This window comes from Marmota flaviventris, chromosome 7, assembly GCF_047511675.1.
Source record: "Marmota flaviventris isolate mMarFla1 chromosome 7, mMarFla1.hap1, whole genome shotgun sequence".
Lineage (NCBI taxonomy): Eukaryota > Metazoa > Chordata > Mammalia > Rodentia > Sciuridae > Marmota > Marmota flaviventris.
In genome coordinates this window covers 66,092,046-66,162,658 of record NC_092504.1, presented here as the reverse complement: position 1 = coordinate 66,162,658, position 70,613 = coordinate 66,092,046, and the positions used below count along the sequence as shown (strand labels likewise).

At 38.2% G+C, this 70,613-nt stretch overlaps 1 protein-coding gene across 1 annotated transcript; it reads right to left on the bottom strand.

The window, feature by feature from the left end:
- Positions 1-9,914: 9,914 nt before the first annotated feature.
- LOC117794813 (uncharacterized) lies at positions 9,915-48,683 on the bottom strand. The gene is made up of 6 exons (XM_034636437.1): positions 48,606-48,683; positions 36,172-36,242; positions 31,770-31,866; positions 27,976-28,077; positions 18,946-19,104; positions 9,915-10,052 (listed from the first exon to the last, which is right to left on the bottom strand). Exons 1-6 carry the CDS (start codon positions 48,681-48,683, stop codon positions 9,915-9,917), a joined length of 645 nt encoding a protein of 214 aa, XP_034492328.1.
- Positions 48,684-70,613: the final 21,930 nt, after the last annotated feature.

The following is a 70,613-nucleotide window of genomic DNA, read 5'->3' as shown; positions in this document are numbered from 1 at the left end:
GGGTTTTTGTTTTTGCTTATTAATATGTATTGTGCTTTATAGAACAACTGCATAGAATGACAGACCCCTTTGCACAGATATACTTAATGTTTTATGTTTTTTTATTAAATAAGAAATAAGGACTTAATCTGTTCATTATAGTAGAGACACAGCTAGTTCAGAGAGGTGTTTTTTTAAAGATGTAGTGTACTTAGCACTTTATAGATATTTAAGTACGGGGGATTAATGGGATATATACAGTGTTTTATGAGTGTGCATTCATTTGCTTGAGTGACTTTTCCCATTAGGGTTTTGGGGGGCAGTTAGAACCTTAAGACGACCCCATTTTAGGATTTGAAGGTGTACCTGGAATTTTAAGTCACTCTTGGGTTTTAACAGGAAATCTAATTAACTAGGATTAAGTCAGAGTAAGTTTCCTGTAGTGTTTTATTTGTAAAATTGTACACATTGGTAAGACTGGGTTGTAAGGTTCTTGGTGTGTTATTAGCATTCAGGGAATTGATACCCATCAGCTTGGATGTAAAGTTTTTTGTGGTTACTTACTACAGTGAGTATTAGTACACATTCATTCCTGAGTGATCATTTAAGACTGATGAGTCAGCTTATTCAAAACAGACTTGAGAATAGTTGAAAATGGTGTCCTATTGGTACTGGAGTGATGTGGTTGAACAACCTTTTTGTGTATGAAGTTTAATTATTCAGCACATATTGATGAGCAAAAATAAGTATCATTAAGTTATATTTCATGATGAATAAACTGGGGACCTACCTAAAGCCTATTTTGAAAAATTTATAGCACAGCTGTGCTCATTTGTTTACACATTTGTGTATGGCTGCTTTTGTGCTACATGGCAGAGTTGAGTAGTTTTTTTTTTTTTAACAAACCTGGAAAGCCTAAAATACTTGTTTTCTGGCCTTTTACAGAAAAAAATTGTTGACCTCTGGAAAGAATTTGTGTTGGAGTTGTTAGGCCACTATTTTATTTTCTAGAAGCAGTATGCTTATTTTATGTAATCAAAATCTTCTAAAAAGATCGGGCTGGGGATGCAGCTAAGTGGTAGACTGATTGCCTATCATGTTGTGAGGACTTGGGTTCAATCCCCAGTTCTGCTCCCCTAAAAAACCGTAACAGATTTCAGATTGGATTTAAAATAAGTTTAGTATAGGTGATGAAATTCTACTATATTAATTTTGTTTCTTGTTTAAAATATTTATAAGTCCCATATTTTGGCACAATTAATCAGTAGAAAATGAGAAAAACTTAACACCTATACTCAGATTTGTTTGACCCTGATACTTTCATGTTTAAATTTTAGAGGTTATTCTCCTGGCTATAAAAGTTGCACTTGCACATAGGATTGTGGGAAAATAACTCAATTTGGTATTTATACTGTTTTGTTTACTTCAGTCCTCTTTTAAGATCCAATTAGGTGTATCTTGACTTTAATAAGCATTTTTCTGTTCACCAGGCACTTACTCTCTCTCAAATTAACCATCAAAAGATTTTTCTTGGTACAAATCCATTTGGTAATTAGCATTTTCATGTTTTGCTTGATGGTTTTCCATATTGTGGTCTGGACTGGTTGCCCTCTAATTGTTTAGTAACTATTTGGGGCTTTGCTGTCATTCTCGTGTTCCCTTTGCCTTTCACTTTAGATTTTTTTCCTAGATTAAGTGCTTGTTTTGGTGCAACACAAATTCAGATAGCTTTGAAACCTTCCTGTTTATATACCCTAACTAGATAACTCGTATGACAGGATAGACAAATCAAAGGTTTGATATTACTTTTGAGTCTTGAGCTTACATGTTAAATATTTTTACTAATCACTATGGATTTTTTTTTTTTTTTAAATCACTAGTGTTCTTAAATTTCATGACTGTCTTGAGTTTATTTATCCATCGTGGGCACTATTGGATCTTATGTTCTGTAAACTTGCTCTTCGGTTCTGGCATGTTAACGAATTGATTAACCACCCCAGTCTTTTGTCCCTGGAATTCTTGTTACTAAGCATCTTTCTCCCTTCCATTTCACTCTCTCATGAGCAACTTGTATGATTTAATCTTTCAACCTTTAAAAATGTCAGTCATTTCTTATACCCTTCCCATCTGTCAGTTTATCAGTGATACTTAATATTTCAGAGTTTACTCCAAGATGCTTTGTTTTTCCTGTTGCTTTGGCTTCTTCTAGTTTATATGTTAGGGATTTTCCTCAGATATTTGGTGATTTGGGTCTCACAGAAGTGGAGCACTTAAAACTAATTGGATGTTTTGAACATTTGTCTGGTTGGAGGAGAGCTTGTGAACTCAGCAAGGTTTATTGCTCACTGAGTGATCTGCATTTATAGTGATTATTGAAGAACCCCTAGAAATATCCTTTGTTTTCTCTAGCTACTCAGGCTCAACAGAGAAGTCTTCTATCCTGTCTGAAGTCATAAAAACTTGGTCTGCTGGTATTCTGATCCTCGGGTTACAGGGGGAAGGCTAAGGGATCCCCATTTCATCACTGCTATTCAGTCCAAACAATGCTCTCTCACCTGGTTCTGAGATTAAATTTCTTGAGTATGGAGGAATCAGTTGTCTGGCAATACTGAGGATCAAGATTGTTAGCTATTTAACCAACTCTGGTTACGCCTCTTTTACCTATATTTGTACTGGTACTGGGCTGCCATTTATTGACCCCTGCTTGAATTCTGTTCCTGGTTTTCTGAGACATGTCTTCACTGCTAAGAATATTCAGCATTTAGTCAGCATTTGTTAATAGGCTTTGCATGTTTTAAAATGTCTTTCCTGTAACCTTTTCTTTGAAATTGCTAGGTTTTAGTAGGTTTTCAGAAGGGTGTTTGAGTTTGGGGTGGTTGGTAAAAAGATTTAGGCAAACGGCAGCAGATAAATTAAAATATTAGCTCAGTATCTTTCTAGAATTTGGCCAACAACATTCACAAGTAGTTGGCTAGATGATTATAGAACCATCCTGTTTTATTAATGAACTGTTATGTAGCTTTGATTTCAATTCTTGCTTGATCCACTTGAAACTACCAACTACATTTTCAGGTAATGAAGTTTTCAGGGACTGGTCCTGAATCAAATTTTGATCCCTTTTGGTTTACTAGGTATCTACTACGAGGTGAGTTCATTTCTCTTCCTGGGGTTCTGTGTCTTTTTATTCCTTTCTTAAACTTCAGTGTATATTATAAGGTTGTAAGACTTAAACTATATTATTATTTTCCGTTGTGATGGTAGTTTTTCATTGTACTTTGTGGTGCCTGAGTTCTAATGCACTGTAGGTGGAACATCTGTTCAGGTGCCAGTTTACACTGAGATAGTCTCAACTACATTAAGATCCAGTTTTAGGCCTTTGCATCCTGTATATTAGAAATTCAGTTTATGTGCTTTTATTTTATTGCTTGGGTTTATTTTGGGGACTGCTTTGTTTGTTTAGGGTTTTAAGGTATTAGGAATTTTGTAAACAACAAGGACTAAATCCACCATCTACTACAGTATCTTTGTTGATCCTGATATGTATGAGTTTATTAGGTTTGGGGTTAGTTCAACTTGATACTGTCGAAATGCACAATCTCAGTGAAGAAGATTTATTTGGTTAGTGTGATAACTGTAAATTACTCTAAATTATTCATTAAATGTGATTATTTTTAAACTACTTTTAACAAAGTTGAGAACGTAACATCATTCATTACCAGTCACGTTTAAGCTATTGTGGTTTAGCATAGTCTGAGAAGTTCATGAGTAAAATGATTATAGCATGATAAATATCTCCTTGTGCAAACTTCCGGTTACCTGGCCTTTAATTCTCAGTTGCCTATAATCTGGTAAACTGGGGAAGGATTGATTATAATCTGGTTGGCATTTCAAAGAGGCCTGAAGGTCCTTTGTATTAGAATTAATCAATTGTTATTGGTGTTGACTGGGATTGTTTTTACATATTCCAAGTTATCTTAGCTACCCTAACATTAAGATGGTGAGAGTTAACAGTTTGTTTCATAAGCTTTTGAGTTTTTACTTTTACCTCCTGTAGAAAGACAAGGGCACACATTTGATAGTTACACCAGTCAGCATTTTAATCATGGTCTAGCATGAACATCACCCAAGATTGTTAGCATTCTAATGAGTGTTATCAGGTGGCTTACTGAGTGGTGGAAGAGAGGTGGTGTGGGTTGCGATAGCTTTGAGAACATGGGTTAATTTTTGTTTTATCATTCTTTACAGGCAATGTACTTGCCTTCTCTGTATCTTCTGTATCTTGATTCTTTGTACCTTTGGTTTGTCACTGATCTTAGTTCATCCATTGCATTATAAATGGGTAACCAGTAACTGAAATTGACTTGCTGTTGTCTTGAATTGAGCTGGTTATATATTTGACCTTAGCACCCCTTTAAGATCTCAAGAGAATTTGTGTGGTTATAGCAGCCTCTCATAGATGGACTTAGGTAAAGAATGTGGGACTTGGTGGACTATAATTTAGAGCAGATCCTAACTACTAAATGTTGGTGAGTTTTTACCAGTAAGTCCTGTAAAGGCTGAAAATTTGGGATGATGGATGTAACAAGGGAATGGGAAAAGGATTTTAACAAAATTACTGTACTATTTAAAAATGGTGAATTCTTCAGAGGAATTAGGTGTTCTTGTTACAACAGTCCAAATCTGTTAAAAGTCTTCATTTAAATAAGACAGATAGGCACTAATTCTTTAGTGATAATAGAGGTTATAGGTTTCTGTTTGGGGAAACAACTCCCTTGATGTTGGGAAGAGAATCTACTTCAAGGTTAATTTGTATATATCTTATTTTGTATCAGATAGCTGTATTCCTTTTGCATTCTAGAATTTGAGATCAAGATTATTCTGACCTTTTCAAAATTTATCTTAGAAAAACAAGTGTTGGGACAGAACTTTGTAGGTTGGTTACTTCCAGTACCTAAATGTGACATTTAACATGTCATGGAAACTGCTTTGAATAAATAAACTTGAGACAAGGAATAATGTGTTTGCTTTTTTTTAAATGGATGGCCTTGGATTCCACACCTTCATGTTTTTATAAAATACCAGTAGGAGACTAATGAAGTGGAACCTTACTAAAAAATTTTTTTGGAAGATGACTGATTTTATTACAGTGTAGTTAAGAGGTTGATTAAGGCAGTAAATTAAACTTTGAAATGCTCATAAATTTGTTGTAAATTGCCTCTACATTCATTGATAATATAAAGCATGCTACTACTAATCGATTAGTTTTATGTATTAAGACCTATTGGCATGTCTTTTTTCTTAGAACCTGGTTGACTTGATTTTAAATTACGTGATGTTTTCTGTACCATTTAGCATTTTCAAGACATACTCTTCCCAAGCAAATTCCACTGGAACCAGTGTTTCCATTTCTAGAAGTATAGAGTCTTTATTTGAAGTTTATAGTGGGGTTTCATGGGGTTTTAATTTGCACTAAATTTTCGTTTATGAAAGATTACTTATGTTCAAATTATAATGTAGTAGTGCTTTTTGTCTTACGATTAAACTCTTACAGCACTCATGCATTTTTCGCATTGTCTTTTTTTTAAACAAGCTTTCTCTTGGATGAATATCTTGAAATACGTAGGTCTTAGTTTTAGTTGACAGGACAACTACCATAATATTGAAACATAAGAATTTTAAAAGAGATCCTTTTAAGATTTAATTTATGTTGCAAGTTGAAGAGTCACTGAATTTGATATAAGAAAAAGAGCAATTCCTCTTGTCTCCAGAACGTGCATGAGGTGGGATATTGAGAACAGGAAGATTTTGTATGGGGATGTTTAGTCTTTGGCTTTTGCTGGGTTTGCTGTCAAATGTAGTGAGACGACTCAAAGTGTTAGTATGCATTTACTGTTTTCATTTGTTTACAAACCCTTTGGGAAATGGTAAATTAAGTTAGAAGTGTAATAGCAAAAATGTTTATGCTCAAAAGTCTTTAACAGTATTGTTTTGATTATTCCATTTCATTTTGTGTGTTAACAATGTTTAACAGAATGTGGGTCACCTAGTGTTTGCCTGCCAAGAGAGGTCATCATTATATGTGGGGTCATGGTGCAGTGCCAAGCAGGTCTTCTGTTCCCCAACAAATGACCTCTTTGTGTTTGTAACCAGCTTGTGGTTTGCCTTTTTGTTCTACAAAAAACATCAGAGGCCAGAATTAAACAATGGGTTTCATAAATTCTAGTTTCTGCCATAATTCTACAATGAGATTTCTCTGAGAGACTTTTGATTCTATAATGGGGTAATACAGACTTTCCAAAGAAGTTCCAAATATCTTTTCAGATCTGTTAAAATGTATGGGACTTTCTATTTAGAAGATTTTTAAAATTTTTAAATAAATATAAAATAATTCAAATGATTGGTTCAGAAATCCACCGTTTGTTTCCAACTGTAAAATTTTCTCTTCCTCAAGCATGGATATTAAATGATTGGTATGTTAAAATGCTTTGAGGTTGGTAATTATTAAACCTTATTACAGAGTTTAACATACTTTGAAGCCCCATCCCATAGTGAAGCAGAATTTTTAGGGTTTTGTAGCCCAAATATCCGTATTATTAAGATCTCTAGGTGATTCTGATGTTGAGATAAAAACTCAAAGCTTCCACATTTGTTGCTATTACTATATTACTGTATTTAAGTGAATATGGAAATCAAGAATATGAAAAGGTACTAGATATTAAATGCCTACATGAGATGGGTAGACAATATGAAGAGTAGTATGATATGGCCAGGCTTGTGGGGGTGGGGTATGTTAACTATGATGGGAATGAGTGCTTTTTCTCAAAGCTTGCTGGGCACTCAGATGACTCCCTTTTTTGATTCTGTAGCTTTCCTGACTTAAAACAGAAGCTTTGAGAAATCCCATGCTTTTGGTGGCTTGTTTGGAAATGACAAGAGGAGTCAAGGTAGGCTAAAATGGTTCTAGGTTACAGGATAGCTGTGTTGACATTTATAGAGAAAATATGGTAAAACAAGTAGGTTTTGTAAAGGTGGATGAATATATGGTTGAATTTGGGAAGTGTGTGCATGGTATCCAAATGGGAATATCCAGTAGAGATTTGGAAAATAGTTTGATATTCAGAAGAGAGGTTAGAACTGAAGAAGGCAATATGGGAGTGAAGGAAAGCCTCCTGGAGAGGGATGCTGCAGGCCCTGTGAATGAATGAATGATAGCATGATTGAATTCCAACGTCTATCTATGCACCCCTATCAGCAAGCAGTGTTTATTTGTTGACCCACTTTCATCTCACTAAACCAGGGATGCAGGCAAGTTAAAACTTGTGCTTTGATTTTCTCATGTTTAAAATGAAAATGAACCTATTTCAGTGTGGTTGAGAGGATTAAAAAATATCTATACTTAACAGTTATTATTAGCACATCATAAATGTTAAAAATATCTGTTTTTCACTGCCTTTACCTATTGACGTGAATTCATTTTCTAGTAAGATCCAAATTCAACCCTTTATAACCTGTGAAACCTTCCTGAAGTGACTCAAGCCTGTGTAGATCATATTCCTCAGATGATGATTCTTCCTCTGCCATGCAACCTGCCACAATGCTGCTGTTTTAACGTGTATTTTTGTTGCACTTGCCTTTTAACTGAGATATAAGCTTTCCTTAGGATTAGGGCCATGTCTTATATTTCTGTGTACAGATATTATTCTGTTTTTCAAACATTAGTTATTTTTATATATGTCGTATCTTAGAATAAATCCTAATTGTTAAGACTTGTGCAGAGTAGAGGCTCAACAATATTTGCACAAGTGAATGAAAAATCGGACGGTCTTAGTATGTTTCTTTCATCTCTAGCACAAATAATAGAGGAAGACTGGTAAATGACTGCTTTTCTTATTTCCAGGCAGCTCATAAATCTAAACTCTTTAAAATTTAAGATTGCATATGAAAACAAATTTTATGGGACCTCTTGCCTGGAACTAGGATGATAACTTTAAAATATGCTGCAAGTTGAAAAAGAACTTTAAAAAAGCTTACTATTAATTTAGGTGTGGCTTCCTAATATATAAAATGATGGGACAGATAAGGTTATCTTTGAAGTTCATGATTGTCTAGCAGTAATTATGGTAGTACTCAATCAGCATACAAATTATTATTTTGTACATGATTGTAAATTAGAGAAATGTTAAAAGAAAAATAATAGCAACAGGGTGGCTGGGGGCTCAGTGGTAGAGTGCCTGGCATGTATAAGTCCCTGGGTTCAGCCCCCTAGTACCAAAACAAAAATAATGCAAGTGAAATACATTAATTTCTTCATCCATACTACTATTCAAATTTTATCTTTTCCCTAAAAGAACCTACCAAACTGACAATAAGCAAAGCAGTACTGTTGTATCTGACCCACAAGGAAGAGATTAGACAGCATATTCTTGAGTTAAACATGAATTTTGTGGCTATATACCATAGTATTTAATGAAATTGCAGCTTTCTAGTTTTGTGACCTTGAATATGTCATTAACTTGGCTGTTTTCTCATGTACAAAGTAAAGATGGTAATATGAACTCATACCATTTATATGTTAGCCTTAGTGTCTATAAAACTCAGGATAACCCTCTCCCAAAGCACTTAGAACATTGTTATCAGAGTCGATATCCAACCACTTCCCTTTTCCTGTGAAAACTACAGAAACTGCATACAAAGTTTCTAACATTTCAAATCTCTTAAAAATATTTTGTGAATGGAAAATAATATGTAGGAGGAATAAGAAGCTTGGTGGCTATTTAAAATACTGATGTTTGATCATTGCCACAGTTAAAATGATTTATCTTGCAGTCAGGATCTCCTGTTCCTCATGAATCACTAAATGATTTTTAAAACTGACTTCAGACCTCATATTCCCACTTGGGAAATAGAACTCATCACACCTTATTTGTAATTGTAAAGTTATATATTAAAGCATGGTGATGTAAGGTTACTGAATGGGGGTATATTTTAAAAAACAACAAAGACTAGATTGGTAAGATAGATGGACAGGACTGACAGAAAATGATGCAGTTCACTAGTTTTTGAACCTTACACAAAGAAATGTTTCATCTAAAACAAAGGCTTGGATTTTCATTTCAATTATGTAGAAGAGGTGAACATTTCTGGGCAGTCCTCATGTTTCTAGGGGTATTTTAAGGTCAAGATCATTTCTCTTCAGGTTGAGGGGGACAATTATAAGTATTTATTAACGGTATTAATGCAGTCATTTTCCTGTTAGTAGTTAACATGTGAGTGATCACATACCAACAACTATTCAATAAGTATCAATACCATTTTACAGGTGAGGGAAAAAGGGGTACAGGTTAACTTGTCCTAAGCCACATAGATGGTATGTGGCAGAGCTAAGAGTTGAACTTTGGCAGTGTGATTCTCTTTGTTTGTTTTTGCGGGGGTGGGGGTCATCAGGGAATGGGAGGTTGGTACTGGATATTGAACCCAGGAGTACAGAGCTCTACCTCTGAGCTGTATTCTCAGACCTTTTTCTTCTTTTCAGACAGGGTCTTGCTAAGATGTCCAGACTGGGTTCAGATTTGTGATCCTGCCTTAGCCTCTTGAGTAGCTGGGGTTACTGGCCTTCAACTTGAGATTCTCCTGATTCAGTCTCAAATAGCTTGGATTACAAGTGTGCACCACTATGCCCAGCTGAAAATTTAATTAAGCCCCAATGTTCTTAATCTTTACAAAGGAAGAGATGCTAGAGAAGAAGTAGAATGGTGGCAAAGAGCAAACAGTATTACAGAAATGAAAGAAGTACAGAGACAGTCAAGGGGCACCATAGGGACAAGGAAATACTACTACTTTCCTCCAATTCAACTAGAGAAAGATTTTCCTAATTGTTGTAGGACTCTGATTACATATAACAATTTATTGGTACCTGTTGGGGGTGGGGAGAAGTGTCAAGTTGGTATTACATTTGTACTTAAAAGAATGATGATAATTGAAAGGAAAATTGCCATGCTGGTAACTATAATCTTTTTGAAGTATTTCCACCATAGCCTCCTATGAATTTCTCTTGTGTTTTGGAATTCTTTGGCCTGAAATAAAAATAAACACAAATTTAATGTTTTATTTTCATTTCTACATTAATGGGCTCACTCTAATACTTAATGAAAGCTATCTGAAAGAACAGGTTTAGTTTGGTTTTAACCAATTCCAAGAGAGTTATAACAGGACCCTGCAGCTTTTATAAAGTGATGTATCAAGATTCTAGGTGCTTGTATTTAGCTGTTATTTTCATTAACTTTATTGACTGATTTTGCAGAAGTTCCTAATTCTTTGAGCTTCAGTTTCTTCATCTTCCTTCATGATTTTAAAGGCCACCATTCCTTACAATCTATTTAAAATTGCTACTCCAGTTCCATTCTAGACATCCTATTTCAATTTTTTACATTCTAGACAATAAGTAAAATTTACGTAGCATTACATAAGGACAAGTACTGTGCAGAAAACAAGTTCCATGGACGCAAGATTTTTAAAAGTCTGTTTGACTCACTGATATATTCCCAGCATGGGACAGTGCAGACATACAGCAGAAGTTCAATGAATAATTGTTAAATGAATGGATTAATCTATAAGATGGGAATGAGACAACCTACCATGCAGAATCACAGACTGAGGATTCACTGAGAAACTGACCACAGTACATCCAGATTGCCATGAATGAGAATCATGCCATTACTACAAGGATTGTTGTTTCTCAAGTAATCAAAGAAGGATTTTTGTTAAGTTTTGTTTTTTTCTACCAGGGATTGAACCCAGGGTTGCTTAACCACTAAGCCATCTCCCAGGGTCTTACTAAGTTGCTAAATTTGGTCTCAAACTCATGATTCTCCTGCCTCAGCCTTCCAAGCCCCTGGGATTACAGGTGTGCAACACAGCGCCCCCAGCTGCATTTAACTCTTAAATGTTCTCAAATAGTAATTATATTAATAAATCACTTGCTGCTTACATAAATTTTTGCTGTCAGATGAATAAATTATTTGAAACATGTTTCAATTAACTATTATCAGGTTAGTTTTTACTGTCAGTATATATGGTGACTTGCCAAGAGCAAAGTCAATGTAATGATTACAGTGTACCACTCAAATAGCCTCACAATTCTAATGTAAGACAAGTTATGGGATCTTGGGTTTATATACCCAAAATACTATTGGTTATACCTAAGGATGTGGCATATGGAAGCCGGTCTCTGGATGTACTTTTCAGGATGTTAGAATTTACTGAATGCTTTGGAAACAGGTACTGCATGTCATTTATTTACATATATTTTTTTACCAATAACCTGCATTACTTATAATAATCTTGTCAGTATTGTTATTTTACAGTCAAAGAAGATGAGGCTCATAAAAGTTAAGTTATATAGTAAGTGGTGGAGCCAGGATACAAATTTAGAATTACATGACTATACTGCTTGCTTTGAATTTATTTTGTGTGTGTGTGTGTGTGTGTGTTACACACACTGGGACTGACCCTAGGCATGTTCTACCTCTGAGCTACATTACCAGCCCTTTTAGTTTTCATCTTGAGGCAGGGTCTCACTAAGTTGCTGAGTCTGGCCTTCAACTTGAGATTCTCCTACTTCAGTCTCTCAAATAGCTTGGATTACAAGCGTGCACCACTATGCCCAGCTGAAAATTTAGTTAAGGTATAAATGGATTTTATATTCTTAAATAATCTGCTTTCCCTTTTTTAATGAATATATATAATGCATGTATATAGTTTGAGAAGTCAGAATTTGACTAATGATAGTTTATTATTCTACCCCCATCCATTCCTAAATCTGTTTCTCAGAAGTAACTACTTTGGGTTTTTATTTTGTTGCTGAATCCCTATTACTTAATATAGTAGTTCTCAACTGAGATGGTGCTCAGTTTTTGCCCTCCAGGAGATATTTGGCAATGTCTGCAGTCATTTTTTATTTCAGATTAGAGGGAGTGTGAACAGCATCTAGTGGAGAGAAGCGAGAATGCTGCTGAGAAAAAGTCCTACAATACACAGGACAGTACCCCACCCAAATTGTTCTGAGGTTGAAAAATCCTGTCCTAGAAAGGTATCTGATATATAGTGGGGCTCTAAGTATTTGTTGAATGTATCTCATTTAACTGTTTATTTTCTCCCAGAGTTTTTTTTTCTGTGCATTTCTAGAAGGTACACACACACACACACACATATACACATATTTTTTCATTGTTTCCGATGAAAGAAAAACATTTAGCTCTCTTAAAAATGTTTTGATTAGTGTATTCTAATTATATGTTAATGGTGGGGTTCATTGTGATATATATGTATATAATTTACTCCAATTCATTCTCTAGTACTTCCCCTTTCCGTCCCTGCCTCCCTATTCACCATATTTATATTTGGCACTGGGGATTGAACCAGTAATTATACCACTGAGTTATATTCCCTGTCCTTTTTATTTTTAAATTTTAAGACAGGGTCTCACTAAGTTTCCAAGGCTGGCTTAGAACTTGTGATCCTCCTGCCTCGGCCTCCTAAGTAGCTGGGATTACAGGCATGTGCCATTGTGCCTAGTTACATGTATAACTTTTTGACTCATACATTATAATTATATGTAGAAGTGAGATTCATGTGATATATTTATACATGCATATAGTATGATTTAGTAAATTTTGTCCCCCAATTCTTCCCATTTCTCTCCCTTCTTTCCCCCTTGATCCTCTACCACCCCTCTATTGATCTTCCTTCTATTATGTGAGATCTTCCTTTAAAAAAAAAAAGTTCTTTATTCTCTCTAGATTCCTCACATGAGGGAAAACATTTGACTGTCGACTTTTTGAGTCTGCCTTACTATTTTTTTAAAATCTTCTTAGTTGTAGATGGACAGAATATCTTTATTTATTTATTATGTGGTGCTCGGGATCAAACCCAGTGCCTTTCGCATGCGAGGCAAGTGCTCTACCACTGAGCTACAATCCCAGCCCTGAGTCTGCATTATTTTACTTAGCATCATTTTCTCCAGTTCCATCCATTTACCTGCGAATAATATAATTTCATTCTTTATGGCTGAGTAGAGCTCCACTGTGTGTGTGTGTGTATATATATATACACACACACACACATACATATACAGTACCATTTTCTTTATCGTGTCATCTGTTGATGGACACTTAGGTTTCAAACACCTAGGCTGTTTGAATTGTGCTGCTATAAATATTGGAATGCATGTGTCACTATAGTGTGCTGATTTCTGTTCTTTTGAATAAATACCAAGGAGTGGACTATGTGGGTCATATAGTGGTTCTACTCCTAGTTTTTTTTTTTCCTCATTCTTTTTTTCCCTTTTTATTGGTGCATCATAGTTATACATAATAGTGGGATTTATTGTTACATATTTGTACATACACTCAATATTATCAGTATAATTTGGTCAATTTCATTCCTCAGTACTTCCCCATTTCTAGTCTTTGAGGAAACTTCATACTGATTTTCATAGGGGTTGTACTAACTTATAATCCAAACAACAGTGTACAAGTATCATTTCTACCCAAATCCTCACCAGCATTTATTATTACTTATATTCTTAATGATTACCATTATAACTGGGGTGAGATGAAATCTCAGTGTAGTTTTAAGAAAAGAAAATGAAGACATCAGAGTAATACAAGAAAAATTGTGGGTGGGAGGAGTACTGGGAATTGAACTCTGGGGACTTGAACACTAAGCCATATCCCTAGCCCATCTTTGTATTTTATTTAGAGAGAGGATCTCACTGAGTTGCTTAGTGCCTTGTTCTTGCTGAGGCTGGCTTTGAACTCATGATCCTCCTGCCTCTGCCTCCCAAGCTACTGGGATTAGAGGTATGGGCCTCCACACTTGGCTTTTTTTCCCTTTGGCTACCAGGAAGTGAACTCAGGCACTCTACCACTGAGCTACATCCCCAGCCCTATTTTGTATTGTATTTAGAGACAGAGTCAGTCTCTCAGTTGCTTAGCACCTTGACATTGCTGAGGCTGTCTTTGAATGTGAGATCCTACTGCGTCAGCATCATGAGCTGCTGAGATTACAGGTGTGCACCACGGCGCCCAGCTTTATTTTTTGGTGGGGAGGTGGTACTGGGGGGTTGAACCAAGGGCCTCACACATGCTAGGCAAGTGCTGTGCCGCTGAGCTACATCCCAGCCCTCAGTATAGTTTTGATTTGCTTTTCTGCAAAGAATTTAACTATTATAATACCCCCAAACCCTTTTCACAAATATACTTTTTTTTCCCTTCCCTATTCTTTCTTTCTGTTAAATCAAAACTCTGTAAATATTTGTTAGGCTATAGATTACAAATGACTTCAATGTAAAACTTTTTGGTTTCTTTGGAGTTAAAAAATACAACTATTGTTGATTAGTTATTAATACTTTGGTTTCTCTGAAGCTAATTATATTCCTATTATAGTTGATAATATATCCATAATTAAAATATTGTTTATTAGTTTTTAACACATTCACCATTAATTCATTCCCAAATGCTCCAAAGGAGTGAAATATATCCCTTGTCTGCTCATTCCTGTGTTGGATCCTTTTGCTTTATCTTGAGGAAGTCCCTAACATAAGGCCTTCTGACCTTATGTAATCTGGTTTTGCTGGGCTCCAGATTTCTTATATAGTTTTAATCGTGGAATATTGCTTTTCCAGTATCCTAGGATAATCCTTCTCTGTGTTGAGTCTTTGTTTTTTCAATCTTACATATTTTGCTTTCTTATACCTCTTATTGGTGGAAAATATCTTCCAAAAACTTCCTTAAACTGGTGAGTGGGAGGTATGTTTCTGAGAATTTACATACCTACAAATGTCTTTATTCTACCTTTATTCTGAATTGGTAGTTTGGGTATAGAAATTTAGCTTGAAAAAGAATTTCCAGTAGAATTTTAAAAGCAATTTTCCATTTTTCTTTAGCTTTCAGTATTGCTACTGAGAAATCTGATGCCATTCTAACTGCTAAGTCTTTGTTTTTGCTTTGCCCCATCTCTGAAAGCCATTAGAATCACTTTTTTCCTTTTTAATACTATATAATTTCAAGATTACATGTCTAGCTATGATCTTGACTTTTGTTCACAGAATCTAGACATTCATATTACTTAGTTCTAGAAATTTTTCTTGTATTACTCTGATGTCTTCATTTTCTTAAAATTTCTGTTATTCATGTTATATTTCTTAGATTGATTCTCTGACTTCATCCTCTTTCTCTTTAAGATCTACTTTCTAAGAGAATATCTCAACTTTATATTACAGTAATTGTATATTGAATTTTGAATTTTTAGTATTATTTTAATTTCCAAAAACTTTTTTTTTTTTTTTTTTTTTTGGTACTAGGGATTGAACTTTGGGGCACTCAACCACTGAGCCACATCACTAGGCCTATTTTGAGAGTCTCGCTAAGTTGCTTAGTGCCTCACTGTTGCTGAGGCTGTCTTTGAACTTGAGATCCTCCTGCCTCAGCCTCTTGAGCTGCTGGGATTAGAAGCATGCACCACTGTGCCTGGCTTCAAAACTCTTTTTTATGAGTATTTTTATATAGCTTTATGTTGGCATTTCAGGAATATACTATCTTCTATTATTTCTTTCAAAATGTTAGAGAATTTTTTAAATGATGCTTCCTTTTGTTCCTGTATTATCTATTTTGTCTAGTTCTCCCCCACCCATTTCTTTTGGTCTATTATTATTATTATTGAGACTTTCCACAAATAACTCATGACTTGTTGATTTACCAAACACTGACTGGGAGCTCCTTGTGAATAAGGTCTGACATTGGTGGACTTCACTGTAGAAATATGGTATGGACCTGACCATTTAATTGGGGATATCCATTGATCTTTTTTCTTGGCTTAGTCTCCTGCATGAATGAAACAGAGCAGGGGAGAGGTTCATGAGTAGTCGCTGGATTCTTAGTCCATCTGATTTTAGTATGCTGATCACTCTGTTCTCAAGGGCACCTGATGTCTGAGTTCAGAACTTCTTTGGTCTGTTGTCTTTTTTTTTTTTTTTTCGTTGTAGATGGACATAATACTTTATTTTATTTTATTTATGTAATTTTATGTGGTGCTGAGGATCGAACCCAGTGCCTCACATGTGCTAAGGCAAGTGCTCTACCACTGAGCTATAGCCCCAGTGAAAGCATCCAGATACAAAAGATCACATATGATTCAATTTGTATGAAAAATCCTCAATTGATGAATCTATACAGACTGAAAGCAGATTACTGACTGCCAGAGCTGGGAGTTTCTAAGGGATGTGGATGTTCCTTATTTTGGGATGATGAAAATATTTTGGAGCTAGGTAGAGGTGATGGGTGTATAACACTGTAAATGTACTAATTGTCACTCAATTGTGTACTCCAAAATGTTAATTTTAAGTTTTGTGAATTTTAACTCCATTCAAAAAAGATTCTGCCCCGTAGTAAGATTAGATTATATAGCCTTCCTCTTCAAACCTAGTGGCCTCAAAGATTAAGAGAAAATAAAACTAACAATAGACCAATAGACACAAGAGAGACCCGCCCCCCCCCCAAAGAGGGAGACTGCATATAGCATTTTTGTACATAGTTTTTCTTCGGGTGGGGGGCGTTTACATTTTGGTACTGGGGATTGAACTCAAGGGTGCTATACCACTAAGCTGTAACCCCCCCCCCACCCCCGCCAGCTCTTTTCATTTTTTCAGACAAGGTCTAAATTGCCCAGGCTGGCCTTGAACTTGCAATCCTCCTGACTCAGCCTCCCAGATTGCTAGAAATACAAATGTATACCACTGTGCCCAATTCCAAACTAGTTTTCAAAATATTTTCTAATAGAGAAGTTCAAAGGTATACAAAAGTTGATAGAATGATGTAATGAGAAATATAATATTGTACCTGAAAGATGTAATAAGACATTGTACTGATCACAAACTATTGTTCTTAGGCACCCATGCTTGATCATGCAATCTTAATTAAGTAACCAAATCTCTGAGAAATCTTGTTTTGCCTCCCCAAGATCAAACCCTAAACTCAGAAAAAAAGGAAACACTTTGGATTTAAATAAATTCTAAAAATAAATATGTATTTACATGCAAAAATAAAGAATGATGTAATGAACATCTATATACCCTATATAGTCAACATTCAGTTTTAGCAATTATCAATTGATGACCAGTTTTATTAAATTTATACTTTGCTTCTCAGTTATTCTGAATAAATTAAGTCATTGTTATACCCATATGCCGGACATATAATTTCTTTTTTTTAAATTTTTTTTATTGTTGGTTGTTCAAAATATTACATAGTTCTTGATATATCATATTTCACACTTTGATTCAAGTGGGTTATGAACTCCCATTTTTACCCTGTATACAAATTGCAGAATCACATCAGTTACACATCCATTGATTTACATATTGCCATACTAGTGTCTGTTGTATTCTGCTGCCTTTCCTATCCTCTACTATCCCCCCTCCCCTCCCCTCCCCTCCTCTCTTCTATCTGTACCCCCTCTACTGTCATTCATTTCTCCCCCTTGTATTATTTTCCCCTTTCCCCTCACTTCCTCTTGTATGAAATTTTGTATAACCCTGAGGGTCTCCTTCCATTTCCATGCAATTTCCCTTCTCTCTCCCTTTCCCTCCCACCTCTCATCCCAGTTTAATGTTAATCTTCTTCTCATGCTCTTCATCCCTACTCTGTTCTTAGTTACTCTCCTTATATCAAAGAAGACATTTGGCATTTGTTTTTTAGGGATTGGCTAGCTTCACTTAGCATAATCTGCTCTAATGCCATCCATTTCCCTGCAAATTCTATGATTTTGTCATTTTTTAATGCAGAGTAATACTCCATTGTGTATAAATGCCACATTTTTTTTTATCCATTCGTCTATTGAAGGGCATCTAAGTTGGTTCCACAGTCATGCTATTGTGAATTGTGCTGCTATGAACATCGATGTAGCAGTGTCCCTGTAGCATGCTCTTTTTAGGTCTTTAGGGAATAGACCTAGAAGGGGAATAGCTGGGTCAAATGGTGGTTCCATTCCCAGCTTTCCAAGAAATCTCCATACTGCTTTCCAAATTGGCTGCACCAATTTGCAGTCCCACCAGCAATGTACAAGTGTACCCTTTTCCCCACATCCTCGCCAGCACTTGTTGTTGTTTGACTTCATAATGGCTGCCAATCTTACTGGAGTGAGATGGTATCTTAGGGTGGTTTTGATTTGCATTTCTCTGACTGCTAGAGATGGTGAGCATTTTTTCATGTACTTGTTGATTGATTGTATCCGGACATATAATTTCAATAATAAACATTTTAGTTCAAATCTCTAATAAATAATGTCTTTCTAAAAAACATAGCCACAATACCATTATCATGCCTAAAAATTAATAATTCCTGAATGTTATCTACTATCCAGAATTCCAATATCTAATTATTTTAAAAAAATATAATTTTTCATTTTTACAGTTTATTTGAATTGAAATCTAAATAAGAATCACATTCAATTGATAAATTAAGTCCATTTGTTTATAAGTTCTCCCTCTTTTTTTCCCTTGCAATTTGTTGACTATTCTGTTTCATAATGTAAAAAATCCTTTTATAGATATAACCACCTCCTAATTAATTTGGTTTTTATTTTTAAATTGTTTTATAATTAATCTTTTAATGTTTTAGTTGCATTCTAAGAATTTTTTTCTACATTTTTTATTTGTACATTGTAGTTGTACATAATGATGGGATTTGTTGTTACGTATTTGTACATGCACACAATATAATTATATGAGTTGGCCAATAACACTCCTACCACTTACTCCCTCCCTTCACATCTTCCCACTCCCTGGCCAAGAATTTTTTGTATAAAACCACAGATTTGTGACAGGATTATTTCATAGCAATTTGTCTTAAAGGCAGCAATCTTATGACCTGGAGCACTGTTTGAACATCAACACAGATGTGAATCACTTACAGTTGTTTGGGGATCATCTGTTCTATTGAAGGAGATACTCAATCTTTCGTCTCTTTCCAAAATTATATCAATACTTTGCATCATAACATTTTTTACATCAGTGACTTGACTCTTGATAGTGGGAATTCTGCTGTCATCTTGATTTTCATTGTATATCATCTATATAGAAGTGAAATATAACACAAATTTTATTTATTTTTTAAATTTATTTATTTTTTTAGTTGTCAATGGATCTTTATTTATTTGGATGTGGTGCTGAGAATTGAACTCAGTGTCTCATACATGCTAGGCAAGTGCTCTACCACTGAGCCACAACCCCAGCCTACAAATTTTATTTTTTAAAATAAAATCCATTATATTATACAAATTGAAACAAAAGTGTCAAAGGCATATCTCACTGTGTAAGGAATCAACTAAACTCAAATTTTCTTTTAGTCTCAGGAAAAAAAAAAAGTTCAGGAAGTACATTAATGTATTCAATCAGCAGAGGGTTTATTTAATTATTTATTTTCAAAAAATGGACTTTAATACAGAGTGGTATATTTGTTACAGCTGATAACCCTACATTGACACATTACCACCCAGAGTTCTAGTTTATATTAGGTTAATTCTTGGTATTGTACTTCATGTGGGTTTAAACAAATGTATAATGGCAGGTATCCACTATTACAGAATCATACAGAATAGTTTCACTGTCTATAAGATCCTTGTACCTTTTTCTTCATATAGCTCTGACTACCACTGATGTTTCTGTTATCTCCAGAGTTTGCTTTTTCAAGAATGTCATATAAAAGTTTTTGTTTTTCAAATAGGGTCTTGATATGTTATCTAGGCTATTCCCAAACTCATGAGCTCAAACAATCCTCTTGGTTTGGTCTCCTGAGAAACTGGGGCAATAAGTGTGTATTACTGTACCCAGCTAAAAAACTGATCCCTCTCCTCCCCTGCACACCCCCCCATCTACTTACCTACCTACCTTCCATCCTTACCCCCTCCCCTCCTTCATTTCCTTTTTCTTTCTTTCTAGTGCTGGGGATTGAATCTAGGACCCCAAGCATGCTAGGCCACCACTTGACCACTGAGCTACATATAATTTGAGTAACAGAGCTCATATTATTTGAACACAGTCTGTAGCCTTTTCAGATTGGTTTCTTTCACTTACTAATACATATTTAAGTTTCCTCCAAGTCTTTTCGTGGCTGTATAGCTCATTTATTTTTAGCAACAATAATATTCCACTGTTTGGATGCATCACTATTTTTTTTAAATATTTATTTTTAGTTGTAGTTGAACACAATATCTTTATTTATTTTTGTTTGTATGTGGTGCTGAGGATCGAACCCAGGCCGCACGCATGCCAGGCGAGCGTGCTACCGCTTGAGCCACATCCCCAGTCCCATATTTTTATTTATTTTTGTGTGGCACTGAGGATCAAACCCAACCCAGGGCCTCATGTGCTAGGCAAATGCTCTACCACTGAGCCACAACCCCAGCCCTGGATGCATCACTGTTTATCCATTCACCTACCAAAACTTGGTTGCTTCCAAGTTTTGATAATTATAAAGCTGTTTTAAGTATCCATATGTAGGTTTTTGTGTGGACATGTTTTCAACTCATTTGGGCAAATATCAAGGAATATGTTTAGGTTTTTTTGTTTTGTTTTTGGTACTGGGGATTGAACCCAGGGGGCACTTAACCATATCCCCAGCCCTATTTTATTTTTTGAGGCAGGGTTTCACTAAGTTGTTTAGGACCTTGTTAAATTGCTGAAGCTATTTGTATGTAAAGGTAAAAGACTGACCCAGGACAGCTTTAATTAAAGAAGGACAAAGTTGAAAGGCTAACATTACCTGACTTTAAATTTTACTATAAATCTACAACAATCAAAACAGTATGGCATTGGTGGGAATTGAGTTGTGATCCTCTTGCCTCAGCCTCAAAATTCACTGGATACAGGTGTGTGCTACTGCACTGGGATGTATGTTTAGTTTTTTAAGAAACTAATGTATTCCAAATTAGCTGTACCATTTTTGCACTCCCACCAGCAATGGACAAGAGTTACTGTTGTTCCACATCCTAGTCAGCATTTGGTATTGACAGTGTTTTGGATTTTGGCAATTTTAATAGTCGTGTTATGGTATTTCATTGTTGTTTCAATTTACAGTTCCCCAATGATATATGGTATTGAGTATCTTATGCCTTTTACAATCTTTTATCTTTTTTGGTGAATATCTGTTGAGATCTTTTTTTTCTTTCTCTTTTTTCCTCCCTCTTTTTCTTTCTTCTATGGATTAAACCCAGGAATGTTCTATATCCTTAGTCCTTTTAAAAATTTTTAAATTTTGTATTAGTCTAAGTTGCCCAGGATGTCCTTGGACTTGCAATCCTCATCTTTTGAATCAGCTGGAATTAAAGGTATATACCACCATACCTGGCTTACCCATTTCTTAGTTGGGTTGTTATTGTTGAGTTTTAACAGTTTTTCATATATTTTAGATACCAGTGCTTTATCAGATTTGTCTCTTGCAAATATTTTTTTCTAGTCTAGCTTGTCCTCTCATTCCCTTGAGAGTATATATCAGAGATTCTTTTAATTTTTTAAGTTTTTTAAATGTAGTCCAGCTTATAATTTTTTTAAAATTAATTATGCCTTGGTGTTTTATTAAGTTATTGTTATACCCAAGGCCATCTAGGTTTTCTCCTATGGTATCCTCTAGGAGTTTCATAGTTCTGTATTTTATGTTTAGGTCTGTGATCCATTTTGAGTGAAGGGCATAAGATCTATCTTGACTCATTATTTGGAATGTGGATGTCTAGTAGTTCCAACACCATTTGTTGAGATAGTAGTTTTTCTCCACTGTATTGCCCTTGCTCTTTTATCAAAGTTCCACTGACCATATTTATATGGGTCTATTTTGGGGCATTCTATTTGGTCCCATTGTTCTATTTGTCTGTTCTATCACCAATGCCATACTGTTTTGATTGTTGTAGATTTATAGTAAATTTTGAAGTCAGGTAATGTTAGCCTTTCAAATTTGTCCTTCTTTAATTAAAGCTGTTCTGGGTCAGTCTTTTGCCTTTAGATACAAATTTTAGAACCAATTTCTCAACACCCACACAATATCTTCCTGGGATTGGGATTGTGATTGCACTACATTTATAGATCAAGTGGGAAGAACTTGATTGATTTTGAGTCACACTATCCATGAACATGGTATATCCTTCCATTTATTTAGTTTTTCATTGATTTCTTTCATTGGTATTGTTATGGTTTTGCTATGGGGTAACCCAAAAAAACTCATGTGTGAGACAATGTAAGAAAGTTTAGAGGTGAAATGATTGGGTTAGAATAGTTTTTTTTTACCTAATAGGTGCATCAATCCCCTAATAAGAATTAACTGGGTGGTAATTGTAGGCAGGTAGCATGTGGCTAGAGGAGGTGGGTCATTGGGAGCATGCCTTTGGGATACATATTTTATCCCTGGATATTGAAGCTGGCTGGTGTGCTCTCTCCTCTCTCTCCCCTCCCCCCCTTTCTCTCTTTCATTCCTGATTTCATGTTTTGAGCTGCGATCTGCCACAGTTTTCTGACATCATGTTCTGCCTCACCCTGTGTCCACAGCAATAGAGTTGGCCATCTATGGACTAATACCTCTGAAATTGTGACACCCCCCCTCCCCCCAAATAAACTTTCTTTCCTCTAATTGTTCTTATCAAATCTTTTGGTCACAGCAGTAAAACAGTTGACTAAAACAAGTATTTTGTAGTTTTTCTTCAATAGATCTTACACTTTTATTTCTAGATTTATATCTAAGCATTACATTTTGGAGGGTTGATAATGTAAGTAGCATTATGTTTTTAACTTTAAATTCCACTTATTTATTGCTGGTACACAGAAGACAACTGCCTTTTTTATTCTGTAACATTGTTATAATTGCTTATTAGTTCCAGGAGTTTTTTGACCAATTCTCTTGGATTTCCTACATTGACAATCATGTCATCTACAAAGACAGTTTCATTTATTTCTTTCAAACAGTATACCTTTTATTTCCTTTTCTTCATCTTGTTTCATTAGCTAGGATTTTTGGTATTAAGCCTTGGGTTTGATTCCCAACACCACAAACAAACATACAAACAAACAAACAGATTTAGATTCAAGAAGTACCAGAGTTCAAAACTTCACCCACTGTATGAATAAACCCAGTTTTCTTTATTTCAAAAGTATGTATAAACTTACATTATATACATTACAGACACACACAAAAAATATTCTGGAATATTATGTACCAAATTGTTAAGAGGTTTTAATTCAGATTATAGAGATTTGTATTTCTTTAACATACTTTTATGTTATCTAACATTATTAATAGCTACTACTTTTGCAAAAGAAAATGATATTCAAACTCCCTGCTCAGGGCTGAAACTATAGCTTAGTGGTAGAGCACTTGCTTAGCATGTCCAAGGGCCAGGTTTGATCCCTGGCACAGCAAAAATAAAAATAAATCAACATAAACAAAACAAAATCAAACCCTGTTCTAGGAAAATGATCTTATCCACTTTAAACACACCTTTGATCTTCTTGGTCAGTGAGCCATGTGTCTTTCGATTGCTGTTTTATGAGGGACTTACCATTTAGATGTAAAAAAGGGAGGGTTCTGAATTGAATTATGTATCACCCCAAACTACACTGAAGTTCTAACTGTGGATACTGATGAATTTGACATTATTTGGAAATAGTATCTTTGTATATACAAGCAAATCAAGACAAATAGCTAATACTTGGTTTTCTTTTAGTTCCTTTTCTCTTCTTTTTTAATAGTTTATTGTAATATAAGAGAAATATCTAAACTCTGTTAAGATAAAGTATTCATCATCTATCCAATGACACTTGGTACATCTATATACATTTTCACAATTTAAAAACTACATTTTTGGGCCTGTGTACATTTTATTAATTATAAGAAATTTAATGTTTCATAAAAATTTCTATAATTTAAAGCTTGCCAACTTTTTTTACAAATGTAAAATAGAAATTTATTTGATTTAGATGTGTTAATTGCTTAAAATATGTTTAATTTTTTAACATTTTCACATGGTAGCTAGTTTTTAGGCAGCCATGCTAATAATATATTTTGCTTCTGTTTAATATGCAGAATTCCTCAAAATAAAATATATGAATTTCATTATGAAAGCATATAACCTTGGTTATTTAGACTAGCATTCTGTTGAACATACTGCATGATGATCCCCAATGAGTCACATCCCTATATAATCCCTTATTCTTGAATGTGACTTGCTTCTAACCAATAGGAATAAAGGTCACCCCTGTGATTATGTCACGTATATGAAACTTGTTAGACTGGAGTGAGAGCTTCCTCTGCTGGCCTTGAAGAAGCAAGCAGCCATGTTGAGAAAGCAGCCATGGGAATAAACTGCCATCAGTCTCTAGGACATGAAAGTATCCTCTAGCCACCAGCTGGCAGAAATCTCTATCATTATAGGGCCATAGATCTTGACAACCTGAGCAAGCTTGGAAGCCAGTTCTTCCCCAGAGCTTCCAGATAAGAACACAGACTGACACATTGACTGTAGTATTGTGAGACCCTCATCAGAGAACTCAGTTAAGTCTACCTGGATTCCTTATCCATGGAAATCTGAGATAATAAATGGCTGTTGTGTTAGTCTGCTAAGTTTGTTATATACAAATAGGGAACTAATAGAAGTATACTTAAAATATTTTTATTCACATATCAAAGTGGAGGAAATAGTTTAATGAATCCCTAGGTACTCATCACCTAGCTTCAGCAATTATGCATAGTCAATCTTGTTTCATCTATACTGCTACCCCTTACCCAAATATATTATTTTACAGCCAGTCTCAGACTTTCTACCATTTTAATCTGGAAATGCTTCAATTTAAATTTCTGAAAGATATGGCTTCATTTTTTTTCTTAAAAACAGAACCACAAATAGCACTATCATTTCTAAAAATGTTTCTTAATATCATTAAATATCTAGCTTGTATATGAATGTTTTTTTGGTCCTGGGGATTGAACCTTGCATGTGGTAGGCAAGTGCTCTACCACTGAGCTCTACCCCCGGCTCATATGTAAATGTATAAAAACAAGTCATTTTTTATAGTCCTTTTGTTGAATAAGGCACAAAACGTACATTTGATTGAAATTTCTCTTAAGTCTCTTTTAGGGGCTGGGGATGTGGCTGAAGTGGTAGCGCGCTTGCCTGGCATGCGTGCGGCCCGGGTTCAATCCTCAGCACCACATACAAAACAAAGATGTTGTGTCCACCGAAAACTAAAAAATAAATATTAAAAAATTCTCTCTCTCTCTCTCTCTTAAAAAAAGTCTCTATTAATCCATGGATTTTCCTTTCTTTTCCCCTTGAAATTGCTTGCCATGGTCTTTCTTGGTAAGAGAATATCAGTCCTGCTATATACTAATCATTGTGTGACATCAGAAAATACATCACTATCTCTTATTTTAAGGCTAGAAAACAGTGGGTGGATTTGGCATGTGGAGTCTTTTTCATCCATTATGAAGTTCCTCAGAAGCTTTTCACTGATTTTTGGTTGGTTATTAATACTGTCTAGGTCTATCATTTTATTAGGAATTGCAAAATAATATTTTATCACTTCATCATTTACTCGCTGGGATACTTGCATAAAGAAAAACACTTCTCTGCATCAACTGTTTTATTTTTTTTAAATTTTATTTTAGTTGTAGATAGACACAATACCATTTATTTATTTAATGTTGAGGATCAAACTCAATGCCTGACACATGCTAGTCAAGCAGTCTACAACTGAGCCACAACCCAAGCCCTCAACTGTTTTTTTTTTTTTTTTTTTTTTTTTAAGAACAGTTCATACAGGCAAGAATAAGTCCTTGACCCTTTCCTTTATGTTTTTGGAGTAATGGGGTATATTTAGAGTATTTTCCAAAATGCTAGTGAGGGATTTTCCCCCTTTGATAGTATCTAGGAACTGATGAAATTTAACATATTCAATGTGTTACAATCCACTGAATTTAGGTTTTTCCTTCCTTCCTCCCTCCCTCCCTCCCATTCTTCCTTTCTTCTTTGATGGTACTGGGAATTGAACCTGGGGTACTATACCATCAAGCTACATCCCAATCCTTTTTATTTTCTATTTAGAGACAGGGTCTTGCTACCTTGCCCAGGCTGGCCTCGAACTTGCAAATCTCCTGCCTCATCATAATAGGACCCATTAACAGGGATTAGAGGCATGCACCACAATGCCCAGCTCATTTAATATTGCTTTTGATGCTTGAAGTATTTCATCATTAGCAGTAAGTAGCCTTTTCAAGTTAGTTCCTATCTTTTGACCTGAGCGTCTTTGTGGTAGGTATGACAAAATGTTTCTGGCTTAAATTTTCTGCCCCATATCTGTAATTGATCCTGATTTCTTTTAGTGGAAAATGGTATTTACAGACTAGAACATAAACACTTGGGTGGCTCATGAACATTGGGTTAGTCTTTGCTTTTAGCCTTTTTCAGTGTATAGCTAAGGAACTTAAAAAGAAAAAACAATTTTTTTTAAACTTGAGATTAGGTTTTACTTAACTTCTTTGATTTTACATTTGTAAATCTTCCTTCTGAGATTCTTGATTCTTAACTCAGATTTTCAAAGTAATATATCTATATCTATATAAACTAAATTCATAATAGCAATGCCAATATTATTACTAACAATGTGACTATTGAAAATAAATAAGTAAATTTGCTTATGTATTTTAAATATTTTTTAAGTTGTCAATGGATCTTATATTTTATTTATTTATATGTGGTGCTGAGGATCAAACATAGAGCCTCACACATGCCAGACAAGCACTCTACCACTGAGTCATAACCCCAGCCCCAGTAAATTTATTTTTAGGTTTTTTTTTCCATTAAGGTATAATTCCATTAGGAATATACAAATTACTGTGTTTTAGAGTCATTTGAAATAAATTTTTACTATCTTTTAAGCCTTTAATCGACATACAGGTTTTTTTCATTTTGCTTTAAGTTTTAAAAATTATTTAAAAATTAACAAATGTTTACAATAATATATATATACATATATATATACTCATACACATATATACATGAAATTTACCATTTTAACAATTTTTAAGTGTATAGTTATGTAGCATTAGTACATTTATTATTATTATTATTATTACTGGGGATTGAACTCAGGGGCATTTGACCACTGAGCCACATCCCTAGCCCTATTTTGTATTTTATTTAGAGACAGAGTCTCACTGAATTGCTTAGCACCTTGCTTTTGCTGAGGCTGGCTTTGTAACTCACAATCCTCCTGCCTCAGCCTCCAAAGCCACTGGGATTACAGGAGTGCACCACAGTGCACGGCTACATTTACATTATTATGCAACTATCATCACCATCCATCTGCTGAACTTTTCATCTTCTCAAAATTAATTTCTATACACATCAGACATTGACTGCTGTTCCCACTCTTTCCATCCCCGCACACCATTCTACCTTCTCTCAAGAATTTGACTACTCTCAGTACTTCAATAAGTGAAGTATAGAGTATTTGTCCTTTTGTGACTTCTTATCAGTAAGGGTTATTTTTTATATTTTAACTTAATAGTTTTTCATAATTATACAAACATTTACCTGACACCAAAGTCAGATTTAAAATACAAGTTTCATAGGCCTGGATTCTACTTTTGTCACTTTAATCCTTTATTTTTCCCCGTTGCCACATGGGTAACCACTTAAGTGTGTTTGGAACATCTTTCCCCTTCCCTTTTATTTTTAAACAGTAAGTAAGGAAATATATATTTTTATTTATTCCCTCTTTCACATATAAGCATGGTAAATACATAATAGTATATAAATACATACTTTTTCTCGCTTTATTAACTTTACCATAATATCATTCATTATCATTATATATAATTCTTATTCTTCTTTACTGATCTTAAAACTCATTTGTTAGCTATAATAGTAATAATATTTAGGAGTACAATTTGAAGTACATACCATATAGTTTCCTAGTACTTGTTGAAAATCTGCAGCAACTGCATTTGAAGGAGAAAAATAGTCTTGTGACATCAAAGGATTTCTTAGTAAAGTTTCACTAACCTGGGGAAATTAATGGAAATATGTAACTATAGATAATTTTAACTAGTGAATTAAGAGAGCAAACATTCATTTGAAGAAAAGCCTAGCAGAAACTAGAAACTAAGAGACCCAAACATTTCTGGCTTTTTTGTGGCAGGGCATCCTTTTCTACTCTAAGATGCAGTATTTATGAAAACTTAGTTTACCCCAGGCTTATCCTGTGCTGTACCGACTAGAAATTCATTCAATACAACTGCAGAGGTTGCCTTCCTTCTTCAGCAGATTTGAGGACTGGAGGGAAAGAGCAGACATTTAGCTGTGGCAGATAAAGAAAGCTGGGGGCCCATGATACTTCCTAAATAGCACTGTAACTTTCCCCTTTTACCCCTACCTTCAAAATCTACTCAACAGTAACAATGATAACTATACTGTGACTTTCTATTAAACCCTAGTTCCCGGACATTTCAAAAATCTAAAAAAAAAAAAGTCAAAAAATGTATTTAATGTTGCTTTTCTCAGAGGCAGTGGTAAATATTATGTGGTTAGCAATTTGTGTCACCTGGTTTTGGAAAGGTGGTAGAGTGGAATGTTTTGTCATTATGGAGAGATAAGTAAAAAAAAATACGCTATATTCATTTAAATGGCTAACAGTGTTCAGCAGCTGGAATTTAGCAATTATGTAGGCATAATTGAAGAATAAATTACAATATTTAGCCCTTATAATCTTTTTTTTTTTTTAATATTTATTTATTTATTTATTTTAGTTTTCGGCGGACACAACATCTTTGTTTGTATGTGGTGCTGAGGATCGAACCCCGGCCGCACGCATGCCAGGCGAGCGTGCTACCGCTTGAGCCACATCCCCAGCCCCCCTTATAATCTTTTACTTTACAATATGGTTACAGTTTGAGCTGGGTCAATACAAGTTAGTACATTGAACAGATAAAATAAACGCATGATACATGAACCCGACTAGAGAATAACTATTAGTAACTATAGGAAAGCTGAGTTTTCTGTTAATATCTTTAAAAACAATTTTTTTTTAGTTTTTTAGATGTAGATAGACACAATATCTTTTTTTTTGGGGGGGGAGGTGCTAGGTATTGAACCCAGGGGATTAAACCCTTTGTGCATATGTTTTGTGCAAATGAGGTAAGCACTCTACACCAACTGAGCTATATCCTCACAATACCTTTATTTTACTTATTTAATTTTTATATGGTGCTGAGGATTGAACCCAGTGCCTCACATGTGCTAGGCAAGCACTCCACCACTGAACCACAACCCCATCCCCATCAGTGTCTTTTATTAAAATATTTGTTCTAGCTAGGCACAGTGATGTACACCTGTAATCCCAGCAGTTTGGGAGACTGAGGCAGAAGGATCTCAAATTCAAAGCCAGTCGCAGCAATGGTAAGGCACTAAGCAACTCAGCAAGTCTTTGTCTCTAAAGAAAATACAAAATAGGGCTGGGGATGTGGCTCAGTGGTTAAGTACCCCTGAGTTCAATCCCTGGTTCCGCCCCCGAATCTATAAATAAAAATATATAAATATATATTTTGAATTATATATTTGTAAATAAAATTAAAGTATATTATTATTTATTATTATTATTATTATTTACTTATTTAGCAGATCAAATCCAGGATCTTGCACATGCCAGGCAAGTGCTCCAGCTCTAGCATTTGGCAACATCCCCAGCCCATATCATTTACTTTTTTTTTTTTTAAATATTTTTTAGTTGACAATGGACCTCTATTTTATTTATTTTTATGTGGTGCTGAGAATCAAACCCAGTGCCTTACACATGCTAGGCAAGTGCTCTTCTACTGAGATATAACCCCAGCCCAGTATCATTTACTTTTTTTTTTTTTTTTTTAGAGAGAGAGAGAGAGAGAGAGAGAGAGAGAGAGAGAGAGAATTTTAAATTTATTTTTTTTTCGGCAGACACAACATCTGTTTGTATGTGGTGCTGAGGATCGAGCCCAGGCTGCGCGCATGGCAGGCGAGCGCGCTACCACTTGAGCCACATCCCCAGCCCCAATTTACTTTTAAACATAAGAAACAAACATAAAAATTACTCTGATGATGGTTGAGTTCTAGTCTGTCTCTAGATTACCTTTCCTGAAATCTCCTTCTTTTGATTGGGGATCAAACTTGGGGTGATAGGAACAACAGGTGATACCTCTTGAAGTTAATTAGTCTTTCAGAAATTTATAAGATCTCCTGTATCTATATAAGCATGTAAAAGAAGTACTCTGTCTACCATAATTTATATTTGCTGGAAATTCTCAGTTAAAACTTTCCCTAGAGATAATATATCTGGATTTTAAAATTATATATATTTAAAATTTATATATGTTTTACATAAATACATTTAAATATATTTGTAATATATATTTACAAACATGTTTACCTTAAATATGTTATATATAATATGTACATTAATATGTTTATATATTTAAAAATATATACACATATTTTTATTATATTTATGTTGTATATTATATATTTATTATAAATGTATATTAGTGGCATTACATATAACATAAAATATGTATTTATAAATAAATATATCTATATTTCATATATATCTTTATTTCCTATCTATATCTATATATACATGTCTTCCTGGTACTGGGAATTGAACCCAGAGTCTTTGCACATGCTAGGAAAGCAATCTACTACTGAACTACATCCCAAGGCTTTTTTTTTTTTTTTTTTTTTTGAGCAGAGGGACTTGGGAATGGATACGGGGTGTTTTACCACTGAGCTACATCACCAGCCCCTTTTATATTATATTTTCAATTTTGAGACAGGGTCTTGCTAAGTTGCCCAGGCTGAACTCAAACTTGTAATCCTCCTGCCTCAGCTTCCCAAGTAGCTGAGATTACAGTATGCACCACTATGTTCAGCTTAAAATAATATTCCTTTTTATTTAACTATTAATAGTTGATTTATATATGCTCATAGAAATGTCTTTACAATATTGGTCTCAAAATTTTCTTGTCACTTACTTCCCCATGCATATAATTATTTGCAAATAAAATACATTTCCCGCATATATCAAAATATATTTTAAATATTAAGTATATTAAATATCATTTTAATTTATTTCTCTTTCACTTTCACTCTCTCTCCCTATCCCTTCCTCCCTCCATTTCTCTCTCTTTTTCTTTCTCTCTCTCTCTCTCTCTCTCTCTCTCTCTCTCTTCTTCTTTCTTTTTTGGTACTGGGAATTGAACCCAGGGATGCTTTGTCACTGAAATAAATCCCAGCTCTTTTTTTTTTTTTTTTTGAGACAAGGTTTCACTAAATTGCTTAGGGCTAACAAAGTTGCTGAGGCTGGCCTTGGACCTGTGATCCTCCCGCCTTAGCCTTCCGAATTATTGTGATTACAGCTCTTTCTTAATTTAAGAAATAAAAAAAAAATATATTAGGCATGGTGGTTATGAGGTTCCAATAGATCTGAGTAGATGTTTTTTTTGCAGACATCGCTTGAGAGTCAGGGGAAGTATGGAAGCAGTATAAAGATTAGGAAGAGATTATAAGGTCTCTGAAGGTCATTAATGACCATGACTCTGCATATTATAGGATATGAATGATATGCTTTTTGTTAGTGTACTATTACTAAATAAAGTATAAAGTATAAATTATAGACTTTATAATTTTAAAAACTTTCAAGTCGTGTGTTAGTATAAAAAGTTACTTACTTTCTTAAGAAATGCAGATGGTGCCACCTTATCCAAGGCATTGTCTGTAGCACATAAGTAAGTGATTCCGTTGATAAAGAGAGTATGGTAGATATAGCTTTGGAAAGAATGCATTCATTTACAAATATTGAAGGAATTAAGTACCCACATAGAAAATTTAGCTTCATTTTCAAGTTGTCATTAGTGGTATAAAAACTATATAATATAGGTTAAATTTTTATAATCAGAATAATTGGAAGAGCTTTCATCAGTTTGAAATATTAAAGTAAATAATGTTAAACCAAAAGTGTATTTAAAATGTATTTAAAATTGCATTAATAAATTACACTGAAGATGAAATTAATAACCTGATTATAAGTGTGTGTGTGTGTGTGTGTGTGTATAAAATGGTTTGATAGAAGTCAAATTGTAACAATCAAGGTTCTTACAGAATAGAAAATGCTATGTTCATTGGTTTTTCCTATTCCTGTATTTTTAGGTAGGCATATTTAATTTTGGCACTTGGCTTTCTAATATGATAGATTAGAATTCTAATATAATAGATTAGAATTTAATGATAGATAAGGATATTCTGGAGAATAGGATGAGTTGGGGAGAGGAGAATTATACTCCTATTATGCCGAAGTGTGCTTATCCTGAGCATTCCAACATCTAGACCTTTCTACCTTCTCAGAGTCATATATTAGGAGGCTAGATGACTCTTATAAAGTGCCTCCATCATTTATTGCACTTAGATATTAGTCTTTTGAACACTCTATCTCCAAATAGTTAATAGGCAACAGACCTTGTCAAATGTTAAATCATGTTCAGAAACATGTGGAAAGGATAATCCTAGAGGCACAAAATTTAAAGTATATGTCATTTCAACATAAATCCTCATATCATATCATGAATACAATATGCTAAAATATTTTAATGATGATATTGATAAATGTAATCTCCGCCTGGAAAATATTTTTATTCCTAAATTTGGAAGAGTCTGTTGGGGAAGAGTTGCTAATTCTACTATCTACATGAAAGTTATATATGTGATTGGAAAGAGATTGACACTAGATGTGAAAAGGAGAGATATTTTAAATTTATGCCTAGTATGTTACTAGTGAGTAACATTTAGGTACTTTTTTTTTCCAGTATTGGGGACTGAACCCAGTGACACTTTGTCAGTGAGCTACATCACCAGTCCTTTTCATTTTTATTTTGATTGTTCCTTTTTTCCCCCCCATACTGGGGATTAAACCCAATGCCATGCACATGCTAGGCAAGTGTTCTACCACTGAGTTATATCCTCAGCTAGTTTTTATTTTGAGACAGGGTCTTGCTAAGTTGCCCAGGCTAGACTTGAACTCACGATTCTCCTGCCTTATCCTCCCAAATTGCTGGGATCACAAGCATGTGCCACTGCATCTAAATGAAATTATTTTTTAAAATAATTAAAAAATATATTTTTAGTTGTCAAATCTACCTTTATTTATTTGTTATTTATTTATATGTGGTGCTGAGGATCAAACCCAGTGCCTCAAACATGCTAGGCAAGCACTCTGCCAACTGAGCCACAATCCTAGTCCCCTGAAACGATTTTTAATATTAAAAAATGTGAATACCTGGGGCTGGGGTTATAGCTGAGTGGTATAGCGCTTGCCTAGCATGTGTTAGGCACTGGGTTCAATTCTCAGCACCACATATAAATAAATAAAATAAAGGTTTTCTGACAGCTAAAAAATTATTTTTAAAATGTGAATACTTGACATATAGGATATATGGTTAACTGAAAAAAGCAAGGTGGAAAAAAGTGTGTCTAATATACTATCAACTCTCATTCTCAGATACTACCTAATAAGGGAAGTATGAATTTTATAATATGCTCTTATAGAAAAATACAGAAGAGAAAAAGAATGTATTCCCAAAAACTTATTCAAAAGGGTCACCTATATACAGCAGAGAGACAGTAGTGTGGAAAGGAATGAAAATGAGACTCTTCGAAGGAACCTTGTTATTTAGACTTGACTCTGGAGCCATATAACAGTTTGCATAATTATAAAATGCTATTAAATCAAACTTTTACAAGGAGTAATTATTAAAGATAAAAACAAAATAAAAATGACTTTGTATATTAATGTTTATTTTATATATATTTAAAATATATTTTTTAAAATATATTTTATTATATTTTAAATATATAATTAAAATAAATATTAATATATAGAGTCATTTTTCATTTTTTTATCTTTAATATATATCTTTATATATAAATATATATAATAACATTAATATACATAGGCATAAAACATTTAAGGCAAAACATACAACATTTGAAAACATATATTATATATAACAAATATATTTAAATATATTTATATAAAGCAAGGGATGATGGTGGCTTGGTTACTATTTGGAAAGGAAGGGCAACAGAATTTGCTAATGGATTTGAGTGTAAAAGCGATAAAAGTCAAGGATAACAAGATTGCAGACCCGAGGAACTAGAAAGGTAGGATGTGAAGACTGAAGGGTTAGACATCTGAATTTTGTGGAACAGGCAGTTGGAAAATAAATCTGGAGTTCAGGAAAGAGGCCCCAGAGTAAGACTCAAATTTGAATATACAGTATGGGTAAGCAAATAACCAATAGGAAGGTATCTGTTTCTAAAATCATTTCACCTAATTATTTCAGTGAAAACACAACTAGATCATCATTTTGCAAACACCAATAAACTAATGGCTCTACGACCTAGTAATGAGTAAGGTTGGTTGCTAACATCTCCAAAGGAGATATAAATAAGATAATTAAGCACCATCTGATAGAAAAAACTCATATAGTCTTTCCAAAGGGATTGGACTCTAGACTCTGGATCAGTTACTTGGAATATGGTGAAATGCATTTTGGGTACTCAATCAGCAAACCTAGAATGTGGGAAATTTTGTAGATTCTTTAACAGTAAACTGTAACAAAATGAAAGGAGTGGAGAGGGAGAGTATAGATTCAAAGGAACTCAAAAGACATTAAAAATGGGTAGGATTGGGCTTTCATCTGAGGATGCATATTTGGGTGCCGAGGCAATAAACAAACAGGAAAGCAAATATTATAGGAGTTCAGATAGCGGTCCATTTGGGGGAAAGAGAAGAAGCAATAAATGGGACACCAGAGCACAAGATGGGGAGTTTTGGGGGGTTGCTGGCAGGGTTTAATTTTTTTGGCTTAGGTAGCAATTGCTATTGGATAGAATCCCTTATAATACTTCAAAAAGCTATACATTTCATTTATCTTTTTTTTTAGATGGGGCTTCTCTAAGTTGTCCAGGCTGGTATGGAACTCTTGTTTATTATTGTTTACTCTTGTTTATTATTCCCATTCGTGATTTTATACTTTTACATGTAGAAGTTCTCCTTTTCTTCGGGTTTAATCAAGTCCTCCTGCTTCAGCCTCCTGGTTAGCTAAGACTATAAGCACGTATGATCACACCCAGTTTTTTTTTTTTTTTTCAGACTGTTTTACTTTAAAAAAAAAAAAGAAAGGTTAAAGCTTATTCTTTAAAAAAAAATATGAAGGGACTAAACAAAAGCTCTTTTCCCCTACCTGTTCCTTTTCTAGCAAGTGTTTTCATCATTGGTTTAAGATCATCACATGTAATATCCCAAGAAAAGCTTAAGAGTTGTGGCTACTATTCGTGGTGTTATTAAAGTGATTTTAATAGAAGTTTCCTTTTTTTTTTTAATTAATGAAATGCTTTGGATATACCAAAAAGATGGAGAATAAGATAATGGAACACTTTTAGGCCCACTTCTCAGTTAAAATGATACAATTAGTATCTCCTTCAAATCCTTCCTCAATTTCATTCTTTTCCCTTCTCTTTAAAGAGGTAACAATCCCTCCCTCTCTCTCTTGCTTTCTGGTACTGGGGATTGAACCCAAGGGGCACTTTACCACTGAGCTATATCCCCAGTCCATTTTCTTTTTTATTTTGAGACAGGGTATCACTAAGTTGCTGAGTCTGGCCTGGAACTTGTGATTCTCCTCCCTCAGCATCACAAGTCACTGGTATTATAGGTGTGCACCACCACACCTGGCTAGAGGTGACTAGTGTCTTGAAGTTGGTGTTTATTATTCCCATTCATATTTTATTTATTTATTTATTTATTTATATTTATTTTTTAGTTATTGGCAGACACAACATCTTTGTTTGTACGTGGTGCTGAGGATCGAACCCGGGCCGCACGCACGCCAGGCAAGCGCGCTACCGCTTGAGCCACATCCCCAGCCCCCCCCATTCATATTTTATACTTTTACATGTAGTTCTCCTTTTCTGCAGATTTAATCAAGTGTATGTGCAACTATTATTTTTTTTTCATTCATCATTGGAATCATTAGTTGGTAATTGTTAAATGGACTTCATTAGGACACTCCTTACCTTCCCATTTGAATTATGGTCTTTGTTTCACCTCTAAGAAGCACAAGTCTAAGGACTTTTGCTGCTGCTTCCTAAAAATAAATAGTCAGCATTTACTTTATGAACATTATTGTATTTTCATTATTTTCCTCCTAAATTTTACAAATGTTATGATTAGTTAATTAAGGAAAAACTTTTTCCTAGAAGAACTAATGGGTATTATTCATAAAGTATGGTAAGAGGCAAGAAGTCATAAAATATTCATATGAATTTGGAAGAAAATACTAAACTTAATAAATATACACATAATTTATATATGCACATATAAGTGTGCAAATGTAGGTTTCCCTAGATAATTTTATTTTTACAGTCAAATGTTATATATGGCTTCAAGGCTAGAAAGCATAGAAAGCACTAGCTGATTAAACATCTTTTTAGTGAATACTAGTCCAGTATAATTAAAAGGTTAATGGATTATATATTCAGCTCTTATTCTCTGAATACCCTTAGCAATACCTTCTATCTTTTTCCAAATAAAAATTTATATTTACTACTCATTTATCTTTTTTTTTTCTTTTTCTTTTTTTTTGGGGGGGGGGGTACTGGGGATTGAACTCAGTGGAACTCAACCAATAAGACACATCCCCAGCCCCTTTTTGTATTTTATTTAGAGACAGGGTCTCACTGAATTGCTTAACACCTTGCCATTGCCGAGGCTGGCTTTGATCTCACGATCCTCCTGCCTCAGCCTCCCGAGCTGCTGGGATTACAGTCATGTACCACTGTCATTTATCTTTTTTAAAAACTAAATAACTGCCAAGAACTTTTATTCCTGTTCCATGTAAGGATCATTCATTGGGGAAAAAATGTGCAAGTTACTACACTTATCCAGAATACTTTACATATATAGTCTTTTATTTGGAGTCTCATTAATTTACTTTAGAAGCATAAAAGGAATGTGAACATTATCTAAGAAGTTTTGGATAGCTCTACTCCTATTTTTGCAAAATGATATTTTAAAACTTTTATGAAAGGGTAAAGCTTATTGTAGAAAATAAAACTCAAGAGAGGGAACTGGGACCGAAGACAGAGCAGGCCCAGCGGCCTGCTGAGGGGCAGAGCCGCCCCCCACCCCCCTCGCCTGCCAGGTAGGGGAAGGGTGACCACCGACAGAAAAGGCCCAGTGGCCCAGGGCGGGACAGAGCTTCCAATCACTCCTGCAAGGTAGGCGGGCCTGCGACCCACTGGCAGAAGAGGAGCAGTCGCCTGCTGAGAGGCTGAGCCGCCCCCTCCCCCTGCGCCGGCATAGTAGAGGGAACTGGGACCAAAGACAGAGCAGGCCCAGCAGCCTGCTGAGGGGCAGAGCCGCCCCCCACCCCCCTCGCCTGCCAGGTAGGGGAAGGGGGACCACCAACAGAAAAGGCCCAGTGGCCCAGGGCGGGACAGAGCTTCCAATCACTCCTGCAAGGTAGGCGGGCCTGCGACCCACCGGCAGAAGAGGAGCAGTCGCCTGCTGAGAGGCTGAGACGCCCCCTCCCCCTGCGCCGGCATAGTAGAGGGAACTGGGACCAAAGACAGAGCAGGCCCAGCGGCCTGCTGAGGGGCAGAGCCGCCCCCCACCCCCCTCGCCTGCCAGGTAGGGGAAGGGTGACCACCGACAGAAAAGGCCCAGTGGCCCAGGGCGGGACAGAGCTTCCAATCACTCCTGCAAGGTAGGCGGGCCTGCGACCCACCGGCAGAAGAGGAGCAGTCGCCTGCTGAGAGGCTGAGCCGCCCCCTCCCCCTGTGCCGGCATAGTAGAGGGAACTGGGACCAAAGACAGAGCAGGCCCAGCGGCCTGCTGAGGGGCAGAGCCGCCCCCCACCCCCCTCGCCTGCCAGGTAGGGGAAGGGTGACCACCGACAGAAAAGGCCCAGTGGCCCGCGTCGGGACAGAGCTTCCAATCACTCCTGCAAGGTAGGCGGGCCTGCGACCCACTGGCAGAAGAGGAGCAGCCGCCTGCTGAGAGGCTGAGCCGCCCCCTCCCCCTGCGCCAGCATAGTAGAGGGAACTGGGACCAAAGACAGAGCAGGCCCAGCGGCCTGCTGAGGGGCAGAGCCGCCCCCCACCCCCCTCGCCTGCCAGGTAGGGGAAGGGTGACCACCGACAGAAAAGGCCCAGTGGCCCAGGGCGGGACAGAGCTTCCAATCACTCCTGCAAGGTAGGCGGGCCTGCGACCCACCGGCAGAAGAGGAGCAGTCGCCTGCTGAGAGGCTGAGCCGCCCCCTCCCCCTGCGCCGGCATAGTAGAGGGAACTGGGAACAAAGACAGAGCAGGCCCAGCGGCCTGCTGAGGGGCAGAGCCGCCCCCCACCCCCCTCGCCTGCCAGGTAGGGGAAGGGTGACCACCGACAGAAAAGGCCCAGTGGCCCAGGGCGGGACAGAGCTTCCAATCACTCCTGCAAGGTAGGCGGGCCTGCGACCCACCGGCAGAAGAGGAGCAGTCGCCTGCTGAGAGGTTGAGCCGCCCCCTCCCCCTGCGCCGGCATAGTAGAGGGAACTGGGACCAAAGACAGAGCAGGCCCAGCGGCCTGCTGAGGGGCAGAGCCGCCCCCCACCCCCCTCGCCTGCCAGGTAGGGGAAGGGTGACCACCGACAGAAAAGGCCCAGTGGCCCAGGGCGGGACAGAGCTTCCAATCACTCCTGCAAGGTAGGCGGGCCTGCGACCCACTGGCAGAAGAGGAGCAGCCGCCTGCTGAGAGGCTGAGCCGCCCCCTCCCCCTGCGCCGGCATAGTAGAGGGAACTGGGACCAAACACAGAGCAGGCCCAGCGGCCTGCTGAGGGGCAGAGCCGCCCCCCACCCCCCTCGCCTGCCAGGTAGGGGAAGGGTGACCACCGACAGAAAAGGCCCAGTGGCCCGCGGCGGGACAGAGCTTCCAATCACTCCTGCAAGGTAGGCGGGCCTGCGACCCACCGGCAGAAGAGGAGCAGCGGCCTGCTGGGAGGCAGAGCCGCCCCCTCCCCCCCGCGCCTGCAAGGTAGTCGGAACTGAGACCACCATCAGAACAGGTCAGACCTGCAACCGAGAGACAGAACAGGCCCAGTGGCCTGAGGAAGGGTAGAGCCGCCCCCCCCCACACGCCTGCAAAGTAGGCGGACCTGCGACCCACTGGCAGTACAGCCCCAGAGGCCTGCAGAGGGGCAGTGCCGCTGCCTGCGCCTGCAAAGTAGGCAGAACTGCGACCACCGACAGAACAAGCCTAGCGGCCCGCAGAGGGACAGAGCCGCCGCCCGCGCCTGCAAGGACGGCGGACCTGCTACCGACTGGCAGAGCAGGCCCAGCGGCCTGCCGGCGTGGTAGGCACATTGCCCCAATTGGCGGAGGGGCAGAGCCGCCGCCCGTGCCTGCGAGGGAGACTTTGCAACTATACAAGACCAATATAAATATATAGGGGGAAAATTCAATAGCACAACAGTTTCACCAAGAAGAAAGGAACGCGAACAGTATGAAGAGACAAGGAAAGAAAGGACCACAAGCATTGCAGGTCAACTCAACTTTAGAAGAGGTAATAGCTGCAGCTGATGGAATGTCAGATAAAGAATTCAGGATATACATGCTTCAGATGATCTGGAGTCTCAAGGAAGACATCAGACAGCAAAATCAGACAATGAAAGATCACTTCAACAATGAATTACATAAACAAATCCAAGAAGCAAAAGATCAACTATACAGGGAAATAGAGGTTATAAAAAACAAACAAACAGAAATCCTAGAAATGCAGGAAGCAATAAGCCAACTTAAAAACTCAATTGAGAATACTACCAGCAGAGTAGAACACTTAGAAGACAGAACATCAGACAATGAAGATAAAGTATATCAACTTGAAAAGAACATAGACAGCTCAGCAAGACTGTTAAGAAACCATGAGCAGAACATCCAAGAAATATGGGATAACATCAAGAGACCAAATTTAAGAGTCATTGGGATACAGGAAGGAACAGAGTTTCAAACCAAAGGAATGAGCAATCTATTCAATGAAATAATTCGAGAAAACTTCCCAGATTTGAAGAATGAGACAGAACCCCAAATCCTAGAAGCCTACAGGACGCCGAATGTGCAAAATCATAAGAGACCCACACCTAGACACATTATAATGAAGATGCCCAACATACAGAACAAGGAGAGAATTTTAAAAGCTACAAGAGAAAGGAAGCAGATCACATTTAGGGGTAAGCCAATCAGGATAACAGCTGATCTTTCAACACAGACTCTGAAAGCTAGAAGATCCTGGAATAACATATTTCAAACACTGAAAGAAAATGGGTTCCAACCAAGAATTGTGTTTCCAGCGAAATTAAGCTTCAGGATGGAAGATGAAATTAAAACCTTCCACGATAAACAAAAGTTAAAAGAATTTGCAGCTAGAAAACCATCTCTTCAAAACATCCTTGGCAAAACATTACAGGAAGAGGAAATGGAAAATAACAATGAAAACCAACAGTGGGAGGTAGGACACTAAAGGGGGGAAAATAATCAAAGTGGAAAACAAACCATGTTTAGTAACATAAATAAACAAATATGGCTGGAAGAACAACCCATATCTCAATAATAACCCTAAATGTTAATGGCTTAAACTCACCAATTAAGAGACACAGGCTAGTAGAATGGATCACAAAACAAGACCCAACAATATGCTGCCTACAGGAGACGCATTTGATAGGAAAAGACATACATAGGCTGAAGGTGAAAGGTTGGGAAAAATCATATCACTCACATGGACTTCGGAAACAAGCAGGAGTATCCATACTCATATCAAATAAAATAGATTTTAAGCCAAAGTTAATCAAAAGGGATAAAGAGGGACACTACATACTGCTCAAGGGAACCATACACCAACAAGACATAACAATCATAAATATATATGCCCCAAACAATGGTGCAGCTATGTTCATCAAACAAACTCTTCTCAAGTTCAAGAGTCTAATAGACCACCATACAATAATCATGGGAGACTTCAACACACCTCTCTCACCACTGGACAGATCTTCCAAACAAAAGTTGAATAAGGAAACTATAGAACTCAATAACACAATTAATAACCTAGATTTAATTGACATATATAGAATATACCACCCAACATCAAACAGTTACACTTTTTTCTCAGCAGCACATGGATCCTTCTCAAAAATAGATCATATATTATGTCACAGGGAAACTCTTAGACAATACAAAGGAGTAGAGATAATACCATGCATCCTATCTGATCATAATGGAATGGAACTGAAAATCAACGATAAAAGAAGGAAGGAAAAAGAATATATCACTTGGAGAATGAACAATAGGTTACTGAATGATCAATGGGTTATAGAAGACATCAAGGAGGAAATTAAAAAATTCTTAGAGATTAATGAAAACACAGACACAACATATCGGAATCTATGGGACACATTGAAAGCAGTTCTAAGAGGAAAATTCATTGCTTGGAGTTCATTCCTTAAAAAAAGAAAAAACCAACAAATAAATGATCTCATACTTCATCTCAAAATCCTAGAAAAAGAAGAGCAAAACAACAGCAAAAGAAGTAGAAGGCAAGAAATAATTAAAATCAGAGCTGAAATCAATGAAATCGAAACAAAAGAAACAATTGAAAAAATTGACAAAACTAAAAGTTGGTTCTTTGAAAAAATAAACAAAATCGACAGACCCTTAGCCATGCTAGCGAAGAGAAGAAGAGAGAGAACTCAAATCACTAACATACGGGATGAAAGAGGCAATATCACAACAGACACTTCAGAAATACAGAAGATAATCAAAAATTATTTTGAATCCTTATACTCCAATAAATTAGAAGATAGTGAAGGCATAGATAAATTTCTTAAGTCATATGATCTGCCCAGATTGAGTCAGGAGGATATAGACAACCTAAACAGACCAATATCAATTGAGGAAATAGAAGAAACCATCAAAAGACTACCAACTAAGAAAAGCCCAGGACCGGATGGGTATACAGCAGAGTTTTACAAAACCTTTAAAGAGGAACTAATACCAATACTTTTCAAGCTACTTCGGGAAATAGAAAAAGAGGGAGAACTTCCAAATTCATTCTACGAGGCCAACATCACCCTGATACCTAAACCAGACAAAGACACTTCAAAGAAAGAAAACTACAGACCAATATCTCTAATGAACCTAGATGCAAAAATCCTCAATAAAATTCTGGCCACTCGGATACAAAGGCACATCAAAAAAATTGTGCACCATGATCAAGTAGGATTCATCCCTGGGATGCAAGGCTGGTTCAATATAAGGAAATCAATAAATGTTATTCACCACATCAATAGACTTAAAAATAAGAACCATATGATCATCTCGATAGATGCGGAAAAAGCATTCGACAAAGTACAGCATCCCTTTATGTTCAAAACTCTAGAAAAACTAGGGATAACAGGAACATACCTCAATATTGTAAAAGCAATCTATGCTAAGCCTCAGGCTAGCATCATTCTGAATGGAGAAAAATTGAAGGCATTCCCTCTAAAATCTGGAACAAGACAGGGATGCCCTCTCTCACCACTTCTGTTCAACATAGTTCTCGAAACACTGGCCAGAGCAATTAGACAGACGAAAGAAATTAAAGGCATCAAAATAGGAAAAGAAGAACTTAAATTATCACTATTTGCAGATGACATGATTCTATACCTAGCAGACCCAAAAGGGTCTACAAAGAAAATATTAGAGCTAATAAATGAATTCAGCAAAGTGGCAGGATATAAAATCAACACGCATAAATCAAAGGCATTCCTGTATATCAGAGACAAATCCTCTGAAATGGAAATGAGGACAACCACTCCATTCACAATATCTTCAAAAAAAATAAAATACTTGGGAATCAACCTAACAAAAGAGGTGAAAGACTTATACAATGAAAACTACAGAACCCTAAAGAGAGAAATAGAAGAAGATCTTAGAAGATGGAAAAATATACCCTGTTCATGGATAGGCAGAACTAACATCATCAAAATGGCGATATTACCAAAAGTTCTCTATAGGTTTAATGCAATGCCAATCAAAATCCCAACGGCATTTCTTGTAGAAATAGAGAAAGCAATCATGAAATTCATATGGAAAAATAAAAGACCCAGAATAGCAAAAACAATGCTAAGCAGGAAGTGTGAATCAGGCGGTATAGCGATACCAGACTTCAAACTATATTACAGAGCAATAGTAACAAAAACAGCATGGTACTGGTACCAAAACAGGCGGGTGGACCAATGGTACAGAATAGAGGACACAGAAACCAATCCACAAAACTACAACTATCTTATATTTGATAAAGGGTCTAAAAGCATGCATTGGAGGAAGGATAGCATCTTCAACAAATGGTGCTGGGAAAACTGGAAATCCATATGCAACAAAATGAAACTGAATCCCTTTCTCTCGCCATGCACAAAAGTTAATTCAAAATGGATCAAGGAGCTTGATATCAAATCAGAGACGCGCCGTCTGATAGAAGAAAAAGTTGGCTACGATCTACAGTCGGTGGGGTCGGGCTCCAAATTCCTCAATAGGACACCCATAGCACAAAAGTTAATAACTAGAATCAACAAATGGGACTTACTCAAACTAAAAAGTTTTTTCTCAGCAAAAGATACAATAAGAGAGGTAAATAGAGAGCCTACATCCTGGGAACAAATCTTTACTCCTCACACTTCAGATAGAGCCCTAATATCCAGAGTATACAAAGAGCTCAAAAAATTAGACAATAAGAGAACAAACAACCCAATCAACAAATGGGCCAAGGACCTGAACAGACACTTCTCAGAGGAGGACATACAGTCAATCAACAAGTACATGAAAAAATGCTCACCATCTCTAGCAGTCAGAGAAATGCAAATCAAAACCACCCTAAGATACCATCTCACTCCAGTTAGATTGGCAGCCATTATGAAGTCAAACAACAACAAGTGCTGGCGAGGATGTGGGGAAAAGGGTACACTTGTACATTGCTGGTGGGACTGCAAATTGGTGCAGCCAATTTGGAAAGCAGTATGGAGATTTCTTGGAAAGCTGGGAATGGAGCCACCATTTGACCCAGCTATTCCCCTTCTCGGTCTATTCCCTAAAGACCTAAAAAGAGCATGCTACAGGGACACTGCTACATCGATGTTCATAGCAGCACAATTCACAATAGCTAGACTGTGGAACCAACCTAGATGCCCTTCAATGGATGAATGGATAAAAAAAATGTGGCATTTATACACAATGGAGTATTACTCTGCATTAAAAAATGACAAAATCATAGAATTTACAGGGAAATGGATGGCATTAGAGCAGATTATGCTAAGTGAAGCTAGCCAATCCCTAAAAAACAAATGTCAAATGTCTTCTTTGATATAAGGAGAGTAGCTAAGAACAGAGTAGGGTCGAAGAGCATGAGAAGAAGATTAACATTAAACAGGGATGAGAGGTGGGAGGGAAAGGGAGAGAGAAGGGAAAATGCATGGAAATGGAAGGAGACCCTCAGAGGTATACAAAAGTACATACAAGAGGAAGTGAGGGGAAGGGGAAAAATAATACAAGGGGGACAAACGAATGTCAGTAAAGGGGGCAGAGAGAGAAGAGGGGAGGGGAGGGGAGGGGAGGGGAGGGGGGATAGTAGAGGATAGGAAAGACAGCAGAATACAACAGACACTAGTATGGCAAGATGTAAATCAATGGATGTGTAACTGACGTGATTCTGCAATCTGTATATGGGGTAAAAAGGGGAGCTCATAACCCACTTGAATCAAATTGTGAAATATGATATATCAAGAACTATGTAATGTTTTGAACAGCCAACAATAAAAAATTAAAAAAAAAAAAAAAAAAAAAAAAAAATAAAAGCCAAAAAAAAAAAAGAAAATAAAACTCAAAAACTCTTGATATTGTCTAAAACATCAAGGCTGTATTTTCTAGGAAACGATTTCCTAAGAAACTTGGAACATTAAAGGCATACGTAAACTTCCTTTTATTCTGTTATTAGAATTGGAAAATAGTCCTCTATCTTCCCCCAATGTTACATTTGGAGAATATAAACACTGCTATTGTAGCAAAAACCAAAACAAATGACAACATGGGGCAGTAGAAAATGTGACAAGGTGGGTTCAAGGTGTATTTCTGGAATTCACATGCTGCAGACTCAGGGACTTGTCTGGCCTGTTTCTTTGTGGAAAGAATGAAGAGAGCAGGCAGATGATCTTTAGGATCTTGGTCAGCTCTAGAACCCTGTAACTGCAGTTGACTGGATCTTGTGATTAAGTGTAAGTATTGATATTTTTCAAAAAAGTAATATTTTTTTATTTTTTGCAGTTCTGGGAATGGAACACAGGCCCATAAGCATGCTAGGCAAGCATCCTACCATTAAACTACATCCCCAACCCCCCCCCCCCCCAAATATAAAGTTTTTGTGACAATCCTTGACATTGAGGGAAGCCATGACATCTTTCTCCCACTTCTCAACCTGAAGTGTTCCTTAAAGCTCCTTGCCATCCTTTCCTCTTCCCTGGTCAGCTTTCTGCACTGCAGTAATTCCACACCTCAACTGCAATTGTAGACAACCCTGCTCTCTTCTAAATTCTTACCTTCCTGCCTGCTTCTGAAAGTCTTTAAATTCCTCTCTCTCTCCTTAATAAATGTCTTTGAGAATACACCCAAAGTACAATAAATAAATCCAGGAATCAATAAGTGGGATGCCATCAAATTAAAAAAACTTCTGCACAGCAAAGGAAACAATTAAAAGAGTGAAGAGAAAGCTACAAAATGGGGGAAAAAATCTGTACCATCTGTTCCTATGACAGGGGTTTAATATCCAGAATACATAAAGAACTCAAAATATTCAATGCCAAAACCCAGTAACCCAATCAATAAATGGGCAAAAGAATTAAACAGAAATTTCTCAAAAGAAGAAATACAAACAGCCAACAGATACATGAAAAAATGTTCAACATCTCTAGCAATCAGGGAAATGCAAACCAAAAGTACACTAAGATTTCATCTCACTCCAGTCAGAATGGCAATTATTAAGAACGTGAATAGTAATAAATGCTGGCAAGGATGTGGGGAAAGGTATACTCATACATTTTTGGTGGGACTCTAAATTAGTACAACCAATAGGAAAAGCAGTGTGGAGATTCCTCAAAAAATTAGAGATGGAACCACAGTATAACCCAGTTATTGCACTCCTTGGTATTTATACAAAAGAACTAAAATCAGCATATTATAATAATACATCAACTTTAATATTTATAGCAGCACAATTCACAATAGCCAAATTGTGTAATCAGCCCAGATGCCTGTCTCTAGATGAATGGATCAAGAAAATGTGGTACATATATACAATAGAGGTTTTTCTCAGCCATAAAGAAGAATGAAAATGGCATTTGCCAGTAAATGGAAGGAAATGCAGAAAATCGTGCTAAGTGAAATAAGCCAGAAAACCAAGAGTTGAATCTTTCCTCTTGTATGTGAAAGCTAGAGCAAAATGAGGGAAATAAGGAGTGAGGGATGATACAAGATATCATAAAGATACAGGGAAGATGAGAGGAGTAGAAGAAGGAGAATGAGAGGGAGGAGGAAAAGAAGGGGAAAGGGAACAAAATATGGAATGAGTTTAACAAAATCATGTTTTATATATATATAATACGTATTATATATAATACGTATTATATATATATATATACACATATATATAAATGTATCAAAGGGAATTTCACCTTTATGTATATTTAGAAAATACCAATCAAAAATTATTCAGTCTCTCGCGAGACTGAGACAGGAGAACCATAAGTTCAAAGCCAGCCTCAGCAATGGCGAGGTGCTAAGCAACTCGGTGAGACCCTGTCTCTAAAGAAAATACAAAATAGGGCTAGGGATGTGGCTCAGTGGTTGAGTGCTCCTGAATTCAATCCCCAGTACAAAAAAAAAAAAAAAGTTGTGAAAGGAAGATCAATAGAGTAGAGGAAGGAGAATAGGGGGAGGAAGGAGGGAAGGAAAAGAAGGAGAATAGGGATTGAAATCAAATTCCTTGCATGTATTATTTTTGTCAAAATGAACCCAAATACTATGTATAATTATAATGCTCTATTTTTTTTAAAAAAGCATGTTGAGAATCTATGAATCACAGCATTGTATACTGGGAAGACAGAGATGAAGACAGTCCCTGTCTTGAAGTTCAATGGCAGAGGTAGGTAAATAAGAGAAAATTCCGTTCAGCCTAAGTAGTTTGGTAGTTAGGATTGTCAATTAGTCTGGGCTAGAGAAGCCTTAAGAAGGAATTAAGAAACATCTCAAAAGCACAGAAGAGCTTATATTGTCTCAAAGTGGAGGAAAGTGGTCTCTCCATAGAGGGAGCAGGAGAGAGGAAAGGAGACTTTGATGAGATTGGAGAACAGCAGGAAGTTCAGGATAGAGAACAGGAACATCCAGAAAAGGGAAGGAGGCAGTCATGGAAAAACTCTTCCATTCAGGGAGGACTTTGACTGCCAAATGAAGGAGTATCAGCTTTATTCTGAATATAATCAAGGAAGCATCAAATGATTTGAAGCATCACGTTTGCTTTTAGGAAGGATCACTTGAGCAGCAATGTGAGTTTTGAGGAGGACCAGGCTCTGAATTCTGAGAGGTTAGTTAGGAGGCGTTTTCAGCAAGCTTCGGTGAGAAGTTATCAGAGCCTGGATGAAGACATGGTTAAAAAAAAAAAAAAAAAAGATGGATTCAAGATATACTCGGGACAAAGAACTGATACTTGATACTACCGGGCAATCAGGGCCTCATCTCCAGCCCCTACGCATTGGGAACCTGTGCTCTAGCTACACTGGGTTTCTTGGGGATCCCCAAACACCATGCTATTCCCTCTGCAGGGTGTTCTCATCCCTCTGCTCTATACCAGGACAGGACTAATTCTTATAAGGCTTACCAGCTAAGCAGCCTAACCTGTAGCCTAATCATCTTCTCTGTAGCCAGCACACAGACAGCCATCCTGAGTGCTACAGGAACAATCACATCCTACCTCCACTGAAATACCTTTTACACTCTTAAGACATAAAGGTTAAATAAGGATTCCAGGGCCAACCTCATGTTCATTTTTATCTATGCATCCCTCACATTCTTTACTCCGGAATTTGGCAACTACAATATGTTCACTAAATGTGTGCTTAATTGCAGGTCATTTCTCTACAAGGGAAAGAAAATCTTTAAGGTCTACTTAATCGGACAATGGTACAAATAATGGTTAATAATGGTACAATGGTGCCAAACGCGGCACATGCAGTGACAACCACAACCTCTGCGGGGCGCACTTACAGCTCCCGCCCGGGAGTCCCAGCCTCTTGCGCCCCGAGAGTTCTGGGCCCTCCCGCGGCGCCGCGTCCTAAGGAAAGGGCTCCACAGCCGTTAGCCTCCAGGAGCGAACCCCGCGGAAGCGCGGACCTGCAGGTACCTGATAGGAGCCTCCAGTCAAGGCCAGCTCCGCTAGGACGGCTCGGCCATTAGCAATGCAGCTGTAGGTAATCGTCATAATGGGAGGGCCAGTGAAGGATAAGATCCAGCCGGTCGTAACTGCCCGCTAAGGCTTTGGGGCGGGGCTCCCTGAGGAGGCGGTGCCTGCGCAGGCGCATGGGGTGATTGATTGGCAGGGAGGGAGGCTGGACAATCTGTGGGCTGAGCTGAGGCGGGTGCGAGACCTTTTCCAGGTTTCTGGAAAAACCTGTTGTGTTGTGGGCGAAGCCTTCGTGGTGGTCTTTAAAATCACTTATTGGGTGCCTGCGCCTGTAGTCCCAGCGACTAGGGAGGCAGAGGCAGGACTATTCCAAGTTCGAGGTCAGCCTCGGTAATTTAGTGAGACTCTGTCTCACAAAATAAATAAGACCTGGGATGTGTTCAGTAGTAAAGAGCCCCTGGGGTCAATCCCTTCTAGAATCAAAATAAGAACAAAAAATCTGACAACCAAACAATTAATTTTACTTCAAAAGCCTTACTTTTGATTAATTTGCAGTCTAAGATACGGAAAAGTAAACCATGTTTTTTGTTTGTTTTCGGTACTGGGGATTGAACCCAGAGGCGCTTAACCACTGAGCCACATCCCTTGCCCTTTTTAGTTTTTATTTTGAAACAAGGTTTTGCTAGTTGCTTAGAGCCTTGCTAAATTGCTGAGGCTGGCTTTGAACTTGCGATCCTCCTTCCTCAGCTCCCAAGTAGCTGAGATTACAGGCGTGTGCCACCACACCTGGCTTAGACCATGGTTTAAAATAAAATTCATTCATTAATTCAAGAAACATTGGTTGAACTCCTGTACTGCACTGACATAGACTACATAGGTTCCCGAGTATGCAAAGATGAAGACCCTGACTTCGAGGAGTTTATATTCTAGTAATCGTTAGAGGAACATGCAGACAAATTCCACTCTCCAGCCATATGTGTGTTCTGTGATAGAAACACAGTATTGCAGGACTGAGGTGGAGGCTGCTAACATTCTTTGAGAGAGCAGCAGAGTCACTGCCCAACGTAGTGGATGAGTGGGTTTTCTCTAGGTGGGGAGGAAAGAGGAAATCTAAGCAGAGCCTTTTGTAAAGGCTCGAAGGAAGGCTGGTGGGTTTTGGGAATGGGTATAAGTCATGATGGAGGCAGAGAAAAGGTGTATGGGAGAGTTGGTAGGAGATGGCGGTCCTAGCAGTGGTAGAATGACCTTTGTTACACTATACCTTGGGTGCCTTGACAAGTTATAAACTTTCAAGTTATCAGCTTAAGATAACATGATTTCATCCGCAAGATATTGTGGTAGAGTAGAAAGAGCATAGCCTTCCAAATAAGATGAACTTGGATTCAAGTGTATGAATTGCCATTTACTCTGTGCCTTTACTGTGACTTAACCTTTCTGAGATCCAGTGTCCTAATCTATAAAATGGGAACAGTTGTCAAGTTTAAGTGAACTGTACAAACACTATTGCATTCCTGATTGTGATGGGTACATTAATGAGAATTACTTTCTTGATCCTAGTAATATAACCTTAAAGGAAAGACAGTGTCCTTCTGGAATGCCTGACAGGAAGTGGACTTGACAAGACAGCTACAAAACTGGTCTGAATGGTAGGTCCTGTTGAATCATGTGTCCTCCTCTATAAAGGAAATTTTGAATCTCATCAGTTTAGGGGTATTGTCTGTTATAGGTAAGGTGACCCAATAAAAACACTGGTCATATTGGAAAATGAAGTATGAGGTAATGCTTTGGTATACTATATTAAAATAATTTGAATAAACTTGGCCACATTGCAGTGACCTTCTTTTTAGTGAATAGTAGAATTGAAAGCTATTGGACAAAAAAACCACGAGCTGTAGTTAATAACAAAAGCATCTGATAGTTGGAGAGATATACATGGGATCTTCACTACTTTGGTGTCACCTTATATTATGAAAACAATCCTGTGAAGCATGTGTATTGGGTTTACTTGGCAGAACCCACATATGCAGGACCACAGTAATATGAAATTTAATTTATAATACAAATTTTCCTTACTTTTAAGCTCTTTCTCTTCTCCCTGCGTAGCTTTCAGCACAGTGGTCATTCCACACCTTTAATCCTCTCCTCCAATTGCATATTGTTCCATCTTTTTCACTTTCCTACCTTCCTGCCTGCCATACTCTATTTGATACCTGTGACTTCCTCTAGCCAATACCAGCTTCCCGAGGTTGATTCTGGATTTTCTCCTTCCCTACTTTCTCCAGGGTGGCATCTCTGTGGGGAGAAGGATCTTCTGATGTCTGACCTTCATCCTTGTAAGGTGGCATCTGCTGCTAATGTTTTCTGTCTCTGGTCATCAAATCACACCCTCCATTTGGAACCTCAAGGCCTCCTTACGTGCTCTCTCAGCCACTTTTGTGGCTCTCTCAGGATAAGGAAAACTTTCCACTGCTCCCTCCTGCCATTCTGAGGCCCTGGTGGTCTCATACTATGCTGCCACCTCTCCTGTCTGCTATGTCACTTGGTTGTCATATGAGGAGCTATTCTTGGACCTTACCTCATAGGGAAGCAAGTCCTTGGGTCCTGCTTACTGTGAGTCTTCTCATCACTGCAACCTTCTCCCCTCGCTTCCTAGAGGGACCTTGGTAGCTAATGGAGTGCTTCCTTCTGACTTTGCCTTCCTCCTGCATGTGGAAATTCTAGAGAGTCATAGTAGGGAACCTTGAACCAACCTAGACCTTCTTCCCAACTGATGCCATGAACATTGGCTTCTGCTGGCTCAGACCTTTTCTTTCCACATACTCTCTTGGGACTTTCAAAAATCTGTTTTTAAAAGCTAAGAATTTTCTTCATCTTCTCTTCCTCCTCTGTTTGTCTCTCTCCCATATCCATTTTCTTTTTTTTTTTCTCTATTTCTGTGTAAAAGGGAAAACAGAATAAAAAAAAAAAAAAAAGGAGGACATTTAAAATGTCACAGGTATTTCCACCATTCCCTTGATAATTTGTCAAAATCTTGAGGATGGAACCGAAAGAAAGGTGGGAAGTAGGATTCCTGAGAAGGAGAAGCTGATTTCTTCTTTCTTAGTGTGTTTTTGTGCTTTATTATTACTTTTGCTGACTAACAGAGCATTGCTTTGGATAGTTCAGCTTCTCTGAAGGAAGGTCACTAATTTTTTAATCATGTGACTTCTTAGATCACTAGAGTTTATAAATACTTCATCAACTGCGGACCTTAAAGCACCCTCTTATTCAGGATGATTCTTACAAAGTAGCAAAATATTCCTGTGACTGTTCTTTTTTCTTATTGTCATTCAAAATGGAAATATATATATATGTATATATATATATATTTTTTGGGGGGTGGGGTGGGGTACTGGGATTGAATTCAGGGGCACTCAACCATGGAGCCACATCCCTGCCCTATTTTGTATTTTATTTAGAGACAGGGTCTAATGAGTCACTTAGTGCCTCACCTTTCCTGAGGCTGGTTTTGAACTAGCGATCCTCCAGCCTCAGCCTCCAGAGCCACTGGGATCACGGCGTGTGCCACTGTGCCTTACTCAAAATGGAAATATGTTTTTACATTTTTTCTTATTTGTGTGATCACTGTAAAAATTTGAGAGTAAAATCTTATCTGTTTATTATCCCATAAAATAACCCCTGCCAGTAATCTATGTTTATGCTTCTTTTTATATATTTTGTTTAATACATATTCTTATGAAACCTATTTTTTAATTTTGTTCCTTAAATTAATAGTATGTTATTTTCTTTGACCATCATGTATATTTCAGATGTTTTCCTTTTAAGTTTATCATTTGATTTTCCTTTTTTCTTTTGATGTCTATTCTTTTGAAGAAGTTTTTGTTTCTTGCATAGTCAAACATGTCAATCTGTTTTATTATGATGTTGGACTTTAGTTTTCTACTAGGCAAGGCTTCTTTTCTTATCCTCGTTTAAAAACATTTATTTTTCTTCAATTACTTTTGTCTTTGTTTTACTATTTAAATCTTTAACCCATTTGGAATTTGTTTTTGTGACTCTGGTTAGGTAGGAATTTGTGTCGTCATAAATGGACAGTGAATTGTTTCATTTCATATCACTTATGAAGTACTCTATTCTCTTCCTGCTAATTTGAAATGCCACTATTACCATAACTAAATGCCTCCATATTCCTTGTTCATTGCATTTTAAAGTTGACTTATATGTCTGTCTGTGCTGATATCACAGTGATTCAGTGATTGTAACTCAGATTGCTTTAAAACGAACAGATTAGAGAGAAAAAATATACAATAGAGTCTTCCTAGCTAGGAATATGTTTGTCTATTTATTCTTCATACAGTCTTTCTGTTAAAGCCCTATAAGTCTTTTCATGAGGACTTGACAAGTTTTTGTTATGTTTATTCCGGGTTATTGTGACTGCTCTTATTAATGGAATTTGTTCCCTATTGTTTTTTAAACTGGCTTATTTTGCATGTGGCCCCTGCTCCATTACCTTATACTTTCCTTAAGTCTGGGGCTTCCCATAGAGTGCATAGGACTTTCCTCAATGTGAACATGACACAAGATATTGCTGTTGATTGTTATATTAAGTTTCTCTCCCACTCTCAGCAACCAGAACCTCATGTAAAGATGGTATGTGGCACCAGGATGATTCAAGGTAGTATAGTGGGAAGGGACCAAAGTGACTTTGGAGTTAAGCTGTCTTGGATTTGAACTCTGACATTGTTATGTAAATGTGGCATCTCTAAACTTCGATTTGTTCTTTAGGTGGATCTCTGAATCTAATTCATAAAACAGCTAAAGTGTACAAAGTATAAAACATATTGTGATGGGCCTCCAGTGGGTGTTCCTGAATGGATGGCTGTTGTGATCATTATGAGTTTGTATTGTCATGCAACCAAATATATCTAATTATAAGCACATTTAAGAAAGCCTGGCCTGGCCCTATGTGAGGTGCCTCTTTATACATGTTATACATTTAGTGAACATATTTGAATTATAACTTAAGGCATATGTTACAGAAATTTCCTAAAAGTATACATTCTGAGAGATGTTATATGTCAGTTTCTTCTCTCTAGCTTGTAAAGTTCCTGTAAGCCGAGACCAAAGATTGATCTTTTTTTCCCCCTAGTACCTCACACAATTGTAGACACAATTTAGCTGACTGCATTTCATAGAATGAAGTACAATAACTTATTCAATAACTTATTTAACAATTCCCTTCCTATCTCCATTTCTTTTCTTTTCTCTTTTTTTGTTAATGCAGAAGGAAAGAATTCTCATCTTTGCTAGGAAGCTTAGCTAAATTTAAGAGAGGTGTGTAGGCATTACACTGTAGTTGATTTTAAATCTGATTGCTAAGTTGGAGCCAGCAGAGGGAGCACAGAGCACAGCTTTGAAGGAGAGCAAACTAGCTGTGCTGAGGAGGAATCAAAAAGGCCACTCAAGACTTTTACAGAGGAAAGAAATGAGAAGAAAGATCTGGGAAGAAAGTCATTTGTCATCTTCATTCTCATCTGCTGTGTTCTCTTTTGTAAAATATTCAGGCTCAAACAGGCCTGTTCTAGTCTTTTCTTTTGTTCCTTGCTCTGCAGCTTTCTACAGCTTTCTTCTTCCTTTGTTCAGTTACACAAGAAGGTCCACAAGTACCATCTTGTTCCTTGTGCTTCTCTTGACCTAGCTAGTTACATAACTCATATTCAGGGGATAAATATTGTAAGGTCACAGAAACATATGCAGGAACCCAGGGACCTTGATTCTCCATCCCACTTGGGGTCCCGAAGGGTAAGAGCAAGGGCTGAAATTAGTTCTTCTGGCATGAGGAATTAAGGCAAATGATTTGGATGAAATGTGTCATAGGAGTGGGATTTCTGGACAATGGAGGGAATGCCACTTTCTGCTTTATTTCTTTCAAAGGAGATTGTTTTCTAAAGTCTCTTCTTGATTTTCATTCCCATTGAGGGACTTGTGGAAAGACGTGTAGATTGGTGAAGGAAGGCATTTCATAATCTTGAGTGGGGCTTTTAAAAATCTCTTGTGTCCCTCACAAACCTTTCCCCTACACAAGATTTTGATATCATTCTTATTAACTCCTGTATTTGAGGATCTCTTGAATAGAGAACCTCTACTGTGAGTAGGAATGATTGCATCTGTATTGGAGGAGAAAAAAAAAGTTGTAAACCATTGTTCTATGGGTTGAGATTAATATTCTTGGTTGTTCAAGATTTGCCATTGTCTTCCTATCTGCAACCTTCTCCTCTCCACATTAGCTACCATCATAGCAATCTAGTCTGCTAAATTATCTGAGGTTGTATTATGCTAATTATAGACTGGAAAATTTCGTTTATATAATCTTTCCCATATTCTCCTAATTCCACTTCCATCCAGTTTAAGTCTCACTTTCTACCAAGGTCTCCTGTAACCCACACCTACACCTACACTTATTGTTTTTACATTATTGATTTCAGCCATTAATTGCATTCAGCCAATTCTTAGTTAACAAATTTGTTGAGTTTCAAAAATTTATAAGTTAGTGGTTTGGAATGGAGAGCACATTTCTCTGTAGAAGAATTGTAGCTGAGTAAAGGTACATTTGATTAAAAAAAAGATAGAAACCAATCTCCAGTAATTAAAATAAATCAGTAATTCTAGTGAGCAAACAAAACAGGAAATCAATAAGACTAAATTAGCTTACTCTCATTTATCTTGGTGCTGGTGTTTAAGGAAAAGAAGGTTTAATTAAATGAGGATGAAGTGGTGTAAGAAATTTTTGCATATTCTGAATGGGCCTTATGGGGCAATTTCACAGAAAACACTGACTCTCAGTATGTCTTCATTACCTCACAATTCTAGGTTTCTGTTTCTATGATGTTGGTGTCTTGCTAACAATGCCTTTGTACTTTGCCATTATTTGGATTTGGGGCAAGGACGCTTGAAAAGGTTTATGGGAGAATGTCAGAAAAAATGGAGGTATAAGGAGGTCTATAAAACTGCCCCTCCATAAGAGCAATGAAAACCTGTCAGAAGATCTCAGAATTAACTTTTTTGGAACTCTAGAAATTAACCAAAGGTTTGCAGTAAGCTGGGGATTTTTGATTAAAGAAAAATGGCTAAATATTTATAAGAATATTGAAAACTATGCCATTTGACTTTCTCTATTCCTGCTTACCACTTTTAGCCATGAAATAGCCTTAAAAAACAATAATCCATATTGCAGAGCAGATTGACAACCACTGCAGAGAGCAGAATGGTTCTGGAACTCTTTCAAAACCTCATTCTTAAAGAACAGTTTTGGTCTGATCTACTTGATGGTTCCCTGGAAAACCCCACTTACAAGGCTGATTTAAAGCTCATTCTTCTCCACAGAGGGACATTGTCAAAAAGAATTATCTGCAAGTGTTTTAACTTTGTAGATGTGTGAGATCTCTGTGATGGTTAAGTGTTGGGTAAACAATAGACTAACTGACTAGGAGGAGCATAAGATGTCTGGAGAGGCTCTAGTAATCCAGAAGGCCATGTACTTGGAAGGGCTGTCAGCATGCTGAGGAAAGAACTAAGAAGGCCCTAAGCTCTCACTTATGGTTTATCTTGAGATTATATGCAAGCAGGAAATGAATGCTAAAGTGGAGTTATAAACTTTTGGTGTTTTAAAGACATGTACTAACACTTATACAAAAATCACTCAGCAAAGTCTGGGAGGCTTACTAGTTATAGGTATTTAAGAAATTCAGTAGCTCATCAATAAATTATCCAAGTGGAGACATGAACATGACAGAAATACAGACTTTACAGAATTATTTCAGAAAAGTCACTAAACAAACAAATAATCAGATAGACAGCAGCAAATCATGCATATGGAGTGGGGATCTGAGGGCAAAAGTTACTACCTTCTGTTATTTTAAATGTCCAGTTTTTTTAAGAGAGAGAGAGAATTTTTTTTTTTTTTTTTTTTTTTTTGGTAGATGGACACAATACAATGCCTTTATTTTTATGTGGTGCTGAGAATCGAACCCGGGTCCTGCCTGTGCTAGGCGAGCGCTTTACCACTGAGCCACAATTTCAGCCCCTAAATGTCCAGTTTTTAACAACAAAAAATATGATTCATATATGGAAACAAAATTTTTCATTCAAGCAAAGAAAAGCAATCAATAGAAACTATACCTAAGGATCCAAGATGTTGGCTTCACTAGACAAAGACTTTAAAATCAGCTATTTAAGACATGTCCTGTAAAGGTCGGGCGAGCGTCAGAGGAAGAGACCACCAAGAGACTGTCTCATGCAACAGCAAGGGGTTTATTGGGGGTCCAGCATGCTGGGGCTCAGAGCTCACTTGAGTAGAGCAAAGAGTCCCGAGAACAGTTTAAGCAGAGCTTATATACTTTCCTTGGAGAGGGCAGGGAGGGAAGTTCATTGATGGGTCAGGGCGAGTGGGCGGTTTGCGTGCAACTGGGTAAGGGAATACATTCTGCAGTTTGGCAGTTGGGGACAGCACATTCTGGGAACAAGATTAGCAAATAGTTCTCAAGATTATAAACCTTTCATTCCCCACTTCTTCTTCTGGTTACTTTTAATCATAAAAGTGATCATTGGGGGGTGTCACATTCTATGTCTGCTAGTGGGGTATATTGTTATCTGATTACCATAAGTTTGACTTGTCCAATTTGAGCTTGGAGAAAGGAAACTACACGGTTGAGCAAACAGGGTCCTACAGTTAGCAATAATATGAGGATTATTAAAGGACCGGCCAGGGCTGATAAAAGCGTAGTTAACCAGGGGGACTGTGTGAACCAAGACTCATACCACCCTTTTTGGGTTTCTCTCTCTCGTTGACGCTCTTAAAGGCGTCTTCTTAATTTACTCATAGATTCTTTTACAACTCCAGTATGGTCGGCATAAAAACATTTTTCCCTCAATGCAGCACAAAGGCTTTCTTTTCTCATGAAGAGGAGGTCCAACCCTCGCCTGTTCTGTAAAACAACTTCAGAGAGAGAGGTTAAAGATTCCTGCAAAGCTGTGATGGAGGTTTCTAATATCTTTAAGTTTTGGTCTATTGCTGCTTCTAATTGGGTCATTTGTTGTGTCCCATGGGCCAGGGCAGTGGTTCTTGTGTCCACCCCTACAGCAACTCCTATTCCTAATAGGATGGCTAAAGTGAAGGATACAGGTTCCCGGCGGAACCAGGTTGTATGCCCCCTTATTTGATCTTCAAATGAACCTGCGTCATGATAGAGCACTCTGGGAAACATCTGCACCATTACATAATTAATTACATCTGTCGACCATTTTATGAAAACATAAACAATGTTTAAGTATATAGAATTATACTGTTGTAGGGACGGACAAGGCAAGGCACCTAAGATAGTACCGAAGACAGGGAAATAGTCCCATTTGGTTGCAACCGGATTCAGAGGGCATTGCTTCTGTTGTAATCAATTAATCCCCTGAACCCCAAGTTTAGGTAGTTTCAGAATTTTGTACCCAACATGTAAGGGAAGGGGCTCAGAAGTTCACAGTCTGCAGAAGTTTATAAAAAGCAGTTTTTGTTTCTGTTTTTTTCCTCTGTTCTGGGCAAGTTAACTTTTCAAGGACACCTGGGAGGGGGAGAGCTTTTTCTTTCTTTTTTTTTTTTTTTTTCTTCCTGCCAGCTGTTACCATGGAGCCCAGTTGGTAACTTCTTTATCTTAGAAATGTAGCCATCTCTGTGAAGCCCCAGCTCAAGGCCAGAGGCCTTGTTTATATATTTTGTGAAAAACTAGTAAGGGGGTGTCTAGCTTAGGAGTGCTGATTTTTCCAGCCAGTGGCCAAGTAGAACAGGGCAACATGAAAAGAGGAAGTTTATCTATACTGAACTCTTTTATAGGGACTCTTTTGCTGAAAGTCCTAAAGTCAGCCATGGTGAAGACTTCTGGAAAAGGTCAGTTAAGACTTTTCTGTGGGCCTGGTACAGAGGGGGAAGACGGGGAAGGCGGGGCTGAGAGCAGCTCCATGGATAATGGGAAAGGGGTTTGGGATTTTCCTAGCAACAAAAACTTGAGTAGTAGAACAGGTAGAGCAGAGGGGAAGACGGGAGTGAGTATCCCAAAAAGCCTGTGAGGGACTTTAAATTCTTAGTAACCTGTTTTCAGTGATGACAAAGCAACTTTAAAGGCCATTTTCATTACATCTTGGATAGGGGTCTGAGGGCTCTCCTCAGCTGGTTTGAGCTTTGGGTTAGCTGATAAGAGGACCTGGTGGGACCCAGTGTGGGCACTGACAGGAGAAGAGAGGAGTGAATAGGTGGAGGGGTACCTCAGTACCTGTTACCTCAGCAAGGGGGAAATGGTCTGAGAACCGGCGGAGGTTTGGGTTCCATCAGGTAGCCCCTGTATGTTCACATCCTTATGACTTACAGAAGAAGTCGTTTTTTCCCCCACACAGCCATGACTGTTTGTGGCTTTGATAGTCCGCCGGGCAAACATAGTAATCTAGGTTAGCCAACCTGCATCTGGCTCGAGTGTCCCTACATCCATAATGTTTGTTTTCATTATCTATGGTACGGAAGGGATTTAATGGAATTTTAGTGGGATCCTCTTCATCAGGGATATCCCAATAGGAAAGACCTATAGCCAGCTGACAAATGTCTGGGTGGAGAGATGGTCATCAGGTCCCTAAGGGGGCTGTATGTGAGATAAACCATACTTCTTGTCCAGTAGGATTTGTGAATAGCCATCGTTGCTGAACGGGCTGATGAGGGTTAGGACTATTGGTGGTCAAGGGGAGAGTCTATAGCCCTATCCACATGGTGAATACGCAATTTGAAAGGGTTACCAGTTTTTTTCCAGTTTCTAGCCAGAGTCTGGACAGGGCACAGGCTTGAGATGAGAGGCATGGATCCAGGAAGTGATTCCATCTACCTTTACCGCTGTAGGTGTTATAAGTAGCACCTGGTATGGTCCTTTCCAACGGGGTTCCAGGGATGACACCTGATGTCGTCTTACATAGACGAAGTCTTCCATTTGATATCGGTGTGGAGTCCTTTCGTCCTCAGGTTGGTAGGCAGTGGCCATCTGTTTCCATAGGTATCACTGGGTTCTTTCAAGAGCTTTAAGTCTGTCAAGCAAGGGGGTGTGAAAGGAATCATTAGGTCTTAGAGTTGGGGTTAGGTCCCTTACTGGAGGAGGGGCACCATAGAGAATTTCATAGGGGGTGAGGTTACATAAAGAAACAGAGGGAGTATTTCTTGCATGAAACAGTGCATAAGGCAGGAGCATAGTCCAATCTTTTATGCCGGTCTCTAAGCTTAATTTCGTTAAGGTCTCTTTAATGGTTCTATTCATTTTTTCTACCTGTCCTGAGCTCTGGGGTCTATAAGCATAATGTAACTTCTAATTAATCTCCAGGGTCCTGGTTTACCCCTGACTTACCTGGGCCACGAATGCCCTCCATTATCAGACCCTATTACCTTAGGCAGGCTGTATCTTGGAAAAATATCTTTCAGGATCTTTTTGACCACCATTTGCGTCGTTTCTTTTTTTGTGGGGAAGGCTTCAATCCATCCTGAAAATGTATCTACAAAGATTAGGAGATATTTAAGTCCATACCTTGCTGGCTTAATTTCAGTAAAGTCCATTTCCCAGAATTGTTTTGGTCTGGTTCCTCGTAGGTGCTTTCCTGCAGGAAGCTTGGAAGGGTAAGCATTAACCAATTGACAGACCCGACAGGCTTTTGTTACCCATTTAGCTATTTCTTTTCGCTGTGAGTCGGTTAGTGGAAAACTCTGTTCTTGATCTTTCAGGAATGCCTGCAGTTTCTTTGAACCAAGGTGAGTGAATTGATGTACATTTTTAACATAGTGTAGGGCTTTCTGAAATTGCAGGCTGGGCTCAGTAAAGTCGAGGAGTTCAGTGTCAGTGTCCTTATGTTCCCCCGGTGTGGAAAGTGTTAACATGGTTACTCCGTTTAGGGCTGCCAATTTAGCCTCTTCATTTGCCCTCTTGTTAGATGGGGGTGGTATCTGCACAACGGTTTGTTTTCTGGGCTCAGTGAGCCATCGTTTACCGCCCCTAAGGGAATAGTCCAGGAAGATTACTTCTTGCTGGCAAATTTGGGCCTTTTTGGCAGAAGCTCTATACCCGAGTTGAGCAAGCTTGGATAATAGTGCTTGGGTCCCAGACTCACAGTTTTCCTTGATGTTGGCTGCAAGTAGCAGGTCATCCACATATTGAAGCAGGGTGACTTCGGGGTGCGTAGTTCTGAAGTTGTTGAGATCTCTGTGGAGGGCTTCATCAAAGAGAGTGGGGGAGTTTTTGAACCCCTGTGGGAGTCTGGTCCAAGTTAGTTGATCAGACGTTCCGGTTTCTGGGTTTACCCATTCGAAAGCAAACAGCAACTGACTGTATTTATGCAGAGGCAAGCAAAAGAAAGCATCTTTTAAGTCCAGAACAGTATACCATTTTCGTTCAGGGTTCAGAGTGCTAAGCAGATTGTATGGATTAGGTACCATGGGGTGAATGTCCTGCACTCTGTTGTTGATCTCTCTTAGGTCTTGAATGGGGTGATAGTCCCCAGTTCCTGGCTTTTTTACTGGTGGCAGGGGAGTGTTCCAGGCCGATTGACAGGGCCTTAAGACCCCTAAGGCCAGATATTTCTGAATATGGGGCCCTATCCCATCTTTAGCTTCTTTGCTCAGAAGATATTGTTTGACATTAATTGGGGAGGCTGAGGTTTTTAACTCCACTGTTATTGGAGGTTGTTTTATGGCTAGGCTTAACCCAGCAGTTTTTGCCCAGGCATCTGGGTAATCTGTTATCCATTTCTGGGGTAGCTTGCCTGTTTGATCAGTCTTGGGGGTGTGAAGAGTTGATGTTCATCTTCTATTGACATAGTTAAAGCCATGACTATAGGAGTTTTTACTGAAGGATTTAGAAATTTCATTTGGGGGCCTTCAGGGTTAAAAGTTATTTTGGCTCGGAGCTTGGTGAGAAGATTTCTGCCCATCAATAGGGTCGAGCATTCTGGGATCACTAGGAAGGAGTGATGGACTTTTCTTTTCCCCAGGTTCATGGTCCTCTTAGTTGTCCAAGCCCGATATTTACTGCTGTTAGCCCCTTGAACTAGAGACCTTTTATTTGATAGAGGGCCCAATGGGGCCTTAAGGGCTGAGTATATTGCCCCTCTATCCACTTCAAAGTTTACTGGGGTTCCCTCCACTTCAAAAGTTACCCTGGGCTCGGGGAGGTGATCCGAGCCTCGATTTTCTTAGTCATCCTCCAGAGTCAGAATGGCTGGCTGGCGTGGCTGTCTCTTTCTAGGGCACTCTTTGGCTCAGTGTCCTTTTTCTTTACAGTAGGCACATTGATCTGAGGCCAGGGGTGGCCTTTGGCGTGGGCCCAGGTATTTCTTCCTGTCTCCCTGTTTCTTAATTTCTGGCCTATTTGTTGTTGTGACCAGGACCTTAGTCAATGTTTTAGTCTGTCTTTTGCTTCTCTCATCCTCCCTTTGCTCCCTTTCTTTCTCCCTCCTTTGTTCCTTCTCTTCCTCAGTTTCTCTCTTATAGTATACTTTCTCGGCTTCTCTGACTAAATCTCTCAAAGTCATATCTTGTAATCCATCTAAGTGTTGTAACTTTCTTTTAATATCCAGGGCAGCTTGCCCAATAAAGGCCATCATGACAGATGCCTTTTGATCCTCTGCCTGAGGATCGAAAGGAGTATATCTCCTATATGCCTCCATAATTCTCTCTAGAAACATAGAGGGAGATTCATCAGGCCCTTGAATAATCTCTCTTACCTTGGCCAAATTAGTTGGTGGCCTAGCGGCCGCTCAGAAACCTGCTAGTAAAGCCCAGCAATAAGTGGACAGATGCTCCCTACCTTCAAAGATGTTGGGGTCCCAGTTGGGTTGGTTCAAGGGGAAGTTGTGTCGGTCGCCCATCTGGTCCGAGGATATTTTTTTTCTAGCTTCCAGGAGGATTCTCTTTTGTTCCCCTGTCATGAAGAAAGTCCCTAGGAGTTGTTGGCAGTCATCCCAAGTAGGCTGGTGTGAAAACGCTGGTGAGTTCTTTGAGTTCTTTTAGCCGGGCCAGTTTCCTCCAGGGGAGGAGGGGCTGTGTGTGCCATGGGGGAGTCATCTGGAGGGCGCTGGGCTGGCTTAGCTTCCTCCAATGGTGGAGAGGCTGAGTCAGCAGCAGGGGAATCACTTAGAGGGTGTTGGGGGTTGGAGGACGAGGGCAGGGGATAAGGAGGGGGAGGAGAGTCCAGTAGAGTCAAATCTTGAGACTCAGGGAGAACAGAGGGTGGAGGAGGAGGAGGAGCAGAGGGTTTGAGAGATAGAATCATGGGGGAAGGAGTAGGAGCGGGGGCAGGGACAAGGAAAGGCTTCACCCATGGAGGAGGAGATTCGCAGAGGTCCTGCCAAGTTAAGATATATGGCTATTGATCTGGATGGCTATGTGGCCCCGGCTGAAAGACAATATCTCTGACTTTTTGAATTAGTGGGAAGTAGAAAGATCCTTCTGGGGGCCATTCGACTCCAAAGGTGGGCCATTCTGAGGCACAGAGTCTGCCAGGTCTGGCGTTTTACTGAAGAAGAAAGATTCTGAGCCCTTAAGTGGACTTTGGTCCAGTGATCAAGAGTCAGGGACAGAGGCGTTAAAGTGCTCTGTCCCATAATGAAAGATACACAAACAGTGAAAGCAATGACACACGACACAGACAAGACAAAAAAATAAAGACAGGCAATGGACATCCAACACTGAGACCAGGACTGAGTAGCCGGCAAAACCCGATGGGTCAAGGAGACTATTGTTCCTCGATTTCCCGAGTCCTCTGGGGCGTCCCCCAGGGACGTGGCCTGTGGCTCTGTGACACGTCTGCCAGCCACTGTCGGAGAGAGCTCACGCTCTTCACCGACAGCCATTTTGCCAAGCCCTAACCTGAAACCTGAAACCAGAAACCAGAAAGAGGCGCCTTATTTACCCCGAGAGGAGCCCGTTGGGGGTCTTTCGTTCGACGCTGCCAAATCTTGGTGGAACCTCCATATGTAAAGGTTGGGCGAGCGTTGGAGGAAGAGACCACCAAGAGACTGTCTCGTGCAACAGCAAGGGGTTTATCGGGGGTCCAGCATGCTGGGGCTCAGAGCTCACTTGAATAGAGCAAAGAGCCCCGAGAACAGTTTAAGCAGAGCTTATATACTTTCCTTGGAGAGGGCAGGGAGGGAAGTTCATTGATGGGTCAGGGCGAGTGGGCGGTTTGCGTGCAACCGGGTAAGGGAATACATTCTGCAGTTTGGCAGTTGGGGACAGCACATTCTGGGAACAAGATTAGCAAACAGTTCTCAAGATTATTAACCTTTCAGTCCAAAGAGCTAAATCAAACATTGTCTAAAGAATTAATGTGTGATAGAGAATAAAAGAAATTATGAAAATGTCTATTATGAATATCATAAATAGGAAATTATGAAAATGTCTATTATGAATATCATAAATAGGAAATTATTAAACAAATAAAAATTTCTGAGTTTAAGATATAAATACTAAAACAGAAAAAAAAACACTAGAAAAGCAGGCAGGGAAGAAGAATCAGGAAACTTGAATACAAACATGTCAATAGTATCCAGTCTGGGGAACAAAAAAGAAAAAAAAATAAAACAACAAAGGATTGCAGAAGAATGAACAGAACTTCAGAAATCAATGGTATACTCTAAAATGTACCAACAAAAATATAATGAGAGTAACAGAGAAGAAGAAAGAGGGTAGAAATAATGGTTGAAAACTTCACAAAGTTGATGAAAAACTTTAAAATCCCAATGACATTCTTCATAGAACTACAAAAAGCAATCATGAAATTCATTTGGAAAAATAAGAGATTCAGAATAGACAATCCTTAGAAGAGTGAAGCAGGAGGCATCACAATACTAGATCTTAAACTATACTACAGAGCAATGGTAACAAAAGCTGCATGGTATTGGCACAAAAATAGACATGTAGACCAATGATACAAAATAGAAGATACAGGGACAAGCCCACATAAATATGGTAATCTCCTACTAGACAAAGGTGCCAAAAACATATATTGGAGAAAACATAGCCTATTCAGCAAATGATGCTGGATAAACTGGAAATCCATATGTAGTAAAATGAACTTAAATGTCTATCTCTCATCTTGCACAAAAATCAACTCAAAGTAGATCAAAGATGTAGGCACTAGAACAGATACTCTGCACCTAATAGAAGAAAAAAGCAGGCCCAAATCTTCTTCATGTAGGTTTAGGTCCTGACTTCCTTAACAAGACTCCTAAAGTACAAGAAATAAATTTAAGAATTAATAAATGGGATGGATTCAAATTTAAAAGCTTCTTCTCAGCAAAGGAAACAATAACATGAAGAGAGAGGCTACAGAATGGGAGAAAATCTTTACACATATACCTCAGAGCACTAATCTCCAGGATATATAAAGAACTCAAAAAACCAAAAAAAAAAAAAAAAAAAAAAAAAAAAAACTCCAAAAACCCCAAATAGCCAAATCAATAAATGGGCTAAGGATCTGAATAGACATTCCACGGAAGAAGGAATACAATCAATCAACAAACATATGAAAAAATATTCATCAACTCAGGCAATTAGAGAAATGCAATTAGAGAAACTTGGAATGGATCCACCATTTGACCCTAGCTATCCCATTCCTTGATTTATATAAAAAGGACTTAAAATCAGCATACTACAATGATGCAGCCACATTAATATTTATAGCAGTTCATTTCACAATAGCTAAGCTATGGAGCCAAACTAGGTGCCCTTCAACAGATGAAAGGGAAAAAATGTGGTCCATATACACAATGAAATATTACTCAGCCTTAAAGAAAAATGAAATTATGGCATTTGCAGGTAAATGGATGGAACTAGAGAATATCATGCTAAGTGAAATAATCCAATCCCAAAAAGCTAAAGGCCAAATGTTGTCTCTGATAAGCAGATCAGAGATAGTCGTTATTAATGTCTCATTAATAATGAGACAGTCATTATTACCCTATATACATATATGATTACACTGCTGGTGTGACTCTGCACCATATACAGCCAGAGGAATGAGAAGTTGTGCTCCATTTGTGTACCTCTGTTAAAATGCATTCTACTATCATGTATAACTAATTAAACATGGATCTATAGAAAACTAGTGAAACATGGGATGTACCCATCTGAGGAGAAACAGCAGGGCATTTACACTGGGCAGGTTTTGTGAATTGTACACAAATGGTAGAGAGGCATTTCTTAGCTCTGTCTCATTTAATATGGGCTTAATACATTTCACTGGAATTGAAAGAGAGCAAGAATGAGAGAGAGCAAGATAACTGACCCATGTGAAGACATAGTATAAACTGTCAAAAGACAGGGGAGAATCTTGAAAATAGCAAGAGAAAACAGACTCATTATATATGTGGTATCTTCACCTACATGAATGGCTGATTTTTCATTAGTAATCATGGAAGCCAGCAGGCAATTGGATGACATATTCAAAGTGATGAAAGAAAAATTAGTCAACCAAGAATTTTGTACTGACAAAATGATTCTTCAAAAATGAAAGAATTATTAAGATATTTTGAAATTAACAAGAACTATAAGATTGCTAGTAGGTCTTCCCTACAGGAAATATTTAAAAAATAAAAATGAAAACCAGCATAGTGATGAATTTCACTAGAAGAACAAAGGATAATTAAGTCTGAATTAAGCATTATAAATAAAATGTCAGGAAATAAAAATCATCTCACTATAATAACATTGAATAAAACAGTCTAAACTCCTTAATCAAAAAACATAGACTGGCATATTGGATTGGAAAACAAGACCCAACAATATGTTGTTTGCAAGATACTTACCTTACAGACAAAGACATACACAGACTGAAGGTAAAAAGATGGGGAAAGATACTTTACAAGAGCATAGCCATGATATGGTAGCTAAGAGCAAGCAGGGTTAGCTGCTCATGTATCAGAAAAAGTGGACTTTAAGCCAGAATTAATCAGAAGAGACAAAGAAGGTCACTGCATATTGGTTAAAGAATCATCCAACAACAATATATAATGACTGTAAATATTTATGCACCAGTGGTTCATCTATGTACATAAAATAAACCATTCTCAATATAAAGAATCAAATAGACCATACTACTACAATACTGGGTGATTTCAACACATTATTCTTACTACTAGATAGGTCATCCAGGCATACGCTAAGTAAAGATTCTTCAGAACTAAAACAAAAACAAAAACAAAACAATACTATTAGACTGCTTCTCGGTCCGGGTCCTGCTGAGGGCCGGTCAGGACTCACCCGGTGCTTTGGTTGCCCGGCAAGGGGAACGAAATGCTGCCATTCGCATAGGATGCCAACATGGCAGAGATCTGATGTCTGCAGAAAGCGGCGGAGGAGGGAACTTCATCAATACCAGTGGTGACATAAGCAGTTGGTCTCCTGGTAGGGGGGGTGAGGCACAGTCACCCGAGTCTCCTCAATTTGTCGTCGAGCCAGAGGGAAGGAGCCGGGCCGCCGCCAGCGCCCGGAGCAGGCCCAGCGGCTCGCCAGCTTGGTGACCGCGTGACCCCAATTGGAGAGGGGGCGGAGCGGAGCCGCCACCCGCAACCGCAAGGTGGGCAGACCCGCGACCCAGTGGTACATGGGCGTGGTAGGAGGGGCAGGGCAGAGCCGCGGTTCGCGCTGTGACGAATGAGCGTGCAAGGTAAACAGACCTGTGACAGCCTGGCGGGTCAGGCCCAGTGGCCTGCCAGTGTGGTACACACGTCACCCCAACTGGAGTAGGGGCAGAGCAGATCCTTCTCCCACGCCCGGATCAGGCCCTGCCGGTGTGGTGGTCACGTGACCCCAATTGGAGTGGGGGCGGAGCGGAACCGCCACCCGTGCCCGCAGGGTGAGCAGACCAGTGATCAACCTGCAGATCAGGCCCAGGGGTCCGCAGGCGTGGTAGGAGGGGCAGGGCAGATCCACCGCCCGCGCCTCCAAGGTAGGCAGACCTACAACAGACCGGCGGATCAGGCCCAGGAGCCTGCCGGCGTGGTACAAACACCACCCTAATTGTAGTAGTGGCAGAGCAGAGTCGCCGCCCATGCCAGGAACAGGTCCAGCGTCCTGCAGGCGGGGTAGTCACGACACCCCAATTGGAGTAGGGGCAGAGCAGAGCCTCCACCCGTGCCCGAAAGGTGGGCAGATCTGCGACCGACCAGCGGGACAGGCCCAGTGGCCTGCCGGTACGACAGACACATCACCCCATTTGCAGTAGGGGCAGAGTAGAGCCGCCGCCCGCGCCTGCAGGGTAGGCAAACCTGCAACCGACCGGCGGATCAGGCCCGGTGGCCTGCCAGCGTGGTACACTCGTCACCCCAATTGGAGTAGGGGCAGAACAGAGCCGCCGCCAGCTCCCAGAACAGGCCCAGTGACCTGCCGGCGTGGTAGCCACTACACCCCAATTGGAATAAGGAGAGAGCAGAGCCGCCGCCCGCACCTGCAGGAAAGATACGCAAGCAGTATGAAAAGACAAGGAAAGAAAGGACCACAAGCAATGCAGGTCAACGCAACTTTAGAAGAGGTAACAGCTGCAGCAGATGGAATGTCAGATAAAGAATTCAGGATATACATGCTTCAGATGATCTGGAGTATCAAGGAAGACATTAAACAGCAAAATCAGACAATGAAAGATCACTTCGACAACGAATTACGCAAACAAATCCAGGAAGCAAAGGATCAACTATACAGGGAGATAGAGGTTATAAAAAACAAACAAACAGAAATCCTAGAAATGCAGGAAGCAATAAACCAACTTAAAAACTCAATGGAGAATACTACCAGCAGAGTAGAACACTTAGAAGATAGAACATCAGACAATGAAGACAAAGTATTTCAACTGGAAAAGAACATAGACAGCTCAGCAAGACTGTTAAGAAACCATGAGCAGAACATCCAAGAAATATGGGATAACATTAAGAGACCAAACTTAAGAGTCATTGGGATACAGGAAGGTACAGAGCTCCAAACCAAAGGAATGAGAAGTCTATTCAATGAAATAATACAAGAAAACTTCCCAGACTTGAAGAATGAGACAGAATCCCAAATCCTAGAAGCCTACAGGACGCCGAATGTGCAAAATCATAAGAGATCCACACCTAGACACATTATAATGAAGATGCCCAACATACAGAATAAGGAGAGAATTTTAAAAGCTACAAGAGAAAGGAAGCAGATTACATTTAGGGGTAAGCCAATCAGGATAACAGCTGATCTTCCAACACAGACTCTGAAAGCTAGAAGATCCTGGAATAACATATTTCAAACACTGAAAGAAAATGGGTTCCAACCAAGAATTGTGTATCCAGCAAAATTAAGCTTCAGGATGGAGGATGAAATCAAAACCTTCCACGATAAACAAAAGTTTAAAGAATTCGCAGCTAGAAAACCATCTCTTCAAAACATCCTCGCCAAAGCATTACAAGAAGAGGAAATGGAAAATAACAATGAAAACCAACAGTGGGAGGTAGGACAGTAAAGGGGGGGGAATAATCAAAGAGGAAAACAAACCATGTTTAGTAACATAAATAAACAAATATGGCTGGAAGAACAACCCATATCTCAATAATAACCCTAAATGTTAATGGCTTAAACTCACCAATTAAGAGACACAGGCTAGTAGAATGGATCACAAAACAAGACCCAACAATATGCTGCCTACAGGAGACGCATTTGATAGGAAAAGACATACATAGGCTGAAGGTGAAAGGTTGGGAAAAATCATATCACTCATATGGACTTCGGAAACAAGCAGGAGTGTCCATACTCATATCAAATAAAATAGATTTCAAGCCAAAGTTAATCAAAAGAGATAAAGAGGGACACTACATACTGCTTAAGGGAACCATACACCAACAAGACATAACAATCATAAATATTTATGCCCCAAACAATGGTGCAGCTATGTTCGTCAAACAAACTCTTCTCAAGTTCAAGAGTCTAATAGACCACCATACCATAATCATGGGAGACTTCAACACACCTCTCTCACCACTGGACAGATCTTCCAAACAAAAGTTGAATAAGGAAACTATAGAACTCAATAACACTATTAATAACCTAGACCTAATTGACATATATAGAATATACCACCCAACATCAAGCAGTTACACTTTTTTCTCAGCAGCACATGGATCCTTCTCAAAAATAGATCATATATTATGTCACAGGGCAACTCTTAGACAATATAAAGGAGTAGAGATAATACCATGCATCTTATCTGATCATAATGGAATGAAACTGAAAATCAACGATAAAAGAAGGAAGGAAAAAGCATACATCACTTGGAGAATGAACAATAGGTTACTGAATGATCAATGGGTTATAGAAGACATCAAGAAGGAAATTAAAAAATTCTTAGAGATAAATGAAAACACAGACACAACATATCGGAATCTATGGGACACATTGAAAGCAGTTCTAAGAGGAAAATTCATTGCTTGGAGTTCATTCCTTAAAAAAAGAAAAAACCAACAAATAAATGATCTCATACTTCATCTCAAAATCCTTGAAAAAGAAGAGCAAAACAACAGCAAAAGAAGTAGAAGGCAAGAAATAATTAAAATCAGAGCTGAAATTAATGAAATCGAAACAAAAGAAACAATCGAAAAAATTGACAAAACTAAAAGTTGGTTCTTTGAAAAAATAAACAAAATCGACAGACCCTTAGCGATGCTAGCGAAGAGAAGAAGAGAGAGAACTCAAATTACTAGCATACGGGATGAAAAAGGCAATATCACAACAGACACTTCAGAAATACAGAAGATAATCAAAAACTATTTTGAATCCTTATACTCCAACAAATTAGAAGATAGTGAAGGCATAGATAAATTTCTTAATTCATATGATCTGCCCAGATTGAGTCAGGAGGATATAGAAAACCTAAACAGACCAATATCAATTGAGGAAATAGAAGAAACCATAAAAAGACTACCAACTAA

Coding starts and splice junctions, on each gene's coding strand:
- LOC117794813 (XM_034636437.1), bottom strand. CDS start 48,683: ATGACGATTACCTACAGCTGCATTGCTAATGGCCGAGCCGTCCTAGCG. Junction 28,078..31,769: donor CATCTGCATTTCTTAAGAAA/GTAAGTAACTTT, acceptor TAATTTCCCCAG/GTTAGTGAAACTTTACTAAG. Junction 19,105..27,975: donor AAGTACTAGGAAACTATATG/GTATGTACTTCA, acceptor ACTTCTATATAG/ATGATATACAATGAAAATCA.